Consider the following 72,089-nt stretch of genomic DNA (forward strand, 5'->3'; position numbering starts at 1 on the left):
TAGAAATGTTTTTGAATCCACACTACATACTTCAATTTGTGAAGTATTTATACAAAAATTATTTACAAAATATCTCAAAACAACTTGAGATTTAATCTAGGAAATACAAATATCTTCTTGCAAGAAGATAGAGACAACTATTGAACTATTTCATGTTGTCCCTTTTATTATGGTTGTGCTGGCCTTTATCATTGAAGTGTAACCCTTTATGTTGGCTTGTTGTTGTAGTGTTTCATGCTGGAATCTTCTTCAACTTTTACCATTTCAGCTGATACTCTTTGACCCTGATGTGTTGTCTTTACCTGTTTACCTAGTTGTCCTCTTTTTACTGTGCAGTAACTTTTTGTTGTAAATTTATCACAGTAAATCAGTCATTGTCTCCCACCATTCTGCATCAGGTAATTTTACATTCATCATTCTCCTGTAGATTTCATCAGCCTCAATATATTTGGAAAAATTGGGCTTGGTGAGGAATAGATGTTTGATCTCATGCTCTAGGAAAAATAGGTTTTCAAATGTGTTGTACAAAACTTTGCCTGTTGGCAATGCTTTTATGGATGAAGAGTTGGCTTGTTCCTTAGCCAACAGTTTGAGTCTATTTCCATAATCCAACTGTGTCATGAGCTTTTCATTGATAGCAATAGGATTGGGCAAAGCTTTCTCCCTCAAAATCTGGAATTTAGCCATGAACCTATCAATGGCTATCTGCATATTGTGGCACTTTTATTCTAAGTTCAGCATAAGTTTCCTTTTGGAAAGGACTTTCCTTATTTCTAAAATAGCCTCAGTCCTATCTTCTATATTTAGCTCATGGAGCTCATATTTATTCTTACTGTTGAGGAAGTGGATGAGTCTATTGGCATCCTCTGGCTTATCTCCCAACCCCTCCTTCACTTTCTGGATAACTTCTGTAGCTATTTTTACTAACTTTGTTTGTTCAAAAATAACCTAGATTGATGGCCAAAAATCATTGATAGAGTCAATGATATTGGCCCACAACATTTCCTTGGTTTGCCCAAGTAGTTTCTCCAGTGTTAAGTCTTTCTCTAAGACTTTGATTCTCTCACTCATCCTCTGGGCTTTTTGTGCTTCTTGTTTTTGCTTTAGTTGGGCAAGTTTGCAGTCAGTTTCCAAACTTGCAACCTTTTCTCTTAGCCTGTTCATTTCAGTAGTCTGGATAGACATCTCTTCCATGGATTTGACTAATTTTGTTGCTTTCTCTCCTGGTGCACATGTTGCTAATGTAAATTTTGTTATTGCTGGCAAGGCTGTCGCAAGTGGAGCTGTAGCTTTCAGAGAAGCTGCTAGTGTGGATGGCACTACTATGGAGATTGTAGGGATCACATTTGTTGAAGAAGTGGCCACATATGCTTGATTTAATTGGATTAAAGCATCCAATTCCCTTGCTGTCTCTTTCATTTGATCATTCAGCTTCAAGACTAAGTGCATACATTCTTCATGCTGCTGCTAGGCTTCTAGGACTTCCAATGTTTGTGGATGTTGCAGCTAAGGCTTTTTTAGCTATTTCTTCAATGCACCTATATCATTGTTCTTCTTTTTAATGATCTGATCTATGGATTTTATATCCTTGGGATCGTGTCCCAGTTCAATCACTAAGTCCTCTAAGGACTTGATCCTGGTGTCCTTGGCCTATGAAGAGGCCTTCTCTAACTAAAATTGTGCTGAAATGTTGTTTAGAGAGTTTTGTAGCTGGTGAGAAGCTATGGCTTTACTTGTCAAGGTGGAGTATATCATTCTCGAGCCTGTTTTTTTAATTCAATCTAGTCTATGGGATGAATATCCCTTACCAACACTTCAAATTCTACCTTCTTGAAATCGGATGTTGTCTTTGGCTGCTTTGTTGTAGGCTTGATGAATGGCATCTGCAGCTTCCCCTCTTTAATTTCAAAGGCTTACATTAGCCTTGTTTGATTGGTACGAGTCAACTTTAGGTACTGAGCATAGCTTAAGGCCTTGAGCCTTTCATTTCTTTCTTTGATTTCTTTGTATCTTTCCTTGATGTCCTGGTCTCTGTTCGCAAGCCTACTTAATCAAGACACTTCCACACTAAGTTTCCTTTCTAACATCTGAGTCTGTGATGTGGAAGGAACTTGCATGCCCTCAGATGGGGTGTATGCCTGATCCTGTTTCCTTTTGTGTTTGTAACCTCAGCTAAGCCCTCTATATCCTCCTATTCAGGGACATGATTCATTTTCTACCTTTTTGCTTGGCTGATTTCTGGCTGAGCATATGAGGTTTCTCTTGCTGATGTAATGGCATCCTCCCTACTTCTCTTTACATTCTTCTCGTCATTTTGAGGAGTCTGCGTAATTGGAGGGGCACTCATGGTTATCTTCGGTTGTTCTGATTGCTCTGATACCTGCAGGAAAGAACCCTCATCAAGTTGTCTTTCTAGATCAATGAGAGAATACTCTATGTCTACTCTGGTGTTGTCTTGGTCCATTAGGGTACCTTCCACCCATTCTGTTTGGTTGGCATAGGCTTCTATTTCAAGTATGGGATGGTGAATGAAAGGTCCTAGCTTGACCTTTTGTCTCTTCTAGGTAATGAATTCCAAAGGGTCATATCTCCAAACAAAACTTCTTTTGAACTTCATTTTCTGCAATATCAAATCTGCTTCTTTGCCTACCTCCCTAGAGTTGCATATGAAGGGGCCTAGTTGGTCTTTTATCTTGAAATTTGCCTTCTTCTTGGCATTTACAAAGTTTACTTCATCTGCGTTGATGATTTGTCTATCATCAATGCAAACAACCTCATTGGAAGGTATCTTGGTAGCTTGTATGGTGCCAGGATGCAACCATAGATTCTAGTTTCGGTGTGGTTTTGGTACAAGTACCAATCACCCACTTTGGTTTGCTTCGACAGTTGGAGGACTCTTTTTATTTCTGGACTGATTCTAGGAGGAGGGCTTCCAGTCAACATTGTCATGTCTGGGTGTACAAATAAATGAATGAAATCAAAAAAAGAGTATGGTGAATGATATTGGTTGATCAATGGGGTCCAAAAATGACAAACGGGGTTGACCCTTGGTGTCCATCTTTTGAAGGGTAAAAGGAAACTTCTCTTACTCATAATATAGGAATAGATGGTATAAGGCTGAGGAATACTTGAAAACTCTTTCATTGCTCATTCTAAGGAATTGTTCATGCATCCTATTAGCTATAAATTGGGCATAGTCATAAATGATAGAAAGAGGTTATCCTGGAGTGTAGATGGACAGGAAGGCAAGGATTAACTCATCAATGTATTCACTAGTGGTGTAGCCCAACACACATGATATCATGGCTATAATATTCTCGCCCCATGGAGAGAAAATGGTTGATACATATGGAGGGGAGTCCTTAGGGATGTGTTTTTCCTCTCTAATGAAGGTTTGGAACAATTGGGTCAATTTTACAAAACTAGGCTTGGGGTACTGGTCCAACAGGTCTTCGATTGAGAGGGGAGTTAGGTTTGGCCCTGGTTGGATCTGCAACATTTTGTTTATGGACTCAACGGTGATGGTGAAAAGTATGGTTTGGTTCGGGGACATGACTGCTCTTTAACTAGGGATGTAATTAGCATGACATTAGTAAACAATCTCTGGGAAAATGTGGACTTGGGGTTACTAGTATTTGGGAAAAATTGATTCCCAAAGGCCAATCTCATCAACATGGTTGAGGTAACTATCCATACTTTGGCAATGTACTTTGAGCAGGGGCTCCAGGGAAGTGGTATCTTTTATTTGGAAATTTTTATCAGCTAAATGAAGGTGGTATAAGTCTAGATGAGGTGTAGAGATGGGCCTTACATCCATTGCAATTAGGGAATCCATACTCAGTTCTTGTGGATTTGAGTGTGCGGTGTAATTCAAAATTTTTAGGGAAACGATGGTTTTTCTGATGGTTATGGTTTAGAGTGTAAAAACTCAAAGTAAATTTTATATTTTTCACTTAATTAATAGTGTTATGAGGGCAAATTTTACTGGAATTTGACAATTGAGTTGGTTTTCCACGGTTAAATACCTGGAATTGGGTGAAATTTACTGTAACTGGTAGTTGATGGAGGCTGTAGAGGTCCGTAAGGTTATGGTATGGAGTGATGAATGAGTTGGGTTGTCTGCAGCTTCTTTGGAGCAATGGTGGAGGTCTATGAGTGAATTCTCAATTTGCAAGGGTCGCAACAGCTTTCTGAGTTTTTACTAGTGAATTCGCAAAAAGAGCGAAAAGAGGGATAATGGGGCTTTTATAGGAAAACATGAATTTTTTGGCGGGTTCATTGGTCGATGAACAATGGCAGTTTTTTGGTTAAATGGGGGAAGCGTTTTAGGAGGTCCATCGCACCCCTTTTACAGTGATGGTGGTATTTGGGAGAGGCCTCCCGATTCCATTCATCATTTGACTCGTAGCGTCAGGGGTCAGGGGGGAAACCACCTTATTGGGCAAGTAAAGGGCGGACGTCGAGTGTGGTCGATATGATCATGGGCCATTAGATGAGGGGGAAGAATGATCAACGATGGTCGGGAGATGGAGCTACACGGTCATTTACATATAAATTTTTTGTTGGCATTATGATAAAGGTGTTGTCCTTGATGGAAACTATGTTATGAAACCAACTCAAGAAAAGATAGAAAAGATAGATCAATGCCTTAGAATTCAGCCTCTTCGAGGGGGAAACCTCCTTTACATTACATAAATGAAAAATTCTTGGATGATTCAAATGACAAAACCTCCTTTCTATATATAGGAGTCTAAGGAGTCACAATATAACCGAGCTGACCTAACAATAATAATATAAAGCCACAAAAATAACCATAGAGGGATTATATGGGGCAAAATAATAACAATATGGGGATAATAGGGGCACAACAATATTAATAAGGGATGCAACTACAATAGTAATGGGATAATCACTATTATTATAGGGACCCAACATGCCCCTCTCCTTCAAAAAAGTTTTGTCCTCAACGCTTGAGTAGTTTTAGATGCTTCTGTATAAAATTCTCATCCTCCCATGTGGAATCCTCAGTGGGTAAGTTCTTCCACTTGATAAGATACTCCGAAATTGATCGATTTCTTAGCTGTCGAGTTCTTGTTTCTGTGACTGCTTCCAGTTCCAATATAATTTTTCCTTCCTCGTCAAGTTCTAGCAATATTTTTTAAACATGAAACATGGAAAACTAGGTGCAATCAATAAGCTACAGGAAGCTGCAATTTGTATGCCATAGTACTAATCTTTTGCAACACCTTGTATGGACCATAATACTTTGGTGATAATTTATTATCCTTCTTAGCTTGCTTGAGGGACATTTGCTTATATGGTTGTAGCCATAGGAATACCCAATCACCTACATCAAAACTTCTTTCACTGCGATGTTGATCTTCTTGTTGTTTCATTCTATTCTGTGCCAACACGAGGTTATCCTTTAAGAGTTGGAGGACTTGTTGTTGATGTTCGATTTGATGTTCTACTAGTTGAACCTTAGAATTTTCTCTTAAATATGATGTGATGGATGGTGGTGATATCCATAAAGTTCCATAAATGGGGTCATTTTTTTCGCTGTATGGAAGGAAGTGTTATACCACGATTTAGCCAGAGGCAGCCATTTGACCCATTGTGTCTATTTATCAGATACAAAGCAATGAAGATATCCTTCCAAACATTTGTTTACTATCTCAGTTTGCCCATCAGATTGAGGATGATAAGATGAGCTATGAGCTAACTAAGTACCAAGACAAGAAAATAATTCTATCCAAAAATTTCCAGTGAAAATGGGATCTCTGTCACTTACAATAATCTTTGGGTTTCCATGTAGCTTTTGAATTGTTTCCATAAATGCAGTAGAAACTGTACTGGCTTTAAGTGGATGTGATAATGCACAAAAGTGTGCATACTTGGTAAGTCTGTCAACTACCCCCATGATGACACTCTTTCCCTCATACTTGGGTAAACCTATGATAAAATCCATTGAAACCTCCTCCTAACATTGGTTTGGAATGGAAAAGGTTGTAATAGACCTGGTGTCTTAATTGTTTCAATTTTATTTTGTTGGGAAACGAAACATTCCGCCACAAATTTTTGAATATCTGATTTAAGGCCATCCCAAAAAAATTCCTTCTTAACTCTGTGATAAGTTTTTAGAAATCCTGAGTGCCCTCCTAAGGGAGAAGTGTGCAATTCCATAAGAATTTTTTGTTTTAGTTGCGAATTCTTACAGAGGTATAAGCGATCTTTGTACCATAAAGAATCATTTTGCTAGCTAAATGTATCAGACGTACTGGAATCTTGTTGTAACTTTCGAATAAGTTCCCACACTTCTTCAGCATTCTTCCATTCCTCCCTTGCTTTGTTTATCCAATCTAGTTGGATAATAGAAATGGCGCACAATAATGCTTCTACATCCTCATCCTTTCTTGAGAGTGCATCTGCCACCACATTTTTCTTCCCTTTTTGTAGATGATTTCAAAGTCATAACCCAACAACTTTGTGACCCACTTTTATTGCTCTTCAGAGGATAATCTTTGTTCTAAAAAGTATTTAAGGCTATCATGATCTGTTTTTACCTTGAAGTGTCTTCCCATTTGGTAGGTTCGCCATTTCTTAAATGCATGGAGTATTGCCAACATTTCCTTCTCATAAATAGCTTTTTGTAAAAACTTTCTGTTGATTGGACAACTTTCAAAAGCAATGGGTCTTTCATCTTGCATTAAAACAACACCAATTCCATTTCCTTAAGCAATGTGCTCCATTATTGAACCCTTTTGTTTGAGACTTATCAATTGGCTAAAAAAAGTGTTGCTTTTTGTATCCTCATATTGTGATGTCAATTCTTCCATAAAAATTGCCCAAGTGATAATTTGTTTACAAGAGAAAAGCCATTGATACCATACAAACTGATTTGGTTCCAAATATAAAGTTTCAATACGTACCTTTTGTGTGTTTTGCACATTATTGAGATCGAAAAATTGCTCCATCTGTAATATCCATGTTGTAGGATCCTTCCCATCAAACTTCCTCATATCGATTTTTGGAATATGGTGGGTCTTCGATCCCACATTAGAGTCTAAGAAATCATGATTAAGATTTCTTTTGTTCGCATCATGAGTTTCCTTTACTACCTTTTCACCATTAGTAAGTATTTCTTGTAGAAAATTTGTCAAATCTATCTTCAAATCTGCCATGTCTCTCTTCAAATCTATCTTCAAATCATCCATCTTAGCTTCCATGCCCGTTATCTTAGGTTCCATGCCATTTATCTTAGCTTCTATTAGCTTTTGTGAGAATGACATTTGTTGCACTTTTTCTTGTAATTTTGATATATCATGTAGCATTTCTTCCTCTTCTTCATGAGTCATGCTAGAGATTTCAAGTTTCTTACTAGGTGTTTACATTTTCTTTCCTCGGGGCATCAGTTACCGATAGTAATTCTCTACTATGCCCTTTGAATTCCTTAAAAATAAATTTTCAAACCAATCTTAAGCAAAAATTTAAGAGAATCTACACACATTTTTCACTTTGTAGGAGCTCGATATTACCTCTGATGTATCTCTGTACTTTCGAATCATCTAGTTCTGAAATTGCGACCTGCAGTAGCCCTCTGTGTCCTCTTTCCTATGCCACTAGTCTGAACCAAATTGGATTCTCCAAGGAAGAGTTATGCGAAATCTCCCACAGTGACCTTATTATAGACTAGTTCAGTAGAGCGAACTTGTACCACGTTCCATGAGTTGCTGTTTCGACCTTTTGCATTGAAAAATAAATACAATAAACTATAGTTTGTCCTCTTTCTGTACGTTCTTACAAAATTTCAATCTGATGCTTAGAGAGAAAGTTATGACGATTTTCCCCAGGTCATCTATTTGGAATGTAATTCAGGAGTCTGCAAAAAGACCATCTTCCTTCAATCATATCTCCGCAAATATAGTGTGAAGAGCTCTGAAATTCAGACATGAGTTTTAGCTCGATTTCTTATCAAATGGGTTTTTTTTAGCTTCTGAGACGTCGCAAAAAAATGTTATATCAAAAATTCCACGATGAGCTATTTGGAGCAGCGAAACTCTAGAATCCAAAGATCTGATACCAAATGTTATGAAACCAGCTCAAGAAAAGATAGATCAACACCTTAGAATTTAGCCTCTTCGAGGGGGAAACCTCCTTTACATTACATAAATGAACAATTCTTGGATGATTCAAATGACAAAACCTCCTTTCTATATATAGGAGTCTAAGGAGTCACAATATAACCCAGCCGACCTAACAATAATAATATAAAGACACAAAAATAACAATAGAGGGATTCTATGGGGCACAATAATAACAATATGGGGATAATAGGGGCACAACAATATTAATAAGGGATGCAACTACAATAGTAATCGGGTAATCACTAGTATTATAGGGACCCAACAAACTCACTCAGATAAAAGCTCACAGTGCAATAGGTCAAAGAATGAAGAAAGAGAGGTATACGCAGGTTCACCTTGTCCAAGCTACATATACATGAAAGTTTACTGAAAAAAGGAGTGTATATGTACACACACACTTTCACAAAAGGGAAAGCGTGTATATCTTGGAAAAACAAAGTTTTTGGTCCAAGGTATTTGACCCAAGCTAATTGGTTTGAGGTATTTTGTCCAAGGTATTGATCCTAAGTAGTTTTAGTCCATAGTGTTGAGAAAGGCCTAAAACTATATGAGGAGAAGATCATTAGGCCAGGTGTGCAAGTCTTTTGAATATCTTATGAGGTGTTGGATCATATATGCAGGCTAATGAGCTTCTGATGGTGTCTAGTCAATTTAACGTCTTAAATTGCTCTACATAAATTATCAATCCGAGTATCGTAAACTGATGAAGTGTGGTGCACCATATGTGCTTAGTTAACCTTTCTCTTACTTCGTCGTTTTATAGTTTATGTTGTTTTTGGGGTTTTGTTCTTGTTGCTTTTCTAAAGTGTTTAATGCAACTTAAAACATGTTATTGATGGAGTTAGTATTTAAACAAAAGTGTAAATATACAACTAGTTCAATCAAAATAAAATGCAATAATCAAATAATGACAAAATGACTATGAGACCCAGTATCCTTGCTGCTTCAGCAAAAGGACAAGATGATTCTATCACGTCATTGGTTCATTAAAAGGCTATGTGCATCACTAATCTACAATCAACTTGAAAGCAATTTATGTACAGCTAATATACATGAGAAAAATGTAAAACAACAGTAACCAAAAAGCTTTGTTATGTACAGTAATATACATGGTGAAATAAAATGCAAAAATAAAATGACAACTATACAAGGCAGGGGCCCTCTACCACCTATGAAATCAAAGCAAAATTAAACACACTTGCATGAATTAAAATTGCATGAATGAAAAATCTAATCTATCAAACTTGAAAGAAATCAAATAACATAATGAAATCAAAGCAATATTTACAAAATGAAATCTACTCTACCTTACATTCTACAAAGCAATATTTACAAAATGAAATCTACTCTACCTTGCATTTTAATATGCTCCATGACATCTAGTTCACGTCTCCTTCCATGTTGAGAACATCAAAGCTTTATTCAAATTCTTCAAAAGTACAAAGTACAACAAAGTTCTCCAAAGCTTTCAAAAGCCAGCAAGGAAGAACTAGGAACTAAAAAGACTAACAAATGAAGGAGAGAGATCTCCTATTTATACAAAAAGATGAGAGCCATCTCATTAATGATAGTCCATAAATCTCTCCCTCTACCTCTAGAGTCCTAATCAAAATAGGAACTGATAAGACACATGTCTTTTTAGAGTTACAATACAATTAGGAGATGTGACACATATCCTCATGATCCCATGATTCTTTCCAACCAAATTCGAATTTGGCCTTAGAGTGCCACATAAGGTTCTTCTAGAAGCCTCCTTTCAACCTACACATGTCAACAATCTCAACCCATTTGTTAGGTATAAGCATATGCACATTATTTTCTAATGTTTAACCACAAATTCACTTAAAAGGCTTAGAAATAATAAAGATTGGAAAAACATAAAGGTGGCCCAATGATAATGAAAGTGGGATGAATGTGGTGACATAGTAGTGAAATGGAGGTGAAATGGAGGTGATATAATGGACGTAATAGTGAAAGTGTAATGGAAATGAATGACATTTTCAAGACTCAACAGATGGTTTGCTTGATCTGATCTAAGGAGGCACCTATATGGCTGATGAAGGTTGATGGATCGGGATGATAAAGGCTTAAAAGTATTATCATTATGTTGTTTGATCTTGAACAAAGTAGATCTGAATACTGGCGTGTGTTTTATTCTATAAATATGATGATGTCGGTATGGCTGAAGTCTAGAATAGTTGTGATGTTTTGAATTAGCATTTACAGATCTGTATGCAGGTTCGCTTTACTAAAAGATCGTATACACACTGGTTCAGCATATCAAAGTAGCATATACATCATAAATTTGAATTTGCAGATCTGTATGTTGGTTCCTTTGGTAAAAGTACATATACACGCTAGTTTGACACATGGAAGTAGCGTATACACTATGAAGTATGATGTTTAAAGTTTCGGTTGTTTTTGTTTGGTGTTGCAGAGTTCTGGGTTTTGCTTTGGGTTCTGGTGACTGTATTCTTGTGACAGTATTCTGAACGATCATATTGATTAATTGTGATTTTCTACATTGATGATGGGTTGTCAAGTGATTGATTGATTCAATTGTGATTGATTCAGAAAGTAATGATTGAGTTTCAATGATTGGTTGGTGCAAATGTATTTGATGGTTGTATTACTGTTATGATTTTTTGAGTTTCAATGTTGTTGATGGGTCCAGTATGAAAATTGGATGAAACGAGGACTTCATGTGTATTGTTGTGTACTAGGAGCATCTAGTCTGAAAAATTATGAAATGTGGTCCCTGGAGGAGGAAAGAAGGTCGTAGCCTTCTGTAGGTCAGCACCTACGTACTAGTAAACATATCAGCTAGTACAAGAGCTAGGGGGTTGTAGCTCCCTTCCAACAGAAGTTGGAGAACAAGAGAAGGTTGTAGCCTTCTGTAGGTGGGTTCCTGCATACTAGTATGAGTCTGCACTAGTACAAGATTGTAAATAGATTTTCTTATTATTAAATGAAGACAGAGACGACAGCAGTAGGTGGTTTTTAACCACATTGGGTTTCCACCTTATATATTGGTGTTCATGTGTGTTTCTTATGTGTGATGCTTTATTATGCTTTTACTAAATTGTCTAATAAATCTCTGATATACTGGTTTAAGCTCAATACATGATAAATTATCTAAATCAAAAGTTCTCTACATATCCGCTGGTTCCTTTAAGTACAGTTGCGTGTACACGCTAGTTCACTTCACTAAAGTAGCGTATACAAATATGTTTTGGAATAAAATTTTAGATCTGATAATACTGATTCACCCCCCTTTCAGTATTATTTCCAACAATTGGTATCAAAGTAGGTCCTTAAGAAGAAGCTTGATTGCTTGAAAGGATATCCATCATCATGAGTAATGAAGAAAGCGTGGGATCCATCAGACCGCCAATATTTGATGGGAGCAACTTTTTTTATTGGAAAATAAGAACCACAGCCTATCTAAAATCACTTGGAAGGGATGGCTGGGAAATTGTGGAAGGAGGATATACATTTCCAATAGCAATTCATACAGATACGGCAGGTAAAAAGCAATATGAAACCAATGCCAGAGTTTTCAATACTTTATTGGGAAGTCTGTCACAATCAGAGCTTTTCAAAGTCATGCATCTCAAATCAGCCAAAGAAATATGGGACAAAATCGTTCTGAGCTACGAAGGAGACTCTCAGGTAAAACGTGCTAAGCTTCAAACTCTCAGAATTCATTATGAAACTCTTAAGATGCATAGTGATGAAAGCATAGCTAGTTACTTCCTACATTTAGATGAGGTTTTCAATTATATGAAGAATATGGGTGAAGAGATTAAGGAAGTTACCTTAGTTGAGAAAGTTTTGAGACCCTTGTCTGTTAAATTTGAATCCAAAGTGTCTGCCATAGAAGAAAAACAGGATCTGGAGAATATCACTATGATGCAGCTTCACATAATCTTAATTTCCTTTGAGATGAGAAAAGGAAGACCATCGGATATGAGAAAAGCCACATTCAAAGCTTCAGTAAAAGGAAACGAATAACACAATGAATTAGGACATATTTCAGAAGAAGAAGATGAGGTAAACTTTGTCAAAAAGCTTCAACGGGGTTCTGGAAGGTTTAGAGGTAAGTTACCCTTCAAATGATTTTCTTGTGGCAGAGTTGGTCATTATGCTACTAGATGTCCTCATAAAGATAAAATTGAAAAAGAAAAGGAATATGCAAAAGGGAATAGAAAACAAGTTGTGAATAAAAGGAGTTACTATACTCATGAAGATAGTGATGGTTTATCTAATAGTGATGAAGATGAAACTGGACAAGATTACAGACTTCTCATGGCTTATGACGATGATAATTTTTGGGATGCTTTAGAGGAGGAAGACCTTCATGAAGAAATATCTAAACTCAAAATCTGTTTAGAAGAAAAGTATATGATTATAGATACCTTAATATACCAACTTGCTAAAAAAGAAAAACACAATGAAAAACTAGAATGTGAAATTATGGGTCTAAGAAAGTATCTTGAGAAAACGAAATCTCTCAATCATAGATTTTCTAAAGGATCAGAAACTTCAAATGAAATTATCAAATTTCAGCATTCTCCTCTAATAAAGACAGGTCTTGAATATACTAAAGAAGCATCTCAATCACAGAAGTCGTCAACGTCCACCAAAAGCTATCTTGATGCAGCAAAGACCAGTGAATAGTATGACAATCGTCAACAAAGGCATAAAACAGATCACTAGGTAAATCCGACTCAATTTACTCCAAGGATGAATAGAAGCCACAACCAACCTCAGGTAAATCACACTCAATTTGTTCCAAAGATGAATATCAATTGGAACTACAATCACCAGGTAAATATATTCGATATTCACAAGTACTTATTTAATGGGCAATGTTTTTCATGTCATAATTTTGGACACAAAGTTGCTCAATGTGTTGCTTACAAAATCATCATGATTAGAGAAGCACGAAATCAAAGGAATGTAAGATGGATCAAGAAAAGTTCCTATAATAACTTTTCTCTTCTTGAAAATGAAATAAAATGCTCAGTCTGTAACAATTTTGGTCATGAAGAATATGAATGCAGGAGAAAATTTCAGAAAACTTCTCAAAAGGAACAATCTCCATTGAATCCCGAGCTATGGAGAAGGAAAGAATCTCAAACAGAAAGATGTGGTATAGCCTTGTATGCAGAAGGACAGGAAATTCAGTGGTACATCAACAGTGGATGCTCAAAACACATGACAGGTGACAAAGAAAAACTTCTCTCATGTAATGCCTTAGTAAAGGAAAAGAATGTCTCATTTGGAAACGACATTCCTACTACCATAAAAGGTAAAGGCTTTGTTTTCTTGAAAGAAAAGGTTAATGCTGGAAATGTTATGTATGTCGACAGTTTAAAGCATAACCTGTTAAGTGTCAGTCAAACGTGTGATCAAGGAAATGAAGTGGTGTTTCAATTAAACGGATGTGTTGTTCATGAGCTTGATACATGAGAGACCGTGATCAAAGGTACAAGAACTCTAAACAACTTATACATACTCAAGGGAGTGCAACAATAGTGCTATCTAAGCAAAAATGATGAAAACTGGTTATGGCATAGAAGATTGGGACATCTAAGATTTTCCCAAATAAGAAAAGCATGCAGATTCAAGGTTGTTCATGATCTTCCAAATATCAACATCCCTGAAAATACAATATGCAAACCATGTCAAATCAGTAAGAAAACCAAAGCTCACTTCATGGAAAAAGAAGGGTCAGCTAGTAAGCCTCTTCAACTTGTCCATATTGATTTATGTGGACCATCAAGGAAAAATGCACCTCGTGGAGAAGAATATTTTGTTTTGTTCATTGGTGATTTTTCCAAAATGTGTTGGATAGGTCTTCTAAAGCATAAAGATGAAGCATTCAAAAGGTTCCAAGCCTTCAAAGCTTTGGTTGAAAATGAATCAGATCGAAAAATCAAATGCCTCAGATCTGATCGAGGAGGGGAATTTACCTTAGATGAATTCTTTGACTTTTGTGAACAACATGGAATAAAAAGGAACTTCTCCACCGCAAGGACTCCTCAACAAAATGGAGTGGTAGAATTAATGAATAGAACTATTCAACAAATGGGTCGAGCTATGTTAGATGAATCTGGAACTCCTGGAACCTTCTAGGGTGAAGCTGCATTCATTGTCGTAACTATTCTCAATCAAGCAAATGTCTGGGTAAATAGCACTCAAACTCCATATGAAATTTGGTATGGTAAGACTCCTACTATAAAATACATTAAAGTTTTTGGAAGCAAATTTTATATCAAAAGGACTGATGCAAAACTTGGCAAGTTTGATCCTAGAGCAGATGAAGGTATTCTTCTTGGTTACTCTTCCTGAAGTAAAGCATATAAATGTTATAATAAAATACTTGGTAAAATTGTTGAAAGCATTGATGTTGTAGTTGATGAAGCATGCAAAAATCCAAAATAGATAAAAACAGAAGATTATAACAATGAAGATGGGGATTATTTTCCCACATCAAATCATAATGATACTGAAGAAGAAACCAATGAAGCACCAGAAGAAAAGATAACAATAGAAAAAAAGACTTCGTCCAGGTATGTTCAGAAAAATCATCCAGAAACTCAAATTTTAGGGGAAAAAGAGGTAGGTCTGCAGACAAGAAGAACTATTACAGAGACCTCAAACTCTCTAGCATTACTATCCCCCACCGAACCTCAGAATGTAAATGAAGCATGCAAAGATGAATGTTGAGTCAAGGCCATGAATGAAAAACTTGAGCAAATTGAAAATAATAATACTTGGGAATTAGTTCCTAGACCTCATGATAAAAATATTATAGGAACTAAATGGATATTCAAAAACAAGCTGAATGAAAATGGAGAAGTCATTAGAAACAAGGCCAAACTTGTTTGTAAAGGGTATGCTCAACAAGAAGGTATAGATTTTGAAGAAAAATTTGCACCGGTTGCTAGAATTGAAGCCATTAGGATGTTTCTTTCTCTTTCTTGATTTCAAAAATTCAAAGTATACCAAATGGATGTAAAATCTACTTTCCTTATTAGAGATTTAGATGAAGAAGTTTATATTGAACAACCAGAAGGATTCATTCTTGGAAATGATGCAAAACTTGTATGTAGACTTAAAAAGGCTCTCTACGGTCTAAAATAGGTTCCAAGGGCCTAGTATTACTGCCTTGACAAATATCTACACCAATAAGGTTTTTCAACATAAACAACAATAATTAGCAATTTATCAGTTTCAATCTTTGTATATAGATTGCTATCTTCTGAACGTTTTCTTGGTCTACAAGTTCAATAAAATAAAGATGTTATTTTTCTTTCACAAACCAAATATCTCAAACAGATCTTGAAAAGGTACGTCATGGAAGATTCTAAACCTATATGTACCCCAATGGTAACAGGATGCAGTCTCAGCTCAAATGATGAATCAAAAACAGTACATCAACCAACTTACAGGTCCATGATTGGCAGTCTACTTTATCTAATAGGTACCCGACCTGACATCATGCATGCAGTAGGAATAGTTAGAAGATTCCAAGCAAATCCAAACGAATCACACCTTCAGGAAGTCAAAAGAACTTTCAAATATCTTAAAGGAACTTAGAACTTTGGTTTATGGTATCCTAGAGATACAGATCTTACTCTTCATGCATATACAAATGCAGATTGGGCGGGAAGTGTTGATGAAAAAAAAACACTAGTGGTAGTGCATTCTATATGGGTTCCAGGTTAGTGTTTTGGTTCAGCAAGAAACAAAGTTAAATTGCATTATCTACAACTGAAACAGAATATGTGGTTGCTGCATCTTGTTGCACACAACTATTTTGTATGATGTAACCTTGCAAGACATTCAGATCACATGTACTCCACCCATCTCCCTTCGATGTGATAATACAAGTGCCATCAGTGTTTCAAAGAATCTAGTCATGCACTCCAAGACCAAGCACATACCTATCAAATACCATTCTCTACGTGAACAAGTGCTTGGACAAAAGGTTGAATTGGAATATGTTCCCTCCAAAGAACAGGTTGTTGATATATATACTAAACCACTACCCAAAGAGACATTTGAATATCTCAGACAAAAGCTCAGAGCAGTTGTTGCATCATCGTGCTGTTAAATCCAATTTTCCAGAGAAAGGTTATTATACGCGTGTTTCATGAAGTATAGTCGCATACACACTCAGGTTTTTATGGTTCAAGGAGCATACATGCTTTTCAAACAAGAAAAACAGTGGGGCGAGCTTTGATATGGGTGCTCTGACTGATATTGATGATTAATGTTTATTGATATGCTTTGTTCATTAATTTTTATCTAATTGATAAAGATGCCTTGATCATTGACCTGTTAACAATGCACAGGTAGCACAGGTTTAGGGTCCGAGCATTAGCCTTCACGTACATTCAGAATTGTTGGCATTATGGTTCTTGAATCTAGCTATGGTTTCAGATATTTATACCATTTGTTACTTAAGTCATGTAAAATTCTAGGGTGTGACATGTCTTCTCATACATTTGAATGAGTCCTCTTGGACAAATGATGTAATTTGTATCCCCACTTTACATGGGATGGATGATGTAATATTTATTATTTATTTCATGTATAAACAATTGGTATATCCCCACTTGGTTGGGTGGATGAGTCAAATTTGGTATATCCCCACCTGGTTGGGAGATGGATGTATATATGAGTCATTGGTGATAGGAAGGTAATCCTCTCATAGTTAAGTTATAGAGTCATGTTGTTCTTTTAGAAAATATTTTTGCAGACTCTGCTTGTGCTAAGGGGGAGCATGGACTATTTTAGTGCATCTCAGCATGTATAAAATGGGAGCTCAATCAGAGAATTCAACATGTACTCAGGGGGAGCATGAACAACATAATGTATGTCAAAGGGAGAAAATATCTTGGTCCATCCTTTGCCCTTGATGTCAAAGGGGGAGAGTGACTTGGTGTTATTGTTGCCATCAAGTCCAAAGGGGGAGAGTGTTGGCATTATGATACACGTGTTGTCCTTGACAGCAAATCACTCAGATAAAAACTCACAGTGCAACAGGTCAAAGAATGATGAAAGAGAGGTATACACAGGTTCACCTTGTCCAAGCTACGTATACAAGCAGGTTTACTGAACAAAAGGAGCGTATACGTACACACACACTTTCATAGAAGGAAAAGCGTGTATATCTTGGAAAAACAATGTTTTTGGTCCAAGGTATTTGACCCAAGGTAATTGGTCCGAGGTATTTGGTCCAAGGTATTGATCCTAAGTAGTTTTGGTCCATGGTATTTTGAATATCTTATGAGGTGTTGGATCATATATGTAAGTTAATCAGTTTCTGATGGTTTTCTTGATCTAATCTAAGGAGGCACCTATATGGCTAATGAAGGTTGATGGACCGAGATCATAAAGGCTTAAAATTATTATCATTATGTGGTTTGATCTTGAAAAAACTAGATTTTAATATTGACGTGTGTTTTATTTTGTAAATATGATGATCTGGGTATGACTAAAGTCTGGAATAGTTGTGATGTTTTGAGTTATCATTTACAGATCTGTACACAAGTTTGCTTTAGTAAAAGAGCATATACATGCTGGTTCAGCATATCAAAGTAGCGTATAGATAATAAACTTAAATTTGTAGATCTGTACGCTGGTTCCTTTTGGTAAAAGTGCGTATACATGCTGGTTCAACACATGGAAGTAGAGCATACCTTATGAAGTATGATGTTCAAAGTTTTAGTTGTTTCTATTTGTTGTTGCAGAGTTCTGGGTTCTACTTTGGGTTCTGGTGACTGTATTCTAGTGATAATGTTCTGAATGATAAAATTTATTGATTTTGATTTTTTACAGTGAATATGGGTTGTCAAGTGATTGATTGATTCAGTTGTGATTGATTCAGAAAGTGAATATTGAGCTTCAGTGATTGGTTGATGCAGATGTATTTGATGGTTGTATTGCAGTTATGATTAAATTCTAAGTTTCAATGTTGTTGATGGGTCCAGCATGAAAATTAGATGAAATGAGGCCTTCATGTGTATTGTTGTGTACTAGGAGCATCCAGTCTGAAAATTTATGAAACGTGGTCCCTGGAGGAAGAAAGAAGGTTGTAGCCTTCTATAGGTCAGCGCCTATGTACTAGTAAACATATTAGCTAGTAAAAGAGCTAGGGGGTTGTAGCTCCCTTCTAGTAGAAGCTAGAGAACAAGAGAAGGTTGTAGCCTTATACAGGTGGGTGCCTGCGTACTAGTATGAGTATGCACCAGTACAAGATTGTAACATATTTTCTTATTATTAAAAGAAGACAAAAACAACAACATTAGGTGGTTTTTACCCACATTGGGTTTCCACCTTATATCTTGGTGTTCATGTGTGATGCTTTATTCTACTTTTATTGCACTGTCTAATAAATCTCTGATATACTGGTTTAAGCTCAATACATGATAAATTGTCTAAATCAAAAGTTCTCTGCATATACACTGGTTTCTTTAAGTACAGTCACATGTACACGCCATTTCACTTCACTAAAGTAGCATATATAAATATGTTTAGGAAATAAAATTTTAGATCTGATAATACTGATTTACCCCCCTCTCAGTATTATTTCCAACAGTTTTTCGGGGGCCCATGGGTCTAATCATCGGCGGTATAAGATTAACTTAGAGCTTAATCTCATCGGGGATGCTCTAACATAGGATTAAGGACTGAGGGCGGGATTTTAATATATTTTGTGGGATATGGGGTAGTGATATAGTTTATAACTAAACTAAGGGGTTGGGTTATTTTGTATAAAGGAGTTAAATATATACGGGATAGTGGGTTTTCCGGAATTTTATATATTTAATTAAAAAGTTAATATGATGTGAATTGAGCAGAAGGGGTAATGTACTTAGATATGTGAAATTATATGCATTTTCCATACACTTAGTACTTAGGATAAATATAATTTGGTGTGTTTTTTGCATAAAATATGTTTATCAAGGGGTTTTCTTAGGAAAAAAGAGTTTAACCTTTAGAAAAAGGGGTTTGTGAGGGGGATGTTAACTAAATCATATTGTGAACCATTTCCTTTGCTTTGCTTACCACTTATGCATATTTAACATATGCATTTGGAACAATGACATAAGTGTTTTTTATGTAATCACATGATATTTATGTAACCTTTCTACTACTTACCCATCTACTTACCCTACCATTTTTCCTTCACTTTATTTGGGTGCATTTAGGCTAGCAAAATCTTATCAATATTTTTCTTTTCTTTACATAGCAAGCTATCTAAATATAACCTTATATCATCCAAGGGCTCAGACTAAACTAATGAGCTCCTTTTATTCACTCTACCTATCTAATGATCTGCCAAGATTGCACTGTTTGGTCATATTTTATTCTCTAAATATAAACATAAAATTTAAAACATAAAAGAACCAAGTTTAAACAATTTGACTATCATGGATTATGGCATGAGTAGCACATTGTACACAATCATTTATGATGAATAAAAAGTAAATAGTAATGGCATTTTGACTTGCACACTTTCATGGTCTCCTTTTGTCTTTTGGAGTCCATATATTTTCATTTTTTTGACCTTTTCATTCTTTTTGTCCTTTGATTATTCTTTTAGGACATACTCTCTTTACATTTTTTAATTTTTTAATATGGAAAACATTTGCAGAAAGCAAATGTATGTACCATATTACAAGTCTTAACCTTAGTCATTCAAAATTATGACTCTGATTGGTATAGGAACCTAATAGTGGCTCCACTTGGGGATGGCATTTACTGGTGAAATGTAAAGAACTTTATAGATCAGTAGCCTTTGAATTGTTGTTGATGTTACCTTGCAATACTTCTCCACTATGTCTCTACATTATTGATATTTAAGAAAATAAATCCTTAAAGCTTAGGGCCTTCTCTTTGTGCTTCAACTTTAAAAATCACCATCCAATCCAAACTAGACTTTTTGAAAAATGGGATATGTACAATGGGAAATAAGAATCAGTAGTTAGGTTCAAAATAGTGTTTGAGCATTCGGCCATTCACTGGTCCACCTTCTGCTTCTGTACCATCGATTTCCCTTAGGAATAAAGTATTATTACCTCTAAAAGCATAAATGACATATGGGCCTTTCCCTAGGAAATCAAATTTTCCATGTTTACCTTTATCTTCCCTCCTTGAATCCCACTTTAGGACTTTGTCACCAAGGTAGAAATCTTCAGCGTTGGTTCTTTTGTCAAAAATCTTTTTAATCCTTTCCTGCACAACCTGAGATCTGATATACACTTCCTCCTTGGTTTATTGAAGATGAATTGTTTGGTTGATTCTTCTTTAGATACTATTTGGTTCAACTTGTAATCCTTGAAGCAACTTCATCACTGGTGTTCCCAAGGAGGATGGAAAAATAGATTCCATCCCATAGACTAGTTGATAGGGAGAAGTACCAATTGATTTCTTAGTGTTTAGTCTGTCTGCCCATAAGGAATTGACTAGCTTTTTATTCCATGTTTTCTTATTATCCTCTTACAAATTTTTGATGATGTTCACCAGATTTTTATTTGAGGATTTTGCCAGTCCATTTCCTTAACGGTAATAGGTTGTGGAATGGCCCAGGGTTATATGATACTTGTTGTAGAAATCTATCATTCTTTTGGATTTAAAGGTTACTGCATTATCAATAATGAGCTTAGTTGGACATCCAAGTCTTGATAGAATGTTGGTTTCAAGGAAGGTTATGATAATAGTGTCAGTGACTTGCCTTGAAGGTATGGCCTTTATCCATTTTCTGAAACAATCTATGGTAGTGATGATCCATTTATGTTGGGAACAGGAAGGTGGGTGAATTTCACCAATGAATTCTACACCCCATTGTTGAAAAGGTGTTTTAAAAGAGATTTTCTTAATGGGTAAAGGTAGAAGCTTTTTCTTTCCCTCAAAAATTTGGCATTTGTGACAAGAGGTCACATATTTCTTTACATAAGAAAACAAGGTAAGCCAGTAGAAACCAGCTCTAAGAATTTTATCAGTAGTGATTCTCTAGTAAAGGTGTCCTCCATAGTCACCTGCATGAAACTCTTGTAATACTTTGTCTTATTCATCTTTTAATAAGCAGTTGAGAAGAATACCTTCATGATTTCTCCAAAACAAAGCATTGTCTAATATACAAATTTTTGAGGATTTCATCTTTAAAAATCTGCTTTTAATCTTAGATAATTTAGGAGGAGCTTGTAAATTCAGTAAAACATAAATGATATCAGCATACCATGGTGATTCAATAAAGGCATGGCTGATTAGTGGAGTCGCCATCTCCTCTTCATTATCTATTTGTGCAATAAAGTTTATATCTAAGGCCTGACAGTTTGATTCATCCATGAGCTCGACTAAACCTTGGCCCTTGATTAACTTGGTTGGTTTGATTTCTATATCATATTCTAGAATAGTAGCAATCCATTTTCCCCTCTTTTCATCTATACCATCTTGAGTTAGGATGTCTTTGACTACTAAATTAGGAACATAGGCTACTATATGAGAATATAAAATGTATACCCTAAAATACTTGATAGATTTGACCAAAGTAAAGGCTTGTTTTCCCATTATGTTATATTTTAAGGGGGCATCTCTCAGGGCTTTTCTAAAGAAAAAAATAGGTTGTTCATATCCCTTGTCAATTTTTTGCAGTAAAACTACAACAATTGTGTGCTCAGAAGCAAAGGAAAATAAGATGAAATCTCTATCAAATTTTGGACTGATCAAAACTGGTGTTTTAGTTAAGGACAGTTTAACGTCTTCAAAGGATTTCTTAGCCTCAACATTCCATTTCATGGTCGAACCTTTTTTTAACATATTGTTCAGTGATCTAATTAATTTTGCTAGATTAGAAATAAATCTTCTTAGAAAGTTAATTTTCTCTAAGAAATCTTGTAATTCTCTAATGTTCCTCGGATGTTGTATCTGTAAGATGGCTTCTATTCTTGCAGGGTCTATTCGGATACCATCTTTTGAGATTATATGACCTAATAACTTTCCTTCTTCTAACCCAAATAAAGATTTCTTGGGGTTCAAATAAATTCCATACTTCCTGCATTTAATAAAAGCCTGCCTTAGATGATCCAAATGTTGACTATCAAATTTTGAAAACACAGTAATGTCATCTTGATATATGACAAGGAAGTCATGAATTTCTTTGGAAAAGGCTATATCTATAGCCCTTTGGAAAGTGGCTCCTGCATTCATTAGTCCAAAAGGAATTTTCATATACATGAATGTGCCACAAGGTGTAATGTTATTATGTTATATATATTAACTATTTAAAAAAAATTAACTATATCAAATTACTTAATTAATTGACTTTATAATTTAATAAAGTAACTTTATTAAAATTTTATAAAATTACTTTATAATAATCAATTAATATTTTTATTTCACCTAGTATAATTATATTCCTTTTTGAAAATGTGAATTGCATAGTCGTGTCTCTTTGTCCTCTCCTTTCATAATATTTGTTACACATATGGTAGGAATCATCTTAAATATGTTTCCAATCACCATTACATAATTTGATGGCACATGTCTTAATTTACTTAACACTTCAACCCTGTATTCATTCATGTAGGCTGCAATAATTTTCAATGGAATATAATATGGGAGAATGGCTATAGTGCATGGCTTCCTTTCATAAAATTCTATCATGTAGTGTTTTCTCTATAACAGAGTAATTAAATTGAAATCAACTTCTTTCATCTCATTGTCCAGTGCATCCTCCAAAATTTAGAAATGTGTTGCTTCGTGAATCACAACAACCTTCCTAAATTCCCAAAAATAAGAGTGACATCTAGCCTTTCTTCCAAGAAGCTAGTAGACCGGCAACATTAAGAAATGGGGGATTCAAGTCACTCTCGATATTGTGCAAGGTGAAATCTCGTAATCATTCATGTTGTTATAGTTTTTGTTAAGTTTTAGATTGATTAGATTGTAAACCATCAAGAAAAATTCAAGCTTATCTATTGTCATGCTAGGATGTAAACTAGTAACATAGAGTCTTCTGGTTAGTGGGGAATTCAACTATTCATCTCACCTATGACAATTTTCTGGTCATCCTTGGTATGAATTTTTTCCTATTTTTGTTCCAATTTTGGTTATTTGGGCCACTTTTATTGTTATGCAACTTTGATACATACTAAATTACACATTAAAAATATTAAATCATTTCACAAAGAATGGACTAGCTCATAGTGATCCTTACTCCTTTCAATTACTTTCATTAGAATATGAATATCCTTCTATTGTTTTGCAATAAGAGAATATATATTATTACAATGGGTTCTAATATTTGTCCTACATTAGTCTTGGATAAATTTAAATAATTCAACAAGATAAATGAAGCATATATATGTGATACTTTTTTTGTTTATCTCCCCTTATCAACTCATTCATGTTGAGTAATCTTCAACACTAAGGAAGTTGTGGCAAAACTAGAGGGATCCTTCTGCAAGAAATGCCTTTAAAGGACATTAACTACAAAATGATATGATTACCTTTTATCCACAAGACCCTACAAGACTTCTTCTCAGGATTCAAGACTCTACCAATATAGGCGAAATCGTAAGGGATAGATAGGAGGAAGGAACAACTTATCCTTTATTCATTTTTTCAAATATGTCCTCAATATTATATATCTGTATCTTCTTTCCATACTCATAAACTTTCCACGGGTAATAATTGAAAGATCCCATATTTGGAATAATTTATTGAGTCCTTGATTGATGAACATAATAAGCTCATTCACATTAGGGATCTTAAGCCTTGCATTTCATTTCCATGGGTAATAACTAAAAGATCCCATATTTGGAAGAATTTATTGGGTCCTTGATTAATGAACATAATAATCTCATACACATTAGGGATCTTAAGCCTTGCATTCCCTGTGCACTTATAGTGAATGATAATAACAAAAAAAGCAAGTAGAGAAAAAGGGATATTGATCATGTATATGAAGAGAGTTGTCGATCCAGTAACAAGAATAACATTCTCAAGGGAAAAGTATTTAAGAATAAGAGAACAAAGTACACGTATTGCAAGAAGGGTTTCCATCTAAATATTTTTTATGGTGAAAAAAATTAATCTACTGGCCAAAGCACTTCACTAACATAATCTAGATGATTAAATTATAGGCAATGTCAAGAAGAATAGTGAAGAAAACCCACTAGAGGATCAATTTATGACTTATGTTTTGACTTTTAGTGCTTCGTCATATGATAGATGGATTTTTGAATTCAGATCCTTCAATTTTATAGCTACCTCAAATAATTATTCTTTGATACCTTCCACTAGTTTTACTACAATAACTTCTTCAATACCTATTTCTGAACGAGGTCTTAGCGATGATTTTTCATACTATTTGGACAATATTTATAATTAGAATTTAGGAATTTATTTAGAATTCCATTAATATCACATTAAGGATATAGATAACATGACACAAATGAAACATCATGCTCTACATTCAACTACTGAGCTATTGGGTGAAATTGACAAGTCATATGAAACTAGTTTTTTATTTTTTAGTTCTGGGTTGCTAGTACTATTATTAGTAGGTACAACACTCAACTAGTAAATAAAATAGCTCCAATATGATCATATGAGATATATATCGGAATAGACTCATGATGGGTTTGATAAAAACCACTATCCTTCTTTATACCAGCTCCATATTTGAGATAGTATGCATTGTAATTAGAAGTAATAATTATATATAATAATTAGAATTAATATATAATTAGATATTGTAAGCAATTCAAATTGTCTCCGTCATTCATTAGTTAATTTCCTTGCAATATTATTCTATCTTCCTTCTTGTTTTACAAGTATCTACTCTACTATTTCTTCACAATGGGATCTTTTGTTTATGCTTAAAAATAAACAGTGAGGTCACTAGGCTTAAGGACATACCATAATATAGGTAATTAAGTGGTTATTTATCTAATTATTTAATTTTGTTAATGGTGGTCAACCCTCACTGATATAGTAAGCCATTTTCAATTTCGCTAAATATGGTTAATATTTGTTGTGAATTAATGTGTATTGTGTTATTGTTATGTTTGAGCTAACAATGTTTATGTGTTGGTATTTATTGTGTGATAAGGTTTAATGGTTATTATCTCATAATGATTGGCATGTTATTGTATTAAATTTCACATGGGTTAGGATGCACGATGTGTCTAAGTTACCAATACTTAGGGCTTTGAAGGGTTATCTTTCTTAGAGGTCAAAATGTTCTAACAGATGATTGGTTAATCGATTATATGTGAGAGATTATATAGTTTGATCTGGGACATAATTATTAAGGGTTAAGCTTTAATAAGGGGTTACAATTCTAGGTGACATAATTTGTTGAGGGATATCAATGTTAGTTATATTAGTGGGTTAGAGGTTAATGGGTTAAAATGTAAAGGTTCATAGTGCATTTGGGACCATAGGGTATGCAAGGTCATAATGGTTAGTGATCTTTATTGTCTCAAGGTATGATTGTGGCATTGGTTGGTGGGAATAATATGCTAGAGGTCGAGGTTTGTTTATGAGGTGAATGTGTTAGACAATTATTGTGTTATAATTGATAGGGTTCATATGAATTAGGGGTTATAGGATGTATGGAGTCATAGTGATTTGTTTTCAATTTTGTTTTCAATATTAGTGCATCTGAGGTGATTATTTTAACAGTGATAATGAATAGATGGTATCTTGTTCCTTGTGCCATAGCGATAGCTTAGGGTTACATTAAATTAGGGAATTAGTGCATTCAATATTATAGTATTTTATGGAGGAAATTACATCAAAGGTTGTAAATAATAAGGTTCATAATATGTCATGGGGATAGTGTGTTAGGGATAATTTGTAATCATTTATTATTATTGTAGCTATACTATGTTTTGGTTTGTAGTGGTTAGGGGTCACTATGTGTTAATGGATGAAATTTTATGGCATCATAATTTATTTAAGATCATGTGGAGTATTTGTTAAATCTATTATATATTTAGTATCTTCAATTTCATAATATGTGTAATAGAGTGTAATGTGTTCTAAGTCAAAGTAATTGGGGAATAAATTTAATAATGGGCTTTTGGGTTAGGCATCATACTTGTGTGGCTTAGACACAATGTTTAATGGTTATGGTGTATTTGTGGGTTTTATAGTTCAAGTTCATGGTGTGTTTGGGGTCACTATAGTAGAGGTTATAGGGGCTACCAAGTATGGTGCATCCATGGTAAAAATTATTGTAGATGGGTGATTATGTCAACGATGATCAATATAATAATAGTTAAAATAAAAATAAAATTATGACCATTATATCAAGGAATAACTATCTATGGGGATGTTTGAATATTTGTCCAAGGGGATAATAATATCTCTACTTCACTAAGAAACTAGTGCTTTGTTATCATGCTTTTATCATTATTTTTTATGGAAACAATTATTACTTTCACATATATTATTCATTATTGGATCACCAATTATTATTTATTTTGTTAATATCATTATTTTTAATACTTATTTGGTAGCAACATAAATACCTAATAATAAATCCAATTACCAGAAAATAACATGTCCATGTAACCCCATAATGTGCTTTACTTTAATGGTCTTTTTCATATTTAACAATTGGTTAAATAATACATATTAAATATTTTAAATCATTAAAAAATATTCTCAAATAAATCATCATTTAGCGTAATATATTCTTAATAACATATGAAGATTTATTTTAATGATTTACTCAATGAAATATCCAAGGTAATTTACAAATTAGATCGAGATAAGAAGAGTTTCAAATCATTATATCATATATACATCTTAACAATGGATCTAGAAAGCATAGAGAAGGATTAAATTTATTGACAAATCTTTTTTCGAATTACATAAGTTGAAAAATCATTTGCATCTAGAGATATTTGACCTCTCGTGGCACTAGCAATATAACATCTATACTAGTTCTAGACACACACACACACACACATCATGTGTGACTTTTAATTGTTTAAATTAATAAATGGGTTCAATTCCTTGAAGATTCCCTTATGAACATGGAGTCTATAGAGTAAAAATCTTAAATTGCAGTTCCAACAAAAATTTGTTGCATTTCAAGAAAAAATGACCAAAAAATATACCCTAAAAAGGTGCTAGAATGTGGAATTGTAAAGCTTCTTGAAATGTTTTAACCATAAGAATTTTATTATTTTTGTAAATGATTTTATATAATATGAACATGATTTTTTAACCATATATAATATATACATAGTTGACATTGAAATTTTTTACTTAATATGGGCACCAAAATATTTTATTTATGATGGATATTATTTTTTTCATTATTAATTTCTTTTTAAAATGTTCTATATTTAAATTAAATGAATTACAAATGATTTCTTATCACTTCTATCTATGTTTTTGTGTGTGTGAGAATATAACAAATTCTATTTGACAAAAAATAATGTACATAACAATCTGAACTATTAGGGACAATGCAACCCCATGGATTTTGTCTTTCCCAACAATATTTATCTCTACAAATTTATTATATCCCATGTTTATCCTTCCAACCCTATTCATGTTCATCCCTAACTATAAAGGCATAAACAATTGTAGCATCTCCTAGCCACCTCAAATAGATGTCGACAAGAATATTCTCTCCTGATGCCTTCTCAAATGTAGTTTCAATTTCAAGAATAGAGATACCATCTATAGTTCCTAAATTACAAGATATACAACCTATGTCACTTTCTTTAAATGGATTTTTATGCACAAAAATATGGCCATAAGTCAAGTCTACCACAACATTTTAATCTATAATCATTGTGTATTACATTGTTGGGTAATCATTACAATATAACTTCAACATTGGTTTCCTACACTCAGCCACTTGTTGGATGAAAGGCACGAGGGTATTGGAATTACCTCTAGATATTTACCAATTTAGCCACTTGGGTGAGCTCGAATTGGGTTCAAGTACATAAAAAAAAATACTCTCCATTATACATCTACCTTATAAATATTATGGGATATCACTTAAAGGAAAAACTTAGTGCATCCATAGGGATTCACTACAGAAAGTTAGAATTATTCTAGAAAGGGAATCACCTTGGGTTGGCCATAAGTTGTAGATAATGGTGAAAAAACCATTTGAATACCATCATAGAAATAATTGAAAATGATTGTGAAAAAAGCCTAATTTTTTGGCATAGTTAACACGTTCATATAATAACCAAAAACCTGAAAAAAGTTGGAGTACTGCATCCAACATAGTAGGAAATCAATTTTGTAGATCATGACATATGGAATAGAATTAGAGGCATCTATGTGCACTGATGGGTCCTTCTTGACTCCCTTGGATTGATTATCATTCCTAGGTGGGGAATATGTTGAGCCTATATCTAAGGTTGAGGAGGGATAGTCCTGATCTTTAACTATAAGATTGAGGTAGTCAACCTTAAGAGAGGAGTCAGAAACTAAATCTGAGTATGCATCATGTTTATTTTGGAGTCAGTGTTGCTAATATTTGCAATATAATCAATGACCTTGCTTCTTGTCTATCATATGTGTGTGGAATAAGTACCTAGAGTTCAGTAAGAAGCTATGTGATTATGACTATATAGTTACCCATTCACTAGAAAGAAGTTTTTTTTTCAATATGAGATCCATTTTATAAATTTTTAAGAGTTTTGATAACTAAGCACGCATCTCCCTCCTTGATGAGTTTATGGAAGTCTTGTAATTGAGCTACCCAAAGACCCTTTTCTAGAGTGAAAATTCCATAGCGTTGTTACTATTGATACCCATAGATATATCTATGAGGAAAAGAGGGTTTCCATTATGGTTTTTGAATATTCCTCCAAAACCAATAAATATTTTGTTTCCTTTTGAGGCACAATCATAATTTTATTTTATGAAGACTTATGGTGGGGGAGATGAAAATTTTGGAAAAGTGGTATTACGTATTTTAAACACTCATTGAGACTAGATACAGACTGGGTTATATATTCAAAGAGTAGAGAGAATGAAATATCCCTCTGGGGAGGAGGGCTAATCATCCACTAATCATCATGGGACAAGGATATATTATCTCATATTAGAAATTTTCTGAGTACAAATGTTTGGATAGTACCTCAAGATTATTTAAATTTTTTTCATTCCTTTCCTTCCAAAGGGACCAGAGAATAAATACAAGACCCAACGTCTAAGATTTGTTTACTATAGGACTCTTGAACACAATATTTCTTTAGGAAGGGATACTTTTTACTATATCCAAGTGAGGGTGATGATTTTATTTCTTGAATAATTATGCAATTTATGTCCATGGATACTCTACATGGGAAAATTCCTTAAAGAGATGATTCATTATTTTTAGTTGTTCTTTATAAAGGTGGCAATAGGAGGTTCCCTCAAAGCTTCCTTTTTGGAGGTGATCCCATGCTAGTTTTATTTTGTGAGCTAACATAAAAAGGAAGTGTGTTATATTTGGCCACCAATTTCCATTCCAAATCTATGACCATATTTTATCTTTACGAGGTAAGTTATCTATGATAATGAAAGAGTAAGTGTCCCTTATTGGGAACATTCTTGTTGGCTTGTACCCCCATCTTATTTTGTGAGGGCCATTTATTATGGGGATATTTATTTATTCAAGCTCATGTTCAAGAGCATGTCATTCTTTTTGGGGGATGTCAAACCCCTTTCTTCCTTGCATTTCTAGATCCTACAAGTAGAATTATTGTTGTGAGTCTTCCAGTATTGTGCCACTTACATTAATATTTTTTATTTCATGAGTACTATCAACTTAGGGAAAAGGAGCGACGATAATTAGAGGAAATTTCAGCCTAAACGTGGCCTCCTAAGGAAAAATAATAAAATAATAGTTAAAATAATAAAATAAGAGTTATGAATTTTAGAGGGAAAAGAATAAAGCTACTTTGTTTTTAATTGTATTTTTGGCTTATATCCTAATAGGTTTACTCAAATTTCAAGTGTACACACTCATTGGATGCGGAATTAGATTACACATCCAAAAAGTACCCATGATTGATACATTTGAGAAGACCCACATTGATAATAAAAAAATGAAGATACATTTAAAAAGTGTGTCGAACACATTTTTTTAATGTATATTCAGATTTTATCAATGTGGTTCTTCTCAAAAGTATGCAAAATGGGTACCCATTTGATGAAAAATTTAATTCCGCATCCAATGAGTGTCTACACTTGAAATTTGAGTAAACCTATAAGGAGATAAGACAAAAATACCATTAAAAAAGTAGGTTTTCTTCTTTTCCCTCCAAAATATTTATATCTACCTCATTTTAAATTTAAAGAATTTTGATTGGTTTACATATTATGACATGGAAATTATGTGAAAATTTCATGGGAACTTTTAGGCTAAAATTTTCTCTACTATTTGAGAGTGAAGTTTCTCCCAAGAATCCTTGCATTTTTTAGGCTAACTCCCATTGTGTATTTTCCATAATGAGTACTTTTCGACGAGCTATTTGTTTTGATCTATTAGGTTCCATATTAATGAGTTAGATGTCTATTCAAGGGAGAAAAACTTGGAGACAAGAATTTGTCGCATGAAATATTTATTGTTTCGTACTAATTTCGATAGGTCATCACCTTCATGGAGTGATCGCTACCATAATTTTTACCCCATTACTTTGTTATTTTTTCTGAATCTCTTATCGCAAGGCCACCACAATGTTTTGGAAGGAAACTTTGTCCCAAGAAACTAGTGCCAACTTTTGTAATGTGGTACCACCACCCAAAATAAAGGATTTGTATATTCTTTGGATAGAGCTAAAAACCCATTTGGGAACTACTAGGAATGATATTCTATAAATAGGAAAGGCTTGCAGAATATATTCTAGAAGAATGAGAACCATAAGAAGGCTCAATGATTTGAATGTCCAATTATATGGTTTGGTTTCAATTTATCCAAAATATCTTGTGAATGGATTGTTTTTAAAGAATTATCCACAAGGTAAGTACCAAGTTAAATGATAAGGAGGGTGGCTCACTGGAAGCCCATGACTCTAGAAAGGTGAGATTGAATTGATGTAGGTGTGTTAATGAAAATGACTTATGACTTGGAGGAATTAATGGGGGTTTTGAAGGATTTCATGATATCATATAGGATTGGTTTGAGGGAAAGCACTTCATGGAGGGTAAGATGACCCATCAACATTTTATCATCTAAAAATTGTTGTTGGGTCATGGGCTCCATATGCGTGCTTAGTTTAAGTCCCATGATTTCGCATTTGAACATCACTGCCTTCATGTAGTGGCCAAGGCCTTCAAAAAATAAGAAACAGTGGAAGGGGGTCAGTGGATCACCCTAATGGATTCCCCATGAGGCTCCAAAGGGATAGAAATTTAACCCATTGATCAAAATTGAAGAAAAATGGAAACATAGTTGAGACCTAAGTTGTCCATTGGTCAGAGAAGCCAAAATATTTGAGAATATGGAAGAAGTAACATAAATTTATTTTATCAAAGGCTTTGGAAACATTGAATTTGATTATCATACCTTCCTTATTTATCATTTTCATAGAGTGAATGATTTCGTGAGCCACGAGAATCCCATCGAACTTTTTTCCCTTGACATATATTAACTACTCTCTAAAGATTAAGGTAGAAAGAAGTGGCTTCACTATATTGGGTATGATCATGGAAATCATTTAATATATTTCATTTCACAAAAAATGGGTCCAAATACACTTGGATCCATATCCTCCACCATCTTTGGGATGAGATTAATTAAGATGGCATCCTGCATTGTGAGGATTTTTTGAGAACAATGTGATTCCTCCAAGAGAGTACCAATATCCTCCCCTATAAAATACCAATAAGAATGGAAGAAATACGAAGTGAAACCATCTGGTCTTGGAACATTATTTTTTGGAAGACTCATGACTACCTCTTCCACTTCTCATGTCATAACTTCCTACATTAGGGAAACATTATGATCATCACTGATAATTTTGGGGATATGCTGCAAAATCTTCCCAACGATTAAGAGGCGGTGATGAACTAAATACTTTAATATATTGTTGTTGAACATTTTAAGATATTTCTAAATATCATAGTGGGTATTTATTCTTTTCCCGTTGGAGTTTCTCAAGGATAAAAACCGATTTTGATGCTCATGATTGGGAATATATTTTGGAGGAATCGGGTAATACATTCACCTTCTTTTAGATAGTTAATTCTTGAATTTTTTCTCCATAGGATTTATTCATACCTTTTTCATCATCCCAACAATGCAATAATCTCCCTTCCTTCTGATTCAATTCCTAGGTGTGTGTTTTGAGGATGTATTTTTGTTGAGCTACCTCCAGTTGTTCCTCATGCCTCCTTTTTCCTTAAACAATGTTGTGAATTTATTCTTGGTTCCATTTTTAGATATGTTCTTTGATGAGTTTGAGCTTCTTTTGGAACTTATACATTACTAAACTTCATGGAGCTTCAAATATTTTCCACCAACCCTTAGCTTTTCTAACAAATGAAGGATCTATGAGCCAAAGATATTCAAATCAGAAGGGTTGATTTCTTGGGGTCAATTTGAGTTCAAATTCAAACATAATAGTCCAATTATATGAGTTAGCACCAAGAAATATAAAATAATCCATTAAACACTCATTTTATAGCAAATCTAACGAGATAAAAAAATGATCATGTCTACTAGTTATTTGGTGCCATTGACCTCTCTTGTTATTGTAAGTGTGCATCCCATTGATATTTGGGGAATTGGTTGTTTGCATGATTGTGTGTATGAATAGGGTGGAATCCACGCACAATATTCAAATGCCACCCTTTTTCTCATCTATAGATACAATAACGTTAACTTATCCTTTAATGATGTAATGCTCAAATTGGTGTAGTCTGCAAAGTAGAGCAAGCTTAATCAATAAAAGGCCTTTATTAGTAGATTGATGTGGCCCATAGATAAAAATAAAGGTATAGGAGTCCCTTGAGCCAATGTGTTTCATTTTTCTTGCAAACATAAAGGGCATGGTCATCCAATAATGTGTGTCTACTTCTACTAGGTTCCACATTGCATAAAGGCCCCTCATTATTCGAGTTGCATCTAAGAATTGAACTTCACTCCCTTTCCAATTTTTTCGAGAAAGGGTATCCATTTTTTTCTTGTACATTTTTCTCTTGCAAAATAACAATTCTAGGCTTCATTTTTTTAATGCAATCCTTAAGGAGAGATTTATTATATTTACTATCTAGGTCCTTTATATCCAAGTAAAATATCTTCATGTAGAAAGGGGAGGGGATGGAGAAAAAATATATAATAGAAAATGTACCTTTCCTAGGTTAGCTAACAAGCTTATCTCATGTCCAATTATCTTTTGTATTGTCTTCCTATTTATTATTTTCTCTTTATGGAAGCCTTGAAAGTTGACATGGATCCTGATGACTAAGGTTTAGATGACATCCTTTATGACGCAAGGAATTTTTGAGTGATAATCGAGTTGTTTTGGACTTTGATTAGGGTTTGTCTAAGTTGGACCATTTTGGGCTCTGGGACCACTCAAGGATATTCATTTTGTAGTTCATATAACATTGTCAATAAGGTTTGCTAATTTTATTTTCATAGATGTTGTATACTCAATATTATTTTGTGTCTTGCTCACAGTAATATCCTCTGGGATTATTTTTTTAGTGACAAGTGCTCCAATATCCATATTTTTTGGAACCTATGGGGCTGAAGTGTTGTAAACTGTGTCCTTGGAGTTTTTCTTTTTCTTCAAGGAGATCCTAATTTTTTCTCTCTTTATGGCCCTCACTTTCTTGAGGTGACTCTACATATTTTGGATACTCCATGTGCCTGCACATTTCATATTAGTTGTTGTACTAAGAGTTCTCCTTGAAATTGGGCATTGGGTATATTTGGTTCCCTCGATGATTATTTTGGGGCCTGAATCCATATGGCTTTGTTTTCATTGCTTACACAAGGAGAAGAGGGTGACTTAGGAGAGAGAAATCACAAAAGAGGTGGCTATTTTCATGGAAACAATGCCACATGAAAGGAACATGATCGTAATTGATGGGTTGGATAGTAACATCATCATGTAGGGAGATTTCAATAGATTTTGAGAGAGGCCAGGAAATTTTTATGTAGACACAAATTTTGGCCTATGTTGTTTACCTCTTTCTTTTGGTCATATATTAACTTTCGATATAGGATTTGAATTCATTTACTATGCCCTCCAAGACTTACTCTTTCCAGTATTCGATTGGCAAGGCATACAAATGGATCGACATAGGAGTGGCCAATAACTTCTCATTACTCAGGTTATATCTAGGAGTCCCGAAATGATGAAAGAGTATTCATTATTTATGAAATATGGGCCCCCCTCAAAACCCTATTGTGATCCTCAAGGTTGGTAAAAACTATCATGAAGAATCCCTTGGAACCTATGAACAACTCATCATGGCCCTTGCGCTACCATGCATTTTTAATCCACATGGAATAGCTTTTCTTAGTAGAAGAGACTCACAAAAATTTACAAACGAGAGCATGATCTTGCATGTGTTCAATATAGCTTAGGATGGAGTCAAATTTTATCTTGTAGTGTGGGTTTTGGGTAACTTTATTAAGACATTTATTCTTCCTCTTATGTTTCTAAGTCGTGCCTAGGATAACAACATTCCCCTGAATTCCTTAGGCTACTAATCTCCAATGCTTAGTCCAAAAATCAGAAGCAGAGCCATGGAATCCCATTGAAGAATCATTGGTTGTTACATTGCGGTACGAGGGGTTCGATACCCCTCCCCTTGAGGAGGAAGCCATAACTTGTATTTAAATTAGAAAAAAATTATTTTTATTTAGAAGAGGCGTGTGTCAAATTGAGGCTGAAAATGGAAGGAATTACACCTCCCTCATATTAGGTTATAGAATGCTGCTCTCTATGCCATAATATATTATGTTACTATTTATAAATTAACATAATTAATAAAATCGATTAAAAATATAGATAAACTTAAAATTCTAATATAAATATTCATGACTTTATTCTGTTATAATAAGTATTAAATATTTAATAAAAAAAGAGAAAAAAATAATGTCCCCCCAGATATTATTTTTAATGTAAAATATTGTCACATATTTGTTGGTACAATAAACTAAACTTTGATGAAATGATTAGACATGTTAAAGATGGGTTGATTAATTTTTGAAGACTTGAGGTTTATTTAAAGATACTAGTAAATGTATGAATTGTGGGAGTGATAATCTATCTTTTTAATTATAAAATGTTATATTATTTGAAATAGATATGAAAATGTAAAATATACTATGAAGTATATATATATATATATATATATATATATATGTATATGTATATGTATATGTATATGTATATGTATATGTATATGTATATGTATATGTATATGTATATGTATATGTATATGTATATGTATATATATATATATTATATATATATGTATACATATACATATACATATACATATACATATACATATACATATACATATATACATATACATATACATATACATATATATATATATATATATATATATATATATCTATGTATGTATATATATACATATATATATATATATATATATATATATATATATATATATATATATATATATATATATATATATATAGAATCAAAAGTCATAACATACATTGATTTTTGTCATTATTGAGATGTTATTTCATAAACTCAAGCACTAGCAAAAGCATAAATTGTCTGATTGTTCATACTATTTTTTACTTTAGAGTCCGACAACTAGAAAAAGAAACAAAGTATTGCATTGAAAAACATAAATAGACTATGTAATACAAAAATACCATTAAAATTTAAAATGTTGTCAAGCACTAGCAAAAGCATAAATTGTCTGAATGTTCATACTATTTTTTACTTCAGAGTTCGACAACTAGAAAAAGAAATAAAGTATTGCATTGAAAAAAATAAATAGACTATGTAATATAAAAATACCATTAAAATTTAAAATGTTGTTGCACAAAAGTGCTTTGTTTATCTTATTTTTACAAGGGTGTCCTTCGGGCTAGGTGATTATGGGTCTTAGAGTTCTAAGCTTGGTAAAGATTAAAAGCATGGTGCCTGATGTAGGTGCTTATGATGATTTAAATATGCTCATCTCATGTAGTTGATAGATATTTAACTCTCCATTCTTCAGTTAGGATTTGTAGATTGATGTCTTACAACTCCGTTTTTTGTAGATCTTGATCATAGGGTTCCAATGTATCTTATCCTATTTATTCATCTTCTTGGTTGACCTTGTTTGTTAGTATTTCCTTTGTGTATTCAATCCGTTAGGGCTCCATTTGAGTTTTTTGCTCATCTTCTGTCATTTTTGGACTCATCTCCACTTTTTATTTTTTCATTTGTTAGTTGTTAAAGGACTTTCTATCTATTTTTTTATTGTTAAATATTAAGGTGGATTCCCCATTTCGCTTTTTGGATATTTTTCATTTGATTAGTGATTTATTTAAATCCATGTCGATCTAGAGTTTGATTTTCTTGAATCGCTTGTTGAACTTGGTTGGCAGGGAATTCCTTGTATAAAATATTGTATTGATGGCATTTGCATCATTTTAATGATATTTTCTCCCAGTAGATGCTCCTAGGTTTCGTGTTCACTACTAAGTTAGATGTTGGTTTGAAGGGGTTTGGATATATCTAGGTAGGAATATAGGTATGCATGAGAAGTGTAATGTCTCTCCTTAGTGGTTTCCGAGATCATTAAAAAATGTCGTACACTATTGCCAATACTTTCTAGGATTTCCCCAAGAATTCCTAGGGAAAATAATAAAGGTGAATCCACATAGGAGTTGAATAGAAATATTACTTATCTGGATTGAATGTTTGAACACAAGGCTTCATGAAGAGGCCCACAAAATTCATAATATCAGCCCCCCTTTGAAATATTCAATCTCTATCTTTTATGTTGTTGAATATCATTGATAAAAAATCTTTGGACCCTCGTTTGAGATTTAGGTTCCCTTTCAATGTCCAATTATTTTGAATTGAGTAGGGTTTTACCTAAAGGATAGACACCCACAAATTTGTAGATAATGATATGCACTTACTAATCTTCAACTTTTGCACTTGTTTTCTCCATTTTTATTTCTAAAAAAACAACTGATCACTATGGAAGAAAAGATCCATTGACCAGGAACTATTAATTGCTAGATTCACAACCACTATGGCTTATTCCATATTTCCTGAAGGGATGAAATCATTTTTACCCGAAGTCAAATTTCCTTTAAGGATAGTGGAATTACTAGTTTTATGGAGGGACGTTTGAATCATCCTTCCTGCAAATACATTTCTAAAGTGAGGGTTGATCCACCCCCCCCCCCTCCAAATAAATGGGAAACCATTGAAACTACATTTCTAAAGGAGGGGGTTTCATTCCCACTTGCCAATCAGGTGCCATTTAAATTCAAGAAAAAAAAGATCATGAAATCCTTAGAAATAATAAAAAAAATTGATTATGAAATATATTAAATTAATAATTTTCTTTAATTTAATACTATATATATATATATATATTTCTAAATACAACATAAAAATATTATTATTATTATTATTATAGATAGGAAAAATGGTAGAGGCTCCCATCATATTTTTTGTGATTTTGGCCCAGATACAACCATGCCATAGAGTCAGAGGGGGAGAAGGACACATGGATAGGGTATGCATGCCAAAATGGGGCCACGTCGAGCTCACATTTTTTCCCACAACTCGGCCACCTCTTTTTTAATGTGCTCCCATAAAAAAATCATAAAGAAATCCAAAGGATAGAAATGCAAGTGGGGGTGGAGAGAGAATCTCTATCTGACTCTTACCTTTTGGGCGATATGTTAACTTGGGTACCTGATCTTGGGAATACCAGTGGAAAGAATAAACAATACCTAAATTTAGTGGCTCTACATTGGAAAATGAAGATTCTTCTAGGCCTAGTGTTGAGGGATAAACAAGTGGGAAAATATAACTTTTTTGCATCTCTTGAAGATGTCAAGAGAATGCTTAGAAACTATAGGTTTTGTCTTGACAGATTTTATTATTTCCTTTCTCACATACAGAGCAACATTTAGTGTGATTTGGATGGTTGGGAGAAATTTGACCCTCTAGACTCGAGTGTAAGGGTCCCAACACACATCTCTTTGTATGGTAATGGCTGGTGTTTCTATATTGGATAAAGGGTTGGGTGATGGCTTCATGCAATGGTTCCTGGCTTATGTTGATGAATTTGTGGTTATGTCCAATGTCTTTCATTTTCATGGTCCTAAGCATGAAAGATATTGGAGAACTAAATAGGGAAAATATTAATTAAATTTATCCTTAACCCTAACCTTCACACATGTGAGAGAATAATTCCCAAAAACAAAATTTCTTCATTCTTCTTGAGATCTTCTTTCCTTCTAAACCTTCACAATTTTTTCATTGATGTTTCCAGCTTCATATCTAACTTCTTTATGGGAGATATATAATTGGTGATAAAATGAGTATGATGTTGCTTCTATTTATACACATTTGAGGGGTTCAAATTCCTTCTTTTAGGTTGAATTATCATTTCCTATGTTGACTTGTTCTTGGAGTTTTCTAGGACTTTCTAGACTCAAAATCAATATATTTTACATGTTACAACTTTCCTAGAAGGATATTATATAAATGATAAAGACTCTTTTGACTCAATAAAAATATTCTTTTGACATGAAAAACCATAGAAGAATGAAGAACATGCTTTACCTAGATGACCATCAAAATTTAGCATGAAACCCATACTCACAATAATATTTTTCTTTCTTATTTTCTTTGTAACATAAAATATACATAATGAAATGAGTACATTGAAAATTATGAAGGTTAAAACTAGTTACATTTTCCAACACTCCCTCTTAACTAGGGAGTTTTTCATAATTGTACACTTGGTACAAGGTTATTCTCAAACTTAAGAGTTCTCATAAGAAGAGTCAGATTGGCAAGTTGTTGGGTGATAAAAGGTGCCTTTTAAAACTCCTAATTATCCTCACATTAATTATCAATCTAGACATGTCTTCTTATTTCAAGAGTGTACACAGTATGTGGCTGCTATTTAATTCAGAGAGTAATGTATTATAGATTACAGTATAGATATTTAAATACAAGAGTAAATGGATGCATCTAGTAAATTCCAATTACAATTAAAGAAAACTAAATCCTCTAACGAAATCAAATCTTGAATCAATTCAAGTAACAGCAGCATCAGTTGAGAGTACAGTAATGATAACTCATCTCTCTTTAACTGATTTAATCTAAATTAAACTCACTCTTCAGTAGATAATCTAAACAGCAATACCATCAATCTGAGGGTCTAAAAATGATAGTTAATACTCTTTACAACTGATTATATCAAGCAGAATATTTACCTAAGTAACTCAATCCAAAATGACAATACTGTAAATTATTTAAAACAAGGATATTCTATCAACACTAGAAAATAATAAACAGTGAAGGAGATAAAATCACAGAAAACAAGAATACTATCAAACCATCACACTTGCGAGAATTGGAAATGTATGACACAAAGAAAGCAATTAAATCCACCAGAGGCCGGGCCCTTAGCCACCAGCAAACACTGCTAAGTTACTTCAGATAACGCGAGGGAACAACAACTTCACTTATATATTAATCATCAAATTGAATGAGCATTACAATATATTCGTGTTCTTATCAACAGCGAGAGTCTGTAATTAAAATTACAATTTCAATAATAACAAAGATTCCTCTCTTTCCTTCTTAAAAACATCTCCTTTTATAATAGGAAAGGGTAAAAACTAAATGATCAACGTGATCCCTCAGGATCTCTTGATCCTGAGGGATTCACAACAGGTTTCCAACTTCAAACATCCTTTCCTTTCTGGCGCTGATTCTTCTAATTTTCTTTGGCCTTATCTGCAACCACCATGTTCCTTCCTTAGCTTTCCAATTTTTTATGTTCCTTCATAGGGAAGAACATTTGACCCTTTTTTTTTTCCTACATAAATAAGGGTAATAATTAGCTAAGTCGTAACTGTAGATAATTCCTTCATTTCTTATCGTAATTACTTAATATATTAATGCATTAAGATATAGAAAAGATAAGAATAAAGGAAAAGGATGATGACATTAATAGTAAATTCTTACCTTTTCCATGACTCAACATACTCCCCTACTTACCCTATTTCATGGCCTCATGAAAAGAAAGTAATTCGTATGCAGAGTCGTTAAAGAATAAGTTGGAGAAGGAATGTCGTATAGTGGTCTAAAACAATTATTTTTGGCCAAGAGCTCAAATATGGGCCCTGTCTGTCCTTAAGGCAATTCATATATAGCCCGATAACCTTCAACTGGATACTAAACGATAAGGCCGCAGAACCGACAACCTAGCCAATAAGGACCTTCTCTCAAAATGAGATTGTTTTAAGTGACAAAACATTCTGCAGCTAATTTAAAATTTCTATAATTAAATGGCTCTCTATTATGTACATTACTAATGGAGACTATCCACCTGGGCTTGGTTGCAGCCAAGGAGCTTTCCTGAATGGAGAGGAAGTATTCTACTCCCTTCTGTACAATCTCTTTCTGAATAGGCCCCAAAATTTTGATTACTCCTTCCCTTTTCATCAGACTCTTGTGATTGGCCAGCATTTGCAAAGGGTGTTTGGGTTCACCTCTGAGCCAAAGCTCTAGTCCATGCTCTTGCCTCTGGAATGCGTTATGAGCCTTGAACCATTTCAGTTGATTGACAAAAAATGATATAAAAGCTTGGAATTTCACATCCCCCACAAAAGGATTTGGGTTCTTTTCCACTTCTTCCTCTAATACAAAATTATGTAGGTAAAATTCACAAAGCAATCTTTGAACTTTTACCGATGCTGTTTGCAACAGTTTATGAAATCCTCAATTGTTTTTAATTATATCGTTTTCCAACCCTGACGGCTTTGTTTTCAACTGCAACTATCTTTCTAGAAAAAATAAGGCATAATTATTGGCAAGAGATCTGCATGCCAAGACATCAGTGTAAAATGAACAGATAGTGTCCATTTGACTCACGAATTTCTCTAATCTGAGCTTCATTTTCTCAATTTTCTCTTTTGCCTTTCAGTATTTGTCGAAGTTCTCGCTTTCTGATGTATTCATGTCCCGAAGCTGCCTCTATAATTCTTGGTATTTTTGCTGGGAGACAACTTCTAGCTCAAGTCATTCTACGACAAGCTGAGCATGTGCTAAATGTTCTTGAAGAGTCAATATACTGGGGTCGTTGCTTGTCATGATATCTTTGTCTTGAATGGTTGTCTATGTACTCCTGCTATGAGAAAGAATGCCTATTTTCTGTGTTCCTTTATTATGGGAGTCTCAAGCCTCTGTCTAGGTAGCCATGCTATAGGAGGGTACCACCTCCGTCTGAATAACTAAGTCATAAGAGGGTATAGTATCTATCTGGGTAGCTACTTATGGAAGAATTGCATGTTGTTCCTTAAAAGGTTGAGTGAGTGTGGGCTCCGTTTGAGTCCTTGTGGCTTTTGTTTCATATAATTCAGTTTGAACTGCTGCGTTTATTGTTTCTGAGGTTTTGTATGGAACCTTTCCCGCTGATAATTTTCTTATCTTTCGTCTAAACCTTTTTACCATTTTCCGCAACCTCTATTGTTCCTTCCTAAGTTTTTTAATTTTATCTCTATGCTTTTTAGGAGGAGCAACTATTATGTTAATTGTCTCTGCTCTTAACAAGCCCAGTTGCTCATCTTGGCATTTTTCTAAAAGAACCATGTCTCCAGACTGGTAGTCATCTTCCTAGTTTATTTCTATTTCTTCTGTTTGGCGTATATTCTCCGTATTTACACCTACCTAGATGGGTTCTCCTGGAGGCATATCACCAGGTTGGTTCACCTCTTCTTGAGTGGACTCTGCCCTTGCTTTTGCTTCGTAGATTACATTTTCTGATATAATTCTATCGTGGCCAGAGTTCTCTAAAGATTGGGTTGCTCCAATGTTAAAATTGACTGGGCTTTCAGGCTGTATGAAATTATCCATATTGGCCAGAATTCGGGCCAATTCGATATCATACAGTAAATCACCTAGGGGACTTGTATTTGATTTTGAGGGGAGTTCTAAGTCATTTCTTTCCTCATCTCCAGAATTCCCTGATTCTTCCTCATGGTCCGATTCAAGGTTATCCTGGCCTTCTATCTGCAAGTGTTGTTCACTTCCTGGGCTAAAGAATTCTATGGGTTGGCTGATACTACCCTGGGGGTTTTCAGCTACTCCTAAGTTTGTCGTCAGCCTAGAGGAATCTTTGTGCTTTTGGGGAATGTTTGTTGTAAGGGTATTCCTCTTCCTTTTCAGAACAAGGTTAGGCGTAGGCAGAGTTAAGCCCCCTTCAATAGAAAATATTAATTCCTCCCAACTTGATTGTTTTTGGGTGAGGTTGTAACTCACTATCAGCCTAATCAAACAGTGGTGGATTATGACAGTTTCTATGTGTTGGGACTTTTTTATCCTTTCAGCAGTGTCATGCAATAGAAAATTCAACTATGCAGGTAAATTCACATAACACTTTTGTTTCAGGACTGCTAAGAGTTTAAGTTGACGCAACCTTACCACGTCTTTTTTCTCGTCACATGTGATGTAATTCTGGATGACTCTGGCTAGTTCTCCCCACTGTTCTCCAAGGCATGATGGTCGAAATCCTTTGCCTTTAATGGTCAGCTCATGTCCTTTGTCCTTAAAGACTGCAATAGCATCCTGCAACTTCAATCTTTTATTAGCCCATAAGGGTCCTTTTGCTGGTAATCCGGACACTTCAGCTATCATAGCATCTGACACTATGATTTGCCTGCCTCTTACCAAGGATTTTCTGTTCTGCAAATTTTGTAGGAATTCAATGGCAATTACTTCATTGGGTTGCTAAAATCGTGTGAAGTATGTTATCTATTGAGCTCGGGCTAGAATTTCTCTGGCTGCATCAGAAACAGCCAATGTTAGTGGCTCCCTGCGCACTGTTTTTCCTCCCATATTGCCTGAATTCTACAAACAATTAGTGTAGCAGAGATATCACAGCAATAGACAGAGCCGAGTGATGGAACAACAAGTTGTTATAATAGTTATATCGGATGATACTTTACAAGCATAAATACCGTTATCTAGGACTTTCTATTATACCACATACTTCGTAATCATCGAATGTCGTATTGCCCTACAAAATCGAATAAATAATTGACATGCATACATAAGTACACTGGAGGTTTCTCCTCACCCCCCTTTGAAATGATAGGTCACCTTCAACTGAATGAGTGAAGGAATAACGTGCTAGTGGCGAAGTACAGGAGTGATAAAAGTGGCAAGGTACGCATATCAATGAAAGGGTCCCAAAAGATATCAGAGTGCTAAAATCAATTCATATAATGAGAATTATCAATAAGTGAGGAGATGTCGTGAGCTGATTCGAAAAGGAAAAAGGACAACTAATGCAAGAAAGGTACTTTGTTGTAATCATTCCACTTAAAGCTACTATGATTGATTTTTAAAAGATATCGCATGCATAAAGGTTCAAAAATAGATTAGGAACATAATCTCTTTGTAGTAAAGGTAAAAAATAAGAAAGAATAGAATTATAATAACTATTGATGTTGAAAATACGACTTCAATACCATTAGCAGAGCTTTTGTTGCCTGCAGGCATTTATAACCTCGACAGATTTTCTTTTTCACCCTTTGGAACCATGATCCTCTATGTATAATTGGGGAAGTGCATTATGATATCAGAGTAGAGACCAATGTGTTGACTTGGTAACTAGATGAACACATTGCCATTCACTGGGAAGGATTGAAAGGTGGGCATGCCGGCTCATAATGAGACCTCCTGTTCCAAGGACTTTTTTCTTGATGCATCCATTGGATCATATCCCTGGTGTGGTGGCCATAGTGGGAACTTATGGTTATGGTAGGTTGGCTCTTGATGAGACCCCCTATCCTCCATATGTAAAAATCATAGAATTGTTAATAAACACACACACACACAAACACACACATATATATATATAACAGCACTTCCTATTCATATATAGAGGGTGGCTCAACACTCTTTAGGAGTAGGGATGGCGGAAGAAGTCTGAACATAACAATAGAAAATAAAGTATGCCCTTAACCTTATTTGATGATAATGAACAGAGAGAATTATAGGGGTTAGGGGAGAACTAGCATGGTACAAATAATCAATCAATTTGATTTATAGAGAAAATAAGGACAATGAAGTGATATAGATGGTTGTGTCCTTTCTTTTTCGATCAATACAAAGCAATCTTATTAAAGATGATAATATTCGATTTGCTTGTTCCAATAAACTTCATATTTGTATGCCTACATATATATTTGTATACTTGTGCCCTATAGAGGATCATAAGAGTGAGCAAGGGAAAGAAATGATATTCACAAAGTGCTATTTCCTAAAGGAAGCAGCAAAAGAAAACCTCACACAAAAAGTGTTGTTCCTTATAGGGAACAGCAAGGAAAAACACACAAAAAGGGTGTTGTTCCTTAGAGGGAACAACAGTTGTTCCCTGTAGGGAACAACAAAGAAAATACATACGAAAATTGTTGTTCCTTAGAGGGAACAACAGTTGTTCCCTGTAGGGAACAGCAGTTGTTCCCTGTAGGGAACAGCAAGGGAAATACACGCCAAAATTTTGTTGTTCCCTGCGGGGAACAACAAAGAAAATACACACAAAAATTGAAGTTCCTTACAGGGAACAGTGGCTATTCCTTAGAGGGAGAAGCAGTTTTTCCTTAGAGGGAACAACGGTTGTTCCTTAGAGGGAAAAACAATTGTTCCTTATAAGGAACAGTAAGAAAAATAAAAAAACTGGACACGAAATTGTTGTTCCTTAGAGGGAACAACAACCGTTCCTTAGTGGGAACAGAAACTATTCCTTAGAGGGAACAATAGCTATTCCTTAGAGGGAATGGCCGCTGTTCCTTAGATGGAACAGCAGGAAAACAAGTACACATGAAAGTTTTGTTCCTTAGAGGGAACAACCGTTGTTCCTTAGAGGGAACAACAGTTGTTCCTTAAAGGGAACAACAAAAAGAAAAAAATAATTAATTGCATGTGAAATTGTTGTTCCTTAGAGGGAACAGTAGTTTTTCCTTAAAGGGAACAACACAAAAAGAAAAATGAATTTTTTTTTGCAAAATTGTTGTTCGTTAGAGGGAATAGCGGATGTTCCTTAGAGGGAACGACAGTTGTTCCTTAGATGGAATAGCAACTGTTCCTTAGAGGGAACAACAAAAAGAAAAAAATTGCACATGAAATTGTTTTTCCTTTAGAGGGAACGGCGGTTGTTCCTTAGAGGGAACATCAATAAAATCTACACACAAAATTGTTGTTCCTTAGAAGGAACAGTGGTTGTTCCTTAGAGGAAATAGCAGCTATTCCTTAAAGGGAACAACAAGAATAAAATCCACACGAACATTTCCGTTCTTTAGATGGAACAACAGTTATTCCTTAGAGGGAACAATAGTTGTTCCTTAGAGGGAACAATAGTTGTTCCTTAGAGGGAACAACAAAGGAAAAATAGAAAAAGGAACTTATATACAATTTATACAAGCAAATTCAATCAAATAGAAAGGAAAATTTATGTACAAATTTCAAAAACAAATAAATTCTTCACTGGACTAATGCTATGGATGGGTTGCCTTCCTCAGCAAGAATTTGTATAGTGGAATCTTCCCCTAACTTTTGGCAAAAGGACTCCCTGGTAAGCGGTTTGTGATAGGGTCGTACTCGATGTCCATTTGCTTTAAAAGAGTAGCCATACCCATCAATGGTGGTTAATGTGAGGGTGCCATTATCATGCACCTCTTATATCTCATAGGGGCCTAACCATCTGGTCTGGAGTTTTCCCAAGAAATCCTAGAACCTAGAATCATACAGAAGTGCCCAATCACCTTTGTGGAAGATCTTCTTCTTGATAAGGGCATCATGCCATTTCGCTCTTTGTTGTTGGATCAATGCAATATGTTGAAGAGCTAATAGCCGAATTTCATCCAATTCATTGATTTGATGTAGCCTATTAATATGTACTTCATTTAAGTCCAAGCCTACCTCCTGAGCTATCCTCAATGTCTGAATTTCAAATTCGATTGGGAAGATAGGTTCTTTATCAAACACTAGCTGATATGGGGAATATCCAGTGGTATTTCTCCATGTCATATGGTATGCCCATAGGGCTTCTATTAATTAGGTAGCCCAGTCACATCTATGTGATGCAACTATCTTACTTAGTCCTTTGTTGCCCTTGGTAATGCTTCTGCCTCCACCCATTTAGTCACATATTCTATTGTGACTAGTATGTATGTCTTTTGATTAGATGATGGGTTTATTGGACTAATGAAATCTAATGCCCATTGCTCAAAAGGTTTAACGACTAACTACAGATGCAGGGACATCTCATCAGATTGCCCAGGTGTTATAGACATTTTTGTGCCTTACAACATGAAGCATGAAATGTCGATAATCTAAGGGATCCAATGTCCCTAAACATGTTTTTCCTACCCCTAGAGGAACAAGGTCAGCAAACCACAGCACTAAATATCAGTTCTCCACCTAAGAACACTCAAAAACAAGCAAATTCTGGATCATGTCAACTGCTACACTGGCTACCTGCACTGAATGTCGACTGCTACACTGGCTACCTGCACTGAATGTCAACTGCTACACTGGCTACCTGCGCTGAATGTCAACTCCAATACTAGCTACCTGTGCTGAACGTGTTTGGACATGTGGCAGACTCATTCCTCAAGGCGTCAGAGCCCAGGAAGCTTCCAAAGTGACACTTGCATCAAGGAACTCGACTAGTGATGAGTAAGAGGGTCTAGATCTCCAAGTGGAAGCAAGAACCTCCAAGTGGACTCAAGAACTGAAGAATAACTGAAGTGGGAGAGGACACTAGTCAGCTTCATGCCAACTACAAGCTGACTCATCCTTTCTCCAAAACTCCTATATATAGAGCTCTCTCATGAGGCCTATGGGGCTGGAATCTTGTGAATGTAAGGAAGTGTTGTTGGTTTGTGCATAGAACTATTGGGTGATTTGCTTGAAGGAGGTGAAGAGAAGATTTCTTTCTGCTGGGAGGTGTTGCTGGATTGGGCCTCTTATGGTTGTAACACTCTCAGAACTTTACTTCTTCCATTAATAAAGCATTTGAGGTTCTTCTATATGCATGTGTCTCTGTGGCGTATTGATGCTTGTATATTTGATTTATTCTAATCCTTGAATCAATTATGGATGTATGCTTCTTGTAGTTTCCCTTTCTTGTGCTTTTGCAGGATCTTTGTGTAGCTGGGCCAGTGAAAGAGCAAGGAGCTGGAAGCAAGCAGCAAAGAGGGAAGATTGGATCAATCATTAGCGTAAGATAACGGTTAGTGGATCTCTTTCTCCTCTCTCTTACATCTCATAAAGAAGTAATCTTGAATAGCTTTGCATTCGGTTGTTGCTGAGGTACTATCACCCTTAGAGTGGGATAGGGTCATTTCGTATTGGATACTTTTCCCAACAACAAATTGGCGACTCCACTAGGGATCATATCTTGTTGGTTTTTTGTGTTTTTGCTATTCATTTCATAAACAAAGGGAGTACCGAATCGAACTGTATTTGGATCTTTCAAATGCAAAGTAGAGGGCAGCTACTCTAGCTCAGTTTCTGGGCAAGTTTATGATTTGAAGAGCTGATCCACAAGGACTCTAAATAGCTCTTAGTGATAGCTTTTCATCCTCCTTTTCATCCCTTAGTGTGTACTTGACTGATAGCTTCTGATTTGGCCAAAAACTGTGAATTTTTGAGCAACCTGTGACCCGGAAACTGAGAAAAACGAAAGTTTGAATCTTCAGTGCAGGTGCTGTGAAGGCAGTCTGCATTTCAGCGCAGTTCCCGAAGGGGCTACCTGCGCTGAATGTCAAACTGACAGTGTACCACCTGCACTGAACCAGTTTTGCCTAGTGCTACTGGGGTTCCCTGCTGTTCATTGCCCTGTTTTCACCCTTGTTTTTGCAGCCTGTTACCAGTCAATGTACGTATCTGAAACCAACTTTCCTTGCCACTATTCTGCCTCGGTTGTATAAAGAAACTGTGTTTGTTCTTTGTGTATTTCTTGTATCATTTGTAGTTTCCCATAACGAAAGTGAACTATTCTTGCTGTGGCCTCTTAGGTCTAGACCTGTGATTAAGTGTCGTTTTGATCTTAAGAGTTAGTTTATTTGTTGTTCATAGCTGATTGAGCTTTTGCTTTCGTCATATGGTTTGAATTTATATATTTCTAGTGTCGAAACAAGTAAATCTTAAGGTGTCTTTTGATTTTGGACAAGCTTGTTTGCTTTCACTTGAAATTGAATTCGAAATTATACAACAGCTTTCTTTTTGTATCGCACCAACATTAAGAAAGAGAAAAGAAATACCTGCATTTTGCATTTTGCATATAAGTTTGTATGTTGATTTAGGGAAAAAGTGCATTAGTGTATGCTCTTTGATCTGTGTGAAAAGATGTTGTCTTTCTTTTCCCTCAGTAGTTAAGATTTTCATAAGTCGAAAAGATTGAAAAAGCTTGCTTCTCATCTTAGACTGCATTTAGGAATTTGTATCAAACATCTCGTGGTGAACCTTGAAAGGCAAACTTTAAAAAGATCAACTTAAAATATATTGAATGAACCAAACAACGCTTCGAAACATAACGCAAACACATAGAGGTCTAAGTTAGAGACGTGTTCCGGCGTCGTTAAACGTAGTGAATGTCGATCTCGACGAAGGTGGGTGATTCCTCCTGAGAGTCAGTGGCACTAATACGGACTTGTGCTCCCACGTACCGTCGCGTATAGATTGGGAGACCCCTATAGGAATATATCTTTTATCCATAGGAAGCCGTGTCGGCCGCCCTACTGATCACAATGTAGTGAACACAGCATTCACGAAGATCGACCACCCGTACCGTAAAACGTATTATGTGGTTTTGCGAAAGGTTTGGCACACCCTCTGCCTAGATCTCCAGAGCAGTTTCTTTTGGCCTTTTTCAAACTCTATAACTGAAAAAGTCCATCCGAGCATTTGTCACTTCGGGCTCATTAAAACATCGAAGGAGACTAGAGTCATCTTTAGCTTTTTCTCGACTCTTTAAAACTTAAAAAGCAAGTTGTGTCTAAAGCATCGTTATAAAATTTATTTTAAGCGGAATAATCATCACCTTTCCCTCGTTGATCTTTGAAGTTAGTCCACCACAAGTGGAAGTTCCTATAGAATCGCTAAGAAATCTTTTGGATAGACTAGATATGTCTGAACAACCGTCGACATCTAGGACTGTGTCGTCCAACACAGCAGCAGCAGAGCCTCCTGCTACTACTCCAACGATGTTCGCTGGTATACCATCTGTCCCGGCCAATTGTCAACAACAAGCCGAAGTCCAATCAGGGACAACGACATGGTTAGTTCCTATTTCTTCATCCGGATTATCATCTGGTATTTCTTATGTTGAAACTCAACAAATTGATCCAATATGTCTTCAAAGGCCAATTTACCCTTTAAGTACTGGATTTCCACCATATGGAGGGCAGTATGCTCTTTCATTGTTCCCTCCTAGAGAACAACCATATGGGAGTTTACAACAAAGTTCAGGTCAAACTGGAATTACATCCAGCGGTTGGGTACCAATACTGCCTCAACAACCAGGGGTTGTATATTCAATGCAAACAGTACACCCTGTGTCGAATATTCCCACCATACCTGCTATAGTGAATGTGTCGCAAGTACAAGCTCCACCTGTTGTATGTCAACCCCAAGTTTCTCAGGTTGCAATACAACAACCTCTTGTCTCAACGACTCAATCACAATATCAGGGTAGTGCCTCCTTATCTGGAGTGACTCAGGCTCAAACACATACTGTGACTCCTCATCCCGGTCAATCATCCAGTATTGATCAATAGCAAATGCTCCAACAACCAGAGCTGGTTCAATCTTAACAACCGCCATTCCAGCAATCATATCAAGGACCTGAGCAACAAGTCTTTGTAAGTAATGGGCAACCATACTATAATGGTTATGCCCATCAACCTTGTCAAAGTTGCCAGCATTATGCTGGTCTTCAAAGACCCATTGCTCAGGCGATACCATCTTATCCTGGATATGCTTCGCCTAACCTGAACCAACAGTTTCCCTTTGTAGCAACTCTAGAATTACCAGATCTAAACCGGCTAACGAATGATCCAATTGCTTATGCCCCTTGGTGGCCAGCGATTCCACATAAACTTCTGTCTGGTATTCCTAAATTTAATGGAAATCCGGGTGAAGATCCGTCGAATCATGTGATGACATTCCATCTATGGTGTTCATTGAACACTCTGAATGATGATTCGATAAGACTTCGCCTCTTTCAGAGGACGTTAACGGGTCCAGCGGCAAAATGGTACATTGAATTGCCTAGAGCTTCGTTCGACAACTTCAGTACCTTAGCCACAACCTTTTTAACCCATTTTCAATTACCGATAAGGTATGAAACGGGAACAGAACTCCTTACCAACTTCAAACAGACGACTGCCACCCACATATCTGATCATATACATGAGTGGCGACGTCGTCGTAGGATGGTAAAAACGTACGTTCCCGATCAGCTATTAGCTGAATGGTTTATCAAGTCATTACTTCCTGCCATCATGGAAGATGTGGCAAAGGGGGGGGTCGTAACGGAAGAGCAGGTTATCACTCGTGCGCAATATCTGGACTTGGTCTATACTCAGTCTGGCACGCTCTACGACAAAATACCTGACGCCCCTAGACCGGAATTCTCAATTCCTCCTCCTCCTAAATCAAACAATGACTCTCACGCCGGCGATGGCGTGATTGGCAAGCACAAAATTTATAGTCAAAATGCAAATGAAGAACTTCTTGCCTCAGAAGTAAATGCCATGTCGACTGACAAGGGCAAACAACTGAAGCAACCAGGGGGCAAGAAGAAAAATAAAGGGAGAAAAAGGAAACCCCCAGCAGGGTGTCATAAATGCGATGAGGATCATTGGACGAAAGATTGTCCACATATAGCTGAAGTTAAGAAACTCTTTAAGAGTTCAAAAACCCCAGCAGTATTGACTGATCCGTTTCCTAATCCAGGTCAAAATATGGTTGCTAATCAAAATGCTTCCCGATCCCAAGTGCTTATGTTGTCTACCTCAAAGCAACAAAATAATGCTTTGACGAGGAATAAGGATTACAGGAATCCAAAGCTGTCGAACAACAAGGCTAATGAACAACCTAGTAGTTCGACAACAACTTTGACCAAAGTTGTGCCACCCATCGTCCCTGAGCCAATAATAAAGTCGCAAAAGGGAGCAGTACACAAATCGACATTTAATCCTTGTGCGAAAATAGCACAGATAGAGGACCTAGCCCAATCGCCGTCCGTTATGTCGACACTTGAGGTACCGCAAAATTGCTTCTCCCAAGAACAAGCTTTATTATCAGCAATAGGTGGAATTGACCCAATGGATTCCAATCTTGTCACCTTTGATCATAAAGGATACGACCCTCAGTTACCAGCTCAACTAGCTTTCCTTATTCAAGTGAAAGCCCTCAACAAAACTGTTCATCGAACAATTATTGATGAGGGGGCATCTACATGTCTTATGTCGATGAGTTGCTGGAAAGATTTAGGCTCACCACCCCTGTCGAAATCGTCAACGACGTTGAAAGCATTTGATGGACGATCATACACTCCATACGTGATTTTAAGTAGCTTGCAAGTTGAACTGGGGGGAAAAACAGTAGGAATTGATGTTGAAGTAATTGATGGAAACCTCGATTACAACATCCTACTTGGAAGACCATGGATCTATGCCATGGCCGCAGTTGTGTCGACCTACTTCAGGAAGATTGCATTTCCCTTCCAAGGAGGAATTACAATCGTCAACCAACAAACTTTTCTCCACAACAGTTCACAAGTTACGGGAACCATTCCAATGATCCATGGAGGGAATCATTTGCTCCAAAATATCGGAGTAGGTCTCCTAAAAGACCCTGCCTTAATGGGTACTTTTGCCCTACCACCCCCAAGTAATCTGGCGGAAGTGGCCATAGTGGAATATGAAACCTTCTATGTCTGATGGATTTGGACTCTGAGGACGGTTCTAATCTTGTGTCAACCTCATTAAAAAATGAAACAAATCCCCGAGGAAAACCTTCATTCCAACCACCGAGTTGAATGCAATGAAGCTTGGGGGGCGTGCACCTCGATTTGCATTATTATGCTGGGGGCATGCAAACTTATCTTCGAGCAATTTTAGCATAAAGTTCATGCTCGTTAAAAAATAAACGCAAGATCCGAGCAATTTTAACGCGGAATTCATGCTCGTTAAAAAATAAACATAAGCACCGAGCAGTTTTAACGTGGAATTCATGCTCATTAAAAAATAAACATAAGCATTGAGCAGTGTTTTGGCGCATTCAAGCTCATTAAAAAATGAACCCATCTCGGTAAATAACCACTGTGATCGTAAATTTATTAGCCATAAAAATCCTTGGTCGTGTTTACACCCGCCACCTCCATTTCATTTGGCCAATCGTTCACCCCCATATGATTGTTTACCTATTTTGAGGAACAGCTGCGAAGAGTGATTTCACCTAGCCATCCTTGTGACATTGCCGTGATTGGAATATTCCAACTTGTACCTGGAATCTGCTGCTATCCCTGTTTATCACTCGTTCCTCAAAAGACGAGTCTTCTTTGAGCTCTTTTCAACTGACTCGTAAAATATGAAAAGATTGCCGAGTTTTGGCCTTCCAGCTCGTTAAACGACCGGAAGAGCTATCCCTCCTCTAGATTTTAATCTTTTTGGACCTGAGGGATTATTGCACAAAAAGATCGAGCGCTTGTTTTGTTCGGCTCGTTAAAACTATCGAAAACTCATCCCTTCTGTATTGTCTTATACTTTTTCGGACTTAAGGGATTAGATGACGAAAAAGAATTTTGGAGTTAACTTTATGTACCTTTTCAGACTCTCTAAAAATGAAAATGACCGAGTTTTCCTTGTCGTTAGACTCGTTAAAATGATTAAATAGCGACAAACTTGTCTTTAGACGAGAACGAGTTTCCCTATCGCTAGGCTCGTTAAAACATAGCGATGGGCTTGCCCGAAGGGCAGGTTATAGAACAAGCATATGTTATCCTCCTCAAGCTTGACAAAAATAAAGAGGTGCTGGTAAGAAATGACTGGGGAAAAATTGGGAGAACCTCAAAGCTTTAATGGTAGCAATTCGCTCTTGAACATGACACTTTTCCTCCGTATCACATTGGGTTGGGTTGTTTCATTCACCGGTCTCATCACCATGGTCTTCGCCAAACCATCCACATTTGGGGTAATGCTACCGATCCATCGCATCAGTGTCGTTATATGTTCAAGAGATGTCGTTCAGAAAGAGTCAACCGTGTCCCATCCACTGCCATACATTATCCTTCATCCATCCATGATCGCCACCCTGAGTCATATGTCACAGATTGTTTTCACCTCCACTAAAATCATTAGCTCCGTTCCGTGTCACTGATGTGGGATTCATTAAGGCCCTCCTTTGATGGATCGCTTCTTGTCGACTTCAGCTCATTATCCAAGAAGTTGATATAGGAACAAACCCCCCAGTACTTTGAAGCTTGCATACCTCAATGGCAAGCTTCTCACTTCCGGCGACAGGTATACATCAATGACCTTCGACCAGAAGATTTTGTGTGGTGTTCGACGCCAAATCCTTTATTCACACCACGTGAATTGTACTGCAGTACCTTGAGGGTCATTGTCATTATTGGTGATTCCTCTCGTGCTTGTTAACGGTTTACATTATTGACCGGTAATCAAGCGATGTCTTTCCATGTTCGACTTCAGCACAATTCTCACATGGATCGACATGTACTTAGAGTGAATATCGAACGAGTTTTGAAGACCCCGGATCTAGTTTCATCCATCCGGGCTGTGATATATATTCAGGAAATATAAAGACATTTGATATGTACATCATTGCAACAGATGATCATCCTACTCAAAGGATGATAATTTCAGCAGAGAATTATCAGTCTACCATCAGACGATTGTCTGTTCTATGTACCAAAATGAATTTATAAAGCTGAGCATGGGAATGCCCGCCTCAGCTAGATCATGAAAGCAGAATGAAAAATAATGTATTGTGTTGTATTTTATTACAGGGCTCCTCTCAGCGATTGAATGAACTTTGGATCCTCCTGATAAAGCATTTCACCCGATAAACGACCTCATACTTTAGGGGGCAACTGTTATAGACATTTTTGTGCCTTACAGCATGAAGCATGAAATGTTGATAGTCTAAGGGATCCAAAGTCCCTAAACATGTTGTTCCTACCCCTAGAGGAACAAGGTCAGCAAACCACAGCAGTAAATATCAGTTCTCCACCTGAAAACACTCAAAAACAAGCAAATTCTGGATCATGTCAACTGCTACACTGGCTACCGCACTGAATGTCGACTGCTACACTGGCTACCTGCACTGAATGTCAACTGCTACACTGGCTACCTGCACTGAATGTCAACTCCAACACTAGCTACCTGCGCTGAACGTGTTTGGACATGTGGCAGACTCATTCGTCAAGGTGTCAGAGCCCAGGAAGCTTCCAAAGTGACACTTGCATCAAGGAATTCGACTAGTGATGAGTAAGAGGGTCTAGATCTCCAAGTGGAAGCAAGAACCTCCAAGTGGACTGAAGAACTGAAGAATAACTGAAGTGGGAGAGGACACTAGTCAGCTTCATGCCAGCTACAAGCTGACTCATCCTTTCTCCAAAACTCCTATATATAGAGCTCTCTCATGAGGTCTATGGGGCTGGAATCTTGTGAATGTAAGGAAGTGTTGTTGGTTTGTGCATAGAACTATTGGGTGATTTGCTTGAAGGAGGTGAAGAGAAGATTTCTTTCTGCTGGGAGGTGTTGCTGGATTGGGCCTCTTATGGTTGTAACACTCTCAGAACTTTACTTCTTCCATTAATAAAGAATTTGAGGTTCTTCTATATGCATGTGTCTCTGTGGCGTATTGATGCTTGTATATTTGATTTATTCTAATCCTTGAATCAATTATGGATGTATGCTTCTTGTAGTTTCCCTTTCTTGTGCTTTTGCAGGATCTTTGTGTAGCTGGGCCAGTGAAAGAGCAAGGAGCTGGGATCAAGCAGCAAAGAGGGAAGATTGGATCAATCATTAGCGGAAGATAACAGTTAGTGGATCTCTTTCTCCTCTCTCTTACATCTCATAAAGAAGTAATCTTGAATAGCTTTGCATTCGATTGTTGCTGAGGTACTATCACCCTTAGAGTGGGATAGGGTCATTCCGTATTGGATACTTTTCCCAACAACACCAGGGCCTCCCATTCTTTGGAAACTATCACATGCCTGGACAAACTTCTTGGTGTCTTTAAAAATGGTGGGCCAATAATAGCCTGTCTGTAAGACTTTGTGACCAGTCCTACGTCTGCAAAATGTCCACCGCAAGGCCCATCATGGCAAGATTTCAGGATGTCGAAGACTTCGTCTTCCCTAACACATCTTTGAATGTGCATGTCAGCCCCTATATGAAATAAATATCCTCCAATCCAGGATAACAGAGTGCTATGCTGTACTATTTGTTTTCTTTCATTGGGCGTCAGGTGCTTGGGTAATTTTCCCACTGCTAGGTAGTTTGCGACATCTGCGTACCACGGTGTTTTCACAGTTACAACAAATAAATGTTCATCGCAGAACTAATCTTCTACTGTTGTCGAGTCATCTATATTTGGCATATGTGAAAGGAAGTCTTCTACTAGATTTTCTTTTCCTGGTCGATCTTTGATTATTATGTCAAATTCGTGCAAAATGATCAACCATCTTGTCACTCTTCCATTTGTAACAGGTTTATTAACTAGATATTTAATAACAGTGATCAGTATACAAAACCACAAGGTATCCTGTTATTTAATGTTTGAATTTATTAATAGCATATATTACAGCCAAAAATTATTTTTCAGTCACAATATAATTGAATTCAGCAGGAGATAGATTTTTGCTGATGTAGTATATTGCATATGGCTTCTTATCTTCCTCCTGGCCGAGAACTACTCCAATGGCCGTATCTGAAGTGTCAGATGAAATCTGGAATGGAAAATCCCAGTTTGGGCCTCGTAATACTAGGGTTGTTGATACAAGACATTTTAAATCTTCAAAAGTAATGTCACATTTGTCAATCCAAATGAAATCAATATTTCATATTAATGCATATAATGGTGCAACAATTTGAGAGAAATTCTTTATAAATCTCCTATAATATCCAGAAAATCCCAGGAAACTGTGTACCTCAGTTTGTGTGGAGGGGGTAGGTAGTAAAAGAATTATCTAATTTTTTGTTGGATCTCCCTGAATTCTAGCTGCTGAGATGTAGTGACCCAGGATGAGGCCCTTAGTCGTAATCATGTGGCATTTTTGATGGCTTAAACAGAGCCTGGTAGCAATGCATCTTTGTAGAACTTTCTCTAATGTTTGTAATGCCGGCTCGAAGTCATCTCTGGAAGGTGTAAAGTCATCCATGTACACCTCAAGTCCTTCGTATCAAATCTGAAAAATGCTGAGTATAGCCCTCTGGAATGTGGCAAGTGCATTGCACAGACCAAAAGGTAAGACCCTATAAGCGAATGTCCTCCAAGGGTAGGTAAAGGTAGCCTTATTCTGGTCTTCATGGGCAATTTGAATTTGATTGTAGCCGTTGAAGCCGTCTAGGAAAGAAAAGAATTTTTTCCTGCCAATGTGTCCAAGACCTGGTCAATGAATGAAAGGGGAAAACGGTATTTTTGGGTTGCTTTATTAAGCTCTCTATAGTCAACACATATATGCCACTTTCCAATATTTTTAGGCACCACTACTAATGGAGAGACCCATTTGCTATCAGATATAGGATAGATGAAATTTACATCTAACAGTTTTTGTAGTTCAGCTTTAACAATATCTTTAAGGTGACGGTTTAACCTCTGTTGAGGTTGTTGAACGGGCCTGCCATCTTTCTCTGTATATATGTGGTGCATGCATAATTGGGGATCAATCCCTTTCATGTCTGGGTAATCCCATGCAAAAGCCTCTTTATATTTTCTCATAATTGAACAAGCTTCTGCTCCTGGTTAGCAGTCAGGTTTTTATTGATATTTAAGGTTTTCCCTGGCTCAATTTCTATGGTTTTACTGTTATAAACAGAAGTTGTTGGTATTGACTGGTCATCAATATCTTTTAAGGGATCTTCTTCTATTTCATTATCCAAGGCTACTTCGATCATGTGACATTTTGTATGGGATATGACATCTGGTCGGTTAATGTAAGTGTTAATGATGTCATCTTCTGTTTGATCCTTGAATTCGAGATCGTCTTCTATAGTTAGTGGTGATCTAATGTTTTCAGTTAGATATGATGCATGTTGTTTTCTAGTTTTTATTATTGTTAAACTTGGCTGAGCTGGAGGATATAAGGCTAAATTTTTGACATTACTTCCTCTTGCTATAGTCATGCTTCATGTTCGACAACTTATGTAAGAATTTGCGGTTGCTAGCCAAGGTCTGCCTAGAATTAGGCGATGTCCATCTAGTCGGTTTCTAGGATTGATAATCAGGAAATCTACTGGGTATTCCCAAGAGTCTACAGACACCATTACATCCTGTAATGTGCCTTCTAGTTTGACTACCGATCGGTCAGCTAGTTCCAACAAGGTCGTGGTTGGGTCCAAGGATGTAATGCCAAGCTTTTGACAAGTTGTTGTTGTGAGAATATTGATTGTTGCTCCTAGGTCGACTAATGCATTGGGGAAGGAGCATCCATTTATTTGCACCGTGACTATAGGGTTTCCTGGGTCCTCATATTTTACCGGTGTTTCTCTGCCTGATAATAAATCAGACAAAGTACCAACTACATGGACAGTTGGGGTTGTTTTTATTTTCCTCTTCAGCTTTTTTGTACACAATTCCTTAATGGTTTTTGCATAAATTGGAATGTCTTGAATAACCTGGAGGAGAGGTATTTTTCCACAAAAAAATTTCAATTCTCCCAGAAGATCAAAATCGGGATATTCGATTGGTCGAGGTATGATTAATCTGTCTAGGAATGGTGGAGAAGAGGTGATTGTTTGATCGTGAGTTTTCTATTTAACCATGTTCTCCACTTGTGGTGCTTGTTCTTTAGGTAACAGATCTTCAATTTTTATATTTATATCCCCCTCTGATTCTATTATCCGTCCACACCTTAATTTAAGCTCATTACACTCCCTCGACTCGGTTTCTAACTCTGATCCTTCAATAATTTGCACAGATTGGACCGGTCTATTGTTGGGGTTCGGGTTGGGTTGGGCTAGGAGCTGTGGTCGTAGGTTGGTCTGAGGGTTCTATTGCAATGTGTATGGTGCTGGTAGTGTAGGTTGAGGTAGGGGGATTATTCTTGCTAGCTGGTTTGTAGGTATTTGCCATCTTGACTGCCAACTCTAGTTTTGTGAAGTGGAGGGTGGCCATTGAGATTGATATGCATTATTCTACCAAAATGGTGGGAAGTAAGAGGAAATTGGACAATTATTATTTTGATTTGATTAGTTGGGCCAAGGTGGCATAGAGAATGGTTGTTGTGACCAACTGGAAAAATGTCGTTAGTTCTGCCACATAGCTCTTGGGTATTGTTGTGAATTATATTGTGAGGGTTGAAAGAAAGAAGATGGATCGGTAGGTGTACTTGTTTGTCATGGTTACCATTGGTGACACTGATTTAGCAGGTAGATTGGTTATGTTTCTTCCTCTGCCCCCTTATAGACTTCTTTTAACCATGCGAGTGATGGGTAGCTTTCTGTGGCATGATCTTTAGTACATATGGCATAGGTATGTACCATATCCAATGGGCATTCTTTGTGACTATGCTTTTTCCTTCATCTAGGACAAAATATCACCAAGTTTTGATCTGCTTCAGCCTGTTTCTACTTGGCTTGGATGATGTCTAATTGTGTCATCAAAGTTCCCAAGATATCTATTTTGAAATCCTCTAGCAGGTTGCCAATTTCTACACGAGTTATACTTCCGCCAGAGATTTTGCTATCCTTGGTGGTCATGTTGCATTTTTCTAGTTTCAATCTCATACTACCTCTTGAGCACCTGATACACAATTTAATATTATCACCATAGTATTCTTGATATATATCATCTTTACCCATAATATTTAATGTCTTTATCCATTGTTCTTTCATCCCTTTAATTAGTGTAGTTTTTAGCACATTATCAAGAAAAGGCAGAGTTGCATATGGAGACCACTGGAGGTTATATTGAAAACATTCCACATATTCTTCTAACGTTTCACTAGGTCTCGCTACCATTTGGAATATTTCATCTTTCAATTCCCTAGATCTGCAATAGTCCTGATATTTTTTAAGGAAAGTGGTTTTCATTTGATCCCAATCATTTATTGTGCCCCCACCTAATCCCATAAACCAACACAAGGTTGCTCCTTTTAATGTAGAGGGAAACAACTTTAGTTTTTGGGGGTTGGTGGTATAATCATAACCCCGACATAATACATCAAATTCAAACATAAATGCATCTGGATCCTCTGATGTAAGTCCATGAAAGGTGGGAATATTTTGTAAAGGGATAGTTTTCATGGGTGCGTTGACAATTGTGTCAACAATGGGATACTATAATGTAGAGGTCTGGGGTGCTTGTGGGGTTTTGGCCATTTGATCAAATATATGCCAGTACCCTTCTGGGATTTCTAGAGAGTTATTCCTATGGTGATTAGAAGCGGTAGGAATGATCTTAACAGCATTCCCTCGGTCTGGGATGTTGGGTGTTCCTTGTTGAATTACTACCTGAGGGGATCTTGGCTCCTCTGCTTCCCCTATTTCTCCTCCTCCTTCACGAATATTGCAAGAATTCCCTTCTTGTGAGGAAATTGGGTGCGAATTTTTAATTTCTTGAAAGCTCTACTCAGTTCCTATCATTTTGTTGTGGACCTCAACGTAGGCTACAGATGGTGAGCCTGTGGCCTGAATGGAGACAGTAGGTTGTCTGGAGGAAACATTTAGAGGACCTACTGATGTCTAAGATTCAGCTTTCTGTAAGATGTTGTCTATGAAAGTTGATCATCCAAGGGTCACCGGTCCCTTAGATTTGTCGGGTTTCGGTAGTGGAATTGGATTGTTTTCGAGTTTTTTCTTCTTAGTCATTCATGCAAAAAATTCAAATGTTTATCTCTACCCTAAGTTTCTAACAATTCTGCTGGAAAGCGAGCAGGGGATCAATCATTTTACGTGCTCCGTACATAGGTTCTTATGTTTTGTTTTTAATACCCAGTTCTTTCTCAATAGACAAGCATCAAATACCTACTTTAGTTTTATGTAATTGTGTTGAAAAGTGAGTAGAGGATTAAGCACTTTACTTACTCGTTATGTAGGTTCTTACCTTCCGTTTTCAATGCCCAATTCTTCTTCAACAACAATTATCAGATGTACATTACAATTTATAAATGGCTACACTCTCCCCGACAACGACACCAAAATGTTGGGTGATAAAAGGTGCCTTTTAAAACTCCTAATTATCCTCACATTACTTATCAATCCGGGCAAGTCTTCTTATTTCAAGAGTGTACATAGTATGTGGCTGCTATTTAATTCATAGAGTAATGTATTATAGATTGCAGTATAGATCTTTAAATACAAGAGTAAATGGATGAATCTAGTAAATTCCAATTTCAATTAAATAAAACTCAATCCTCTAACGAAATCAAATCTTTCATCAATTCAAGTAACATCAGCATTAGCTGAGAGTACAGTAATGATAACTCATCTCTCTTTAACTGATTTAATCTAATTAAACTCACTCTTTGGTAGATAATCTAAACAACAATACCATCAATCTGAGGGTCTAACAGTGATAGTTAACACTCTTTACAGTTGATTATATCAAGCGGAATATTTAGCTAAGTAACTCAATCCAAAATGAAAATATTGTAAATTATATAAAACAAGGATATTTTGTCAACTCCAGAAAATAATAAACAAGCAAGGAGATAAAATCACAGAAAGCAAGAATACTATCAAACCATCACACTTGCGAGATTTGGAAATGTATGACACAAAGAAAGCAATTGAATCCACCAGAGGCCAGGCCCTTAGCTTCCAGTGAACACTGCTACGTTACTTCAGATAACATGAGGGAACAACAACTTCACTTATATATTAATAATCAAACTGAATGAGCATTACAATATATTCGTGTTCTTCTCGATGGCAAGAGTCTGTAATTAAAATTACAATTTCAATAATAACATAGATTCCTCTCTTTCCTTCTTAGAAACATCTCCTCTTAAAATAGGAAAGGGTAAAAGATAAATGATAAACGTGATCCCTCAGGATCTCTCGATCCTGAGGGATTCGCAACAGATTTCCAACTTCAAACATCCTTTCCTTTCTCGCGCTGATTCTTCTGATTTTCTTTGGCCTTATCTGCAACCGCCACATTCCTTCCTTAGCTTGCTAATTTTTGTTTTTCCTTCATAGGGAACAACATTTGTCCCTTTTGTTGTTTTCCTGCATAAAGAAGGGTAATAATTAGCTAAGTCGTAAATGCAGATAATTCCTTCATTTCTTACCATAATTCCTTAATATATTAACGCATTAAGATATAGAAAAGATAAGAATAAAGGAAACAGATGATGAGATTAATAGTAAATACATACCTTTTCCATGACTCAACATAAGCCATCCTTAAGCATAAAAATCATCACCAACATTGTCATCATAATGAGGCCTTATCTTGACAGACTCTTTAAGAGACTGGGAGGATTTACATGAGATACCACACTACTTATACAAGGCATATACCCCATCTAGATCTTCACTGATTATGTTCTTTCAAGACTCTTCTTCTCTTGAATTCCTAATCCTCAAAGAATAGTGGTTCTCTACGACCACTCTTGCCTTGGATACTGGTCCAATCCTCAAAGAGTGTTAGTCCATTTTCTATATTGTGTCTTTCTACCCTCAAGGAAATCATTGATGCTTATCTAATCCTCCATCCACCATCCTCCCTTCAAGGCCTTCACTTAGTCTTACGACTACTAGTCCTTATTAAGTGTGTGACAGATGAAGAAGAGAATACAAGTATGATGTTCATCATCCTTCCCTCCTAACCTGAGAGTAGATTCCCATTCCCTCTTTTTTAGGGAATATATACTCGCTCTTATTGAAGGATACTCCTTTAATCCCTCTCAAATATAGAGAAGGTATCTGACTTCCTTCCACTTTGGGAAGTCATCACCTCAAGCTTTATAGCTTGTCTTCATAAATGTATCAGCTACTAGTTCTTCATGAATATAGCTACATGGATCCCTCTTTCTTTTCTATCATTATATCGAGTTTTCTTCCCTCATGGATGTTATGGAGCCATCCTCTTTATTTAATATTGTGATATGGGTCAGGCCATCAACCTTTCAAATTACTTTCCTTTATTTATCATAAATAAAGGCATTATATTGAGCCTTATCGAATTTCAAGCTAATCATATCTCCCTCTAAAGGTGAAAGTGATATTTTTTATTGCATAAACATCAAGTTATCTTCTTACACTACTACCTTTCAATTCTAGGATGATGATGTAAAAATATTCACTTCATAAGATTTAAATAGTTCTAGCACCATTTACTCAATCCATGTGTTCTTTGAATTAGGTTTCACACAAACAATTGAACTTGCTTCAACTATCATTGTGTTATCCTACAATATCTCTCGAGGTATAAAAAAATATTTTAACGAGATAACCAAATCACAATTAATATTATAGTTACCTTATCATGATGGCCTACTCATCAAATCATCAGTTTTCTTGAGTTCTTCGATATCAACATCATTTTTCATGATCCATCTCTATATAAATATTTCTCCATGAATTCATTTCAATCAGAGTGCCCATTGATCTAACTTGTTTACCAGGCTACAATATCTTCCTTCGAGTTGTCATTATTAACTCCCTTTCTTTCATCCTGAGACTATACTCGATGTTTATCAACATTGTCATATGCCATGCAATTTTGTGAGAGAGTATTGATCTCCATTCATTCCAATGTCAAATTTATTCTTTTTAGCATCATGAATCCATATGGAAGACTTACCAATAACATTCATAACCAATTCTTCATCCAATATTCTTGTAGATGTGAACCATGATCCAGGGAAGAATACCTTGGAATATGCATACCATTTCTCTCATATAACCATGTAGCCATCCTTTGATCGATATTGGTTCATATACCTGTCAAAGATAGGTTTCCTTTTCCAAGATGAGAAAAATTTTCATTATGCCTCTCATACTCTAACTTGACTACTAGCATTCCTTCGTCCTTTAGAAATATTATTTCCATACTATATGGAATATATACCATTCAAAATGTTTCTTTCAAGAATATTCCATAATGATGATTCTTATAGGATCTTGGTGATCCTTCTTTGCAAAATTACTACCTGTAACATGATATTTGAAAAATGCTAGGATGAGCTATAATATGAAACATGGTTCCAAACATCTCATTCTCTTTAAACTAGATGATCTTTCCAAAAGCAAGTTAAACAAGTAGATTCTAATCTTTCTACTATCATATACTTCTATCTATGATTCCATGCCTTTTACAAAACCATGACTCTTCTAGAGTAATAAGGCATGTTTCTCTACTTTCTACTTAATAAAATAAAGACAAAAATTCATAAAGCACTCACAGAGATGAGTCTCCCTTCAATAATAGAGATCCTTTGGATCTTCTCCTTTCGGCTTCTTCTTTGGTTCTCCCCTTTCCTCTGCTATGTGAGATTCACTTATTTCCTTCCTTTTGTTGTTTACTTTAATGTTTGGACAATCCCCTTTATTGTTTCCATACTCATTGCATCAAAAGCATTGAATCTTAGACATGTTTGTCTTCTTCTTGGATTTTCCAAACTTCACCTTCCTTAGCTTCTTGGTCCTTGCAATGAAGGATTGAGATATTTCATTTAACTTAGTATCATCATTTTCCTTGATCATATATTCTTCCAACATACATTGAGCCCACAATTGATCAAAAAGTGTGGTATCTTTCTTTGAGTAGATGCTAGCTGCAAAACTACTCTAATAAGGTGGAAAATCATTTAGTGCACATATAGTCATCTCAGACTATACAATAGCCTCTCCAAGCCCTTGCAACTAGTATGTTATTTGTGAGATATTCATTAAACAGGTGGCCATATCTTTGATTTCCTTATTCTATTATTTGATTCCTCAAGGAAATCTTTTGAACTTGTGTACTTATAGAGTACAAATTTACCAACTTATCATACATAGCTTTTGATGTCTTCAAATAAAAAACAAATGGAACAATATGATATTTAATGGATTCAACAATGATCCTTTGTGCTCTTAATTCTCCCTTCTTGTACTTTACTAACTCTTGAGTCTTCTCTTTTTCTGGTACAACTACTTCTCCAAGGACATACATCATGACTTCATTCTCTTTGAGTGTCAAGTCAATCCTCTTCTTCCATGCTAGGAATTTTACCGATCCAATGATCTTGTTTCTTTCCTTCCAAAATGTAGCCATTTTATCTATATATTGAGACATAGAAGACAATATACTACTTACATTCCAACCAAGAGTCCTTCTAGATGATTTCTTCAACTATCTTGATGCTTTCAAGACCTACAAGGAGACTTCAAAGATGTCCTAGAAAGATGTCTTCTAGGATGCCTTCAAGAATGATGTCTTCAAACAACTTCAAAGAGTAAATGATGATATGAATATCCCTTTATGCTTCCTCTACTTCAATATTATGCACTAGAGAGTCTTCAATAAGATATTTTCCTTCCTTCCTTTAATGGGACCTTGATGATGACATCTTTTTTAATAAAAGTTTGATGTGGAAACCCTCCTTCTGGATCAGTAGGGATTTTTCTTCTTTCCTTGTCTCTTTTTGCAAATTATTTCCCTTGAAAAGTAAACTATTCTTCATTGTATCCTTTATGATTCCTTCTCTTGTTCACCTTAGCTCTAATTCCATGATGGAGAATGCAATAGGGAAGATATTAGTTCAATTTCTCCTTAATCATAATACTTTCTTGTGAACTTTATTTATCTTCTTGTGTTTCTTTATTATATCTTATTCATTATACAATTATTAATTAGAAAAATAGTAAAGATAATGGACACAAAATTTAGGCTCAAATTAGGGCAAAACTACTCCAAGGAGAAAACCTAGAAAATCTCCTCTTCTTGTAAAATCTGCTTCAAATGAGAAAACGAAGACCCAAACTCTAGACCAAGTCATCTCCAAGCACCAAGTTAACCCTCCAATAAGCCCTCCTAGGTAGGTTAGAGATCAGTTGAATGAAACAAGGATAAATTATCTCTTAACCAGCTTCATGCTTCAATTTAGACCCCTAGCTTCGACCTGCAACTTCGAATTACAACTTTGGCCATGTAGCAACTGTAGAAACCCTAATTCTGGCATTTTTCAGCTCTCCAAGAAGGTTTCCCTCAAACAAGTGAAGGCCTCCAAAGTCAAACTAAAGAAAAATAGAGTATTTGACTATCCCACAACTTTGATCTACAATTTGACCTCCCACAATTTTTAGCCTCCCTTAAAGATGTATAAACCTTGACCTTCACACATGTGAGAGAATAATCCCTAAAAGGAAAATTTCTTTGGTATTCTTGAGATATTCTTATCTTCTAGACCTTCGCACTTGCTTCCTTCATGTTGGCAGCTTCATATTGAACTTTTTGATAGGAGAGATCGAATTTGTGATCAAATGAGATTGATGCTACTTCTATTTATACACATGTGAGGGGCTTGAATTCCTTCTTTTAGGACAAGTTATCATTTCATGTGCTGACTCTTTGGAGGACTTTCTAGACTCACAATCGATATCTTTTACATCTTACAACTTGCCTCAAAGGGTTTTATATATATGATAAAGTCTATTTTTAGTCAAGAAAAATGTTATTTTGACATGACAAACCACAAAAGCATGAAGAACATGCTTTACCTAGATAATCATCAAAATGGAGCATGAAACCCATACTCAAAATAATATTTTTCTTTCTTCTCTTCTTTGTAAAATAAAATATACATAATGATTTGAGTACATTGACAATTATGAAGACTGAAACTAGTTACATTTTCGAACAAAAGGTCTTGGCTCCATTGAGATGTGTTCCTTTGAAGGCATCGGTTTTAATTTTGTTTGTAGTCTCTGCTCCTATCTTTTGGTTTACAAGATGTGATATTATGTGTGGTTTTACATTTGTTGGGCTATCCGTTGTTGGCGATAAGGCCTTGGATAATGGTAATTTTGGTGCTTATATGTATAATGCATCTCTATGAGCCTACGCGATTTGTATGCAAGCCAATTAAAGGTTATGAGTATCTGATGTATGGGTGAATTTGCATGTAGCTTTGGTGAGTTAAGGCTCTGTAGTTTGTTTAGATTGGTGTGGTTTGAACATGGGTGCATTTGCATGTAGCTTTTGTGAGTTGAGGCTTTGTAGTTTGGTTAGATTGATGTGGTTTGAACAAGGACCTGGGTTCCTCCTTGATATTTTTGAAAACTTTTGTAAAGCCACATAAGTATGCTTTGCACTAATAGAAATGCCTTAATTCACAGTTAAAAAAATAGAAATGCCTTAATTCACAATTAACAAATATATAAATCAAATAAAATATCTCATAACTTGCTATTTTATTAAATAACAATTTTTAATTTAGTTAATAAAACTATGATACTTTTGAAGCTCCTTAATGATTTTTTAAATATATTTTTATATTCTTAAAATGTGATACACTATTTCCAGCTTAATAAATATAAGCTATCATCACTATAAAAAAAAATTACAAAGACAACTTATATTTTATGTTTTATATTCCTAATAAAAATCAAAATCATTACAAGTATATATTAATTATATATTTAACATAAATCATATCCTTAAAATAAGTAAATTTAAATCATATCTTTAAAATAAGTAAATTTAAATGCATTATAAAATTGTATATCGAATAAAATTATTATGTTAATTTACTTAGATACCCATTATGTTAGGGCGTAAGTGCGACCTAGAAATCATCATATAATATAACTTGAATTTAAATATTTTCTTAAAAATATGCAGTAAGTTTAAATTGAAGTGGGAAGCATAATTTAACAATTCGAAACGCTTGTCAAGTTTTCAAGATCTAAATCATAATTAAATGAACTTTTCAAGATCATATTATACTAGCCAATTTCATCGTATTCATTTCTATTCTACTTTGTATTAATTTTTTTCCAATGATATTTATTCATTTTTATTCTCTTTTGTATTAATTTTTTTCCAATCATATTTATTTTGGAATTTGATATTTATTTTGGAATTTGGTTTCTTAATTTTTAATTTGATTATCAATAATTATTATATGGATGGTAATTGATTTATTACTAGTAAAATATTCTAAAATATTTTTATTAGTATACACAAATTAAAAGATAAGATTTCTTACCAATGTATTTATTTATATTTTTTTCTTTTAATTAATAAAGTAAAATTCATATAACAAATGTGATATGAAAATGAGTTATAGTTTTTTGGGCATACAATATTGACAAGCCATGATACTAGCTTATGTTAAATTGATTTTTTTATAAATAAATGTTATGTGACAATAATTAAACTTAATATAACTAAGTAAATAAATAATGAATAATAAGTGTTCTTTACTTAAAAAAAAAATAAAAAATAAAAACGAGATATTCATAAAATGTGTCAAAAAACAAGAGAGGATGGGGGAATTTAAAAATAAAAGAAAATGAGAGTAATATTGAATAAGATTTTATTTTATTTTGCAATATATTTAGAATGTTTGTTACTAATTATTATTTTGAATATATATATATATATATATATCTATATATATATATATATATGAATATGATAGGATAAATAAAATATTGTATTTTTTATTGATTTTAATTTTATTTTTAGTTTTTTTATTATACGTTACTTAGATAATAATGAAATTATATTTGTTTATTGGGAAGTGTAATTGAGAATACCATGTATTTTATGTAAATTGTGAGATTCTAGATTCAAATCTTATGGATGTTAATCCATATAATAAGAAGAATATACATATATATATATATATATATATGATTAAAATAAAATATATATATTTTTAATCAAAATTTAAATTACATTTAATTCATATATAGTTTCAATAAAAAAGACAATTTGAATACAATGTATGTTTTTTTGAAAAATTTTGTAGATATAAACTAATGAAACATATTTTAGAGGTAATTAAAGTTTATGTAGATATGAAAGTATAATGCATTGCATATATATATAGAATATTCAAAGAATATATAATTTACAAAAGCGAAAAAGATAAGTGATATGATAGTTTTCTCAATATAAATATGTTTGAGATTTCATAATGGGAGCTACAAAGCATTTTTTCTTTTCCTTTTTGGATAGGGAAAGTGTGTGGATAAACTTTCTCAACTTTCTTGGAGGAGGGAAACAAAGACACATGATCATTGTGACTACCATCACATGTGGTAATCCAATTCCCTATCTTGAACCTTTTCAATTCTTTGGAACAAAAGATTCATGTTGGTTGTGCATTCCACGATGTCGTAAGGGATGGGGTTACACACATTATCAATGCATAGACTAAAACCACTAACAATGGAAGATTGTAACCACTCTCCAATGTAAATAGAGTGCATGTTTGGATTTAGTATTCATCCTAGAAAATTCAAAAGCTACTTTTGTGATTGTACTAACATTATATTGTTGTCATTGCACTAAAGTGCACTAGATATTTCCTCCACAATCGCTAGTTTCTGAGCTTTCGAGACCTTGTGAATTGTATGTGTGATCAATCATACCCCAAATGTATCTTGACTAGAACAAATATTTGTTCCATAAATATGACTACTCACACTTCTGTCAAGTTAAGAAGGTGACTATTTCCACTTGCAACCATTTTGTGTCACTAGTAGGACAAATAATCCCGATAATGGTTCCCAATTGTGGTAACAAGGACTTCCAAAATTGCTTTATGGTCAATCACATTATGTCATGAGGAAATCCTTTATAAATATAGTTTCAATGGTGCCCCTTTCAAAATTTAGTTGTAATGGTCCCCCTTTAGAAATATATTTGCAAGAATGTTGATTCAAAATTCCCTACATAAATCTAGTAATTCCACTATCTTTAAAGGCACTTTGACTTCAGGTGAAAATTCGTCAATCTCTTTAGGAAATGGTGAAGAAGCCATAGTGCTTATGGCTCCAACAATTAATAATTCATGGGTTAATGAATCTTGTATTTCTGAGTCATTGAAAAAATATTTTCTAGAAATCCTAATGGAGAAAACAGGTGCAAAAGTTGAAGACGAGCAAGTGCATCTCAATATCTACAAATTTGTCAGTGTATCACCTCAAAAAAAACCCTAGTAGATTCAAAATAATTCGACATGTTTCAAATAGTACTCCATGTGCATGTGCATTTCATATTAGTTGTTGTGCTGAGAGTTCTCCTTGAAATTGGGCATTGGATTTATTTGGTTCCATGTTGTTTTTCTATTTCTTGCACAAGGAGAATAGGGTGATTTAGGAGAGGGAAATATCAGAAGAGGTGGCCTTATTCATGGCACCAATGCCACTAGAAAGGGACATGCTCGTAATTTATGGGTTGGATAGTAACATTGTCATGGAGGGAGATTTCAATAGATTTGGAGAGAGGCCAAAAAATTTTTATGCAGACACAATTTTTGGCATATGTTGTGAATATATTTATTTTCGTCATATCTTAGCTTTTGATATAACATTTGAATGCATTTCATATTCCATCCAATATTTCCTCTTTCGAGTATTCAATTAGTGAGGCATAGATATGGATCGAAATAAGAGTGGCCAATAACTTCTCATTGTCGGGGCTATATCTAGGAGTCTAGAAGTGATGAAAGAGTCTTCATTATTTTGGAAATATGGGCCTCCCTCAAAAACTCTATAGTGATCCTCAAGGTTAGTAAAAACCATCATGAAGAATCCCTTGGAACCTATCAGGAACTTGTCATGGCCCTTGGGCTACCATACATTTTTAATCCACATGGACCAACTTTTCTTAGTAGGAGACACTCCCAAAAATTTATAAACGAGAGAATGATCCTGCGTTTGGTCGATATAGCCTAGCATGGAGTCCAATTTTACCTTATAGTGTGGTTTTTAGGTAGCTTTAATGAGACATATATTCTTCCTCTTACTTTTCAAAGTTACACCTAGGACAACAACAATCACCTGACTTCCTTAGGCTACCGATCTAGAGTGCTTAGTATGAAAATTGGAATTAGAGCCATGGTAGGCCATTGAAGCATCACTGGTTGTTACATTGCGGTACGAGAGGTTTGATACCCCTCCCCTTGAGGACGAAGCCATAACTTGTATTTATATTAGAGAAATTTATTTTTATTTTGGAAGAGGCATGTGTCAAATTGAGGTTGAACATGGAAGGAATTATGCCTCCCTCACACTGGGTTGTAAAATGCTCCTCTCTATGCAATAAGATATTAAGTTACTATTTCTAAATTAACATAATTAATCAAACTCATTAAAAATACAAATAAACTTAAAATTTTAATATAAAAATTCATACCTTTATTTTATTATAATAAGTATTAAATATTTAATAATAAAAGAGAAAAGATTAATATGCCCCAAGATAGTATTTTTAATATCAAATATGGTCACATATTTGTTGGTACAAGATTAACTAAACATTGATGAAATTATTAGTCATGTTAAATATGGGTGGATTAAGTTTTGAAGACTTGAGGTTTGTTTAAAGATACTAGTAAATGTATGAATTGTGCGAATGATGATCTATTTTTTTAATATAAATATTGAAATGGGAGTAATTATGAAATATTGTATTATTACAAATAAATATATGAAAATATAAAATATACTATGATATATATATATAGATATAGATATATATAACGAAATGTACTAACATACATTGATGATTTCCCTTATTGAGATGTTATTTGGTAAACTAAAGTAGTAGCATAAGCATAAATTTTTTGATTGTTCATACTATTCTTTACTTAAGACTAGGTATTGCATTATAAAGCATAAATAGACTAGGTAACATAAAAAGGATACTAAAAAATAAAATGTTGTTGCACAAAAGTCCTTTGTTGATCTTCATTTTGCAGGGGTGTCCATCGGGCCACGTGGCTATGACTCTTCGAGTTTTGAGCTTGATGAAGATTCAAATCATGTTGCTTGAGGTAAGTTCTTGTGATGGTTTGAATATGCTCATATCTTAGAGCACTATACCTTTACTTCTCCATTCTTCCATTAGAGTTTGTAGATCGATGTCTTACGACTCCATTTTCTATAGATCTTGATCAAAGGGTTCCAATGTATCTCCACCTATTTCTTCATATTCTTATAGTACATTGTTGGTTAATATTTACTTTGTGTATTCGATCAGCTAGAACTCTAGCTGAGTTTCTTTCTCATCTTCTTTCATTTTCTACCTCTTCGCTCCACTTCCTATTTCATCATTTGTCAATTATTAAAGGACTTTCTACCTATTTTTTTAATTGTTAACTATCAATGTGGATTCCACATACCCCTTTTTGGATAATTTTTGTTCTATTAGTTATTCAGGTAAATCCATCATGATCTAGAGTTTGATTTTGCTAAACCTCTTGTTGAGCTTGGTAGGTAGCGAAATCCCTGAATATATTATTGTATTCATGACATTTGCAACATAT

The sequence above is a fragment of the Pinus tabuliformis genome, chromosome 7 (assembly GCF_031772625.1).
Source record: "Pinus tabuliformis cultivar Carrire ecotype Pingquan chromosome 7, CPIR1, whole genome shotgun sequence".
NCBI lineage: Eukaryota > Viridiplantae > Streptophyta > Pinopsida > Pinales > Pinaceae > Pinus > Pinus tabuliformis.